The 72,089-nt window shown below is 43.7% G+C and overlaps 1 protein-coding gene and 1 long non-coding RNA gene across 3 annotated transcripts; one reads left to right on the top strand and one right to left on the bottom strand.

Annotated features, from left to right (window-relative positions):
• Window positions 1-15,505: 15,505 nt before the first annotated feature.
• LOC110531398 (glutaredoxin 3-like) lies at window positions 15,506-54,267 on the bottom strand. Its single transcript, XM_036988702.1, has 11 exons — window positions 54,085-54,267; window positions 53,030-53,138; window positions 44,703-44,777; window positions 34,825-35,029; window positions 26,816-26,988; window positions 22,681-22,742; window positions 22,453-22,510; window positions 19,916-19,968; window positions 19,259-19,298; window positions 19,049-19,141; window positions 15,506-15,776 (listed from the first exon to the last, which is right to left on the bottom strand). The coding sequence occupies exons 1-11, from the start codon at window positions 54,147-54,149 to the stop codon at window positions 15,726-15,728; spliced, it is 984 nt and encodes a 327-aa protein (XP_036844597.1). The 5' UTR covers window positions 54,150-54,267; the 3' UTR covers window positions 15,506-15,725.
• An 852-nt stretch (window positions 54,268-55,119) lies between these two features.
• Window positions 55,120-59,101, top strand: LOC118966092. 2 transcript variants are annotated; one of them, XR_005053324.1, is made up of 5 exons: window positions 55,120-55,266; window positions 55,501-55,576; window positions 56,223-56,348; window positions 56,929-56,982; window positions 58,035-59,101. It is a non-coding gene; the product is annotated as an uncharacterized LOC118966092 (long non-coding RNA). The 2 variants fall into 2 exon arrangements; XR_005053321.1 differs by having other exon boundaries at window positions 55,127-55,576.
• Window positions 59,102-72,089: the final 12,988 nt, after the last annotated feature.

Here is a 72,089-nt window from a genome sequence, read left to right on the forward strand (position 1 = left end):
GGTTTGGGGCTGGAGAGAGGATGGTTTGGGGCTGGAGAGAGGATGGTCTGGGGGGGATGAGAGGATGGACCGGGGCTGGGGCTGGTGACAGGATTGTATCGAGTCACAGATCTAGGGAAGGGTACCAAAAAATGACTACAGCATTGAAGGTCCCCAAGAACACAGTGGCCCCTGTCATTCTCCAAATGAAAGAGGTTTTGAACCACCAAGACTCTTCCTAGAGCTAGCCAGCCTGACAAATTGAGCAATCGGGGGAGAAGGGCCTTGTTCAGAGAGCAGACCAAGAACCCAATGGTTACTCTGACAGAGCACTAGAGTTCCACTGTTGAGATGGGAGAACCTTCCAGAAGGACAACTGCCTCTGGTGCCCTCCACCAATCAGGCCTTTATGGTAAAGTGGCCAATTGGAAGCCACTCCTCAGTAAAAGGCACATGACTGCCCATTTGGAGTTTGCCAAAAGGACTCTCAGACCATGGAGAAACAATAATCTCTGGTCTGATGAAAACAGCCTAGTGGTTAGAGCGTTGGACTAGTAACCGAAAGGTTCCAAGTTCAAATCCCCGAGCTGACAAGGTACAAATCTGTCATTCTGCCCCTGAACAGGCAGTTCAGTTATTTGTCACATGCGCTCAATACAACAGGCTTTACTGTGAAATGGCCGTCATTGAAAATAAGAATTTGTTCTTAACGTCAGTTAAGCCTAGTAAAATAAAAGGTTTGGGGTCAGTTCCTTTTCAAATCCAGTCATTTCAGACTGTTAACCAAATTTCAATGCAACATTTTCCTCATTGGAAAAAGCATTGAAGAGAATTTGGAATTTCAGTGTACTTCCTGAATTGACACCAACTCTGCTGAACAGTACAACAACATAGAAAGGCTGGGTATCCTTTACCCACCGGGAACACCACATCATTTCAACGTGGATAACTGGGTAATGTTTGGTTGAGACGCTGACGAATGAGATTACAACCTGTATTCCGGCAACATTAAAAGACAGCCAAGAGTTAGTTGAATTGCCAATGTTTTATCACAGTTCTCTCAACATTCTAAAAACACAACAAACATTCTAAAAGCACAACCAACATTCTAAAAACACAACCAACATTCTAAAAGCACAACCAACATTCTAAAAGCACAACCAACATTCTAAAAGCACAACCAACATTCTAAAAACACAACCAACATTCTAAAAACACAACCAACATTCTAAAAACACAACCAACATTCTAAAAGCACAACCAAATTCCAAGAAAAAAACTATTTTAGATGTTTTGTTTATTTATATGACAGATTCAAATCAAATTGTATTCGTCACATGCTGTGTAATCAACAGACTAACAGTGAAAACATTGTAGTTTGCATCCTTGAACCTTTTGTGTTGGTTGTCGAGAGAAACAGAAGCTTTAACTGTCATTCACGTGTACGTTCTCTGGCTCATTCTAAAAACAACCTTCATATCAGTTACCCATTAACCATACATCTGACAGGCCAAGTGCGCCCCCCCCCCTTCCTGTTCATACAACGACCAATAGAAGAATCCTTTACCATCGATGGTTGCCTGGTCTTTGGCGCCACCTGGTGGTTGAAGTGTTCCTGTCCCCATTCCAAATGGAATCCTATTCAAATCTAATTTTATTTGTCACATGCGCTCAATACAACAGGGGTAATAGACTTTACTGTGAAATGCTTACTATCAAGCCCTTAACTAACAATGCAGTTCAAGAAATAGTCAAGAAAATATTTAGTAAATAAACTAAAGTTAAAATAAATATATAGAGATAAAAAGTAACAAGAAATGTACCTATTCCCTGTGTAGTGCACTACTTTAGGACCTAATCAAAAGTAGTGCACTGCATTATATAAGGAATAGTTAGCCATTTGGGACTCGATCCCTTTTGACAGGATGAAGCTCAATCAGTAGGGTGTGATGAATGAACAACAACGGAGAGATTCCAGGAGAAATGAAAGGATCCCAAGCCATCTCTCTCTAGTCACTCTCTCTTAGTCTCTCTTTGTTTTTCTCTCTGTTTCTTGTGTGTGTCTCAGTCTCCCCTCCCTCCATCTCTCCCTCCCTCCATCCCCCCCCTGTCTCTATAGAGTGGGTTTGCCTGCTTTAATCACCACTATATATTTGCATTGTGGGATTCTGGAAGTGTTTTCAGGGACAGCCAGCGTGCGGCATGCCCACCTTGGCCAGCGCATCAGAGCAATACTAATACCCTCAGAAATACAATCAATCCAGAGCTATCCAGCTGGAAAAAAGTCCCTTCCACTTGGAATCGAAGGTATTTTAATGGTTTTTAGGCACTGAATCCACTACGGGCCTCCGGAGAGACTTGGAAACTGAAATTGTGCGAAAGGGAGACACAGACATTAAAACGGTTCTTGCATTCGGGAGAGAAATCTTTGGCTGGGGGGGGGGGGGGGGGGGGGGAAATTGATTTTTTTTCTTCATGGCATTAAATCCCTTCCATTAGTTCTACACAATAAGGCAACAAGGGGAATTTGTAAAGAGTGTATCGTCTCAGCATTCCTCTTACGACTGAAAGGAATTTGAATTCCAAGCCGATGAAATGCCATAGACGTCAGAAATATGGTCTTGTTAAAATTGAGGGCAGTTGACTGTTCATTTCTTTGTAAATATTTCAATATCAAGTCATCTATTCTTCAAGCCAAGGCGTAGCCTGTGTGTCTTGTACTGTACTAGGAAATGGAGAGTCCTGGTTGGTTCCTGTCTGGTTACACTTCATCATAACACTAGACTCACATTCTCTCTCTCTCTCTCTATCCCTTTCTCTCCCTCACTCTCCAACTCTCTCTCATCCTTCACTGAATAATGGAAAAAAATGGATGAATAGAAACTACTGGTACAGTTAAGGACCATACCATTACAGCAGAGAGATGAAAGGGACCAGAGAGAGAGAGAGAGAGAGAGAGAGAGAGAGACTAGAGAGAGAGAGACTAGAGAGAGAGAATAGAGTGAGAGAGAGAGGGCGAGAGAGAGACTAGAGAGACTAGAGAGAGAGAGACTAAAGAGAGACTATAGAGAGAGAGAGAGAGACGAGAGAGAGAGAGAGACTAGAGAGAGAGTCTAGAGAGAGAGAGACTAGAGAGAGAGAGACTAGAGAGAGACTAGAGAGAGAGACTAAAGAGGGAGAGAGAGAGAGAGAGACTAGAGAGAGAGACTGGAGAGAGACTAGATAGAAAGAGAGAGAGAGAATAGAGAAAGAGACTAGAGAGAGAGAGACTAGAGAGAGAGTCTAGAGAGAGAGACAAGAGCGAGAGACTAGAGAGAGAGAGACTAGAGAAAGAGAGAGAGAGAGACTAGAGAGAGACTCTAGAGAGAGAGAGAGAGAGAGAGACTAGAGAGAGAGAGAGAGACTAGAGAGAGAGACTAGAGAGAGTCTAGAGAGAGACTAGAGAGAGACTAGAGAGAGAGACTAGAGAGAGACTAGAGAGAGAGACTAGAGAGGGAGAGAGAGAGAGACTAGAGAGAGAGAGACTAGAGAGAGAGACTAGAGACAGAGAGAGAGAGAGACTAGGGAGAGAGAGACTAGAGAGAGAGACTAGAGAGAGAGACTAGAGAGAGAGACTAGAGACGGAGAGAGAGAGAGACTAGGGAGAGAGAGACTAGAGAGAGAGACTAGGGAGAGAGAGACTAGAGAGAGAGACTAGAGAGAGAGACTAGAGAGAGAGACTAGAGAGAGAGAGACTAGAGAGAGAGACTAGAGAGAGAGACTAGAGACAGAGAGAGTTACCATACCATTACAACAGGGAGATGAAAGGGACCAGAGAGAGACTAGAGAGAGAGAGAGTTACCATACCATTACAACAGGGAGATGAAAGGGACCTTTTACTTAACGAACAGTAAGATATTTCTGTCCTGCTAATGCTGTGTTTTATGGTCTCCACTCTGACACCCTGCAGCTAGTCTGTGTTGAGGACATGGGTTCTACTAGAGAAAGCTTGAAGCTGACAATTGATTTGTGTTGGTGATAAAAACCTAAAAGCTAGCATTCTATAGACAAGATGTGGTGTGTGTGACTCGAGATAGAGAGAGCCTGGAAGAGTTAAGAACAATGCCTCATTGTCTCATCTTCCTGGCATCTGGGAAACTAGGTAAAAGACCATCCTGTGTAGATAACCAATGTGGCTTATGGGAAGGTTCGAAGTGACTGACTAAGCAATCTTAGGTATCAGCTATATAAAAACTGTGCATCGTCTGTAAAGGCTAGACTCTCAGCCTAACATTCAGTCAAGACTGGTGGGCCTACGGTCTCATTATTGCAATAATGAATTGATATTAAATAAAGATGATTGTTATAAAGAAATGACCAAGACCTAGTCTCTCTCAGTGCTGAATTTCCACGACAGGAGAGAACATCGTCATCCTCTACACTAGGGGATCCCTTTGAAGATCTAAACTGAAGCTGGGGTCATTTTTACTACTGTCATGCTGCTCTCCCTCTCTACTAACCACAGGTCCTGGAACCATCATCACACACACCTGGATCTCATCACCTCGATTCCCTTTCCTTCTATCTAGCCCTCTGTAATCATCAGTCATCACACACACCTGGATCTCATCACCTCGATTCCCTTCCCTCTATCTAGCCCTCTGTAATCATCAGTCATCACACACACCTGGATCTCATCACCTCGATTCCCTTCCCTTTATCTGGCCCTCTGTAACCTCAGTCATCAGACAGTATTGGGTTACGTTCATTACTCTGCTCCTGTTTAACTATTATCTAGCCCTCTGTAACCTCAGTCATCAGACAGTATTGGGTTACGTTCATTACTCTGCTCCTGTTTAATTATTATCTTGCCCTCTTTAACCTCAGTCATCAGACAGTATTGGGTTACGTTCATTACTCTGCTCCTGTTGAACTATTATCTAGCCCTCTGTAACCTCAGTCATCAGACAGTATTGGGTTACATTCATTACTCTGCTCCTGTTGAACTATTATCTAGCCCTCTGTAACCTCAGTCATCAGACAGTATTGGGTTGCGTTCATTACTCTGCTCCTGTTGAACTATTATCTGGCCTTTCTGTAACCTCAGTCATCAGACAGTATTGGGTTACGTTCATTACTCTGCTCCTGTTTAACTATTATCTAGCCCTCTGTAACCTCAGTCATCAGACAGTATTGGGTTACGTTCATTAAAGCAAGGAAAACTGATTCTGTAATGGGACTGGCAATCTGAGCTCATTCAGATGAGGAATCAGGCCTGGGCCAAAGCAAGGAAAACTGACTCTGTAATAGGACTGGCAATCTTTCTGACAATTGAGAAACAGATGTACTACCTTGATTAGGAAAATCCAAATCAAGATGTTTTTTATTTTTTAAGCTCCATCTCTGATCCTTCTAAATGCTATCCAGATATCTGGTACTATCTGGTACTATCCAGATATCTGGTACTATCTGGTACTATCCAGATATCTGGTACTATCTGGTACTATCCAGATATCTGGTACTATCTGGTACTATCCAGATATCTGGTACTATCTGGTACTATCCAGATATCTGGTACTATCTGGTACTATCCAGATATCTGGTACTATCCAAATATCTGGTACTATCCAGATATCTGGTACTATATGGTACTATCCAGATATCTGATACTAAGGTTTGGAAGGCGGCCCAAGGTGGTGAACCTTGTGACCTAAATAATTAATCTCCCTATATTTTTCTTGCCTCGCTAAAATATAAAAAATCTTCATAGATTCTCAGCTAAGATCTTTCTTATCTTTGAAATGTATTGTAAATGTAAATCAGTCAGGTTTTAGACCAGGTCATAGCACTATCTCTGCTGCATCCCTAGTTATAAATGGTATGGTTAACTGTGTGGATAAAAGGCAACATTGTGCTGCCCATCTTCATTGACCTGTCAAAGGCTTTCAACACTGTTGATCCCTCACTGCTAATTCAGAGGCTTTTCTTCATTTGGCCTAGACCAGGCTGCATGTAACTGGTTTAGAAATGACTTGACAGATAGAACTCAATGTGTATCTACTGATGGTGTTAAATCAGGTTTCCTGGACATTACTAAAGGTATCCCACAGGGGTCAGGTCTGGGTCCTGTACATTTGAGTGTTTACATTAACAATATGGACTTGTCTTTTAAAAACAATGTAACCTGTACTTGTATGCCGATGATACTATTGTGCCCACGGTTGACCAGGCTCTATCTGAACTACAGTCTGCCTTCGTTGTATTACAGAAAAACTTTATTGACTGTGCTTTATTACGGGTGACAGGTTTAGTACTGCGTTCCCTGCGTTCTCTACCAGAACGTTGGTTAGACCTCTTTGATGTCACGTAGGTTGATATATTGCTATGTTTTAATGTATAAAGCTATTTTTACAAAAAGTCCCACTGTGTACCGAACATCATTACTACACTTTAGACATACGAGTCACACTCTGGAAATGCCTCTACTGAGTTCGGTAAATCAGATTTAAATTTTCTTGCACCTTATTTGTAGAACTATCTTTAAAATGTTCTGAAATGTGATGTTCTGGTGCCTCTTGGTGAATTCAGAAAGATGATCGAGGTCCTTATTACTGATGAATGTGATGTTCTGCCGCCTCTTGGTGAATTCAGAAAGATGATCGAGGTCCTTATTACTGATGAATGTGATGTTCTGGCGCCTCTTGGTGAATTCAGAAAGATGATCGAGGTCCTTATTACTGATGAATGTGATGTTCTGCCGCCTCTTGGTGAATTCAGAAAGATGATCGAGGTCCTTATTACTGATGAATGTGATGTTCTGGCGCCTCTTGTTGAATTCAGAAAGATGATCGAGGTCCTTATTACTGATGAATGTGATGTTCTGCCGCCTCTTGGTGAATTCAGAAAGATGATCGAGGTCCTTATTACTGATGAATGTGATGTTCTGGCGCCTCTTGTTGAATTCAGAAAGATGATCGAGGTCCTTATTACTGATGAATGTGATGTTCTGCCGCCTCTTGGTGAATTCAGAAAGATGATTGAGGTCCTTATTACTGATGAATGTGATGTTCTGGTGCCTCTAGGTGAATTCAGAAAGATGATCGAGGTCCTTATGTTCATTATACTAGCATTTTGTATTCACATTGATGTGTGTATTCTCTGTCCCTCAGGGCTCATTTGTAAAAGAGACCTTGGTCTCAGTATGAAACCCTGATAAAATAATGGGCCAATTACTATTTTTTTGAATAAATGATATTTCTATGGCTGGGCCTATGTCATGATATTTCTATGGCTAGGCCTCTGTCATGATATTTCTATGGCTGGGCCTATGTCATGATATTTCTATGGCTTGGCCTATGTCATGATATTTCTATGGCTAGGCCTATGTCATGATATTTCTATGGCTGGGCCTATGTCATGATATTTCTATGGCTAGGCCTATGTCATATTTCTATGGCTGGGCCTATGTCATGATATTTCTATGGCTAGGCCTATGTCATGATATTTCTATGGCTGGGCCTATGTCATGATATTTCTATGGCTGGGCCTATGTCATGATATTTCTATGGCTTGGCCTATGTCATGATATTTCTATGGCTGGGCCTATGTCATGATATTTCTATGGCTAGGCCTATGTCATGATATTTCTATGTCTAGGCCTATGTCATGAAATGTATCATGCTCACATTGCTAAATAGTCCGATAAAACATCTGTTAATGTAATCATTCGCAATGCATCTTAATAAACCAATATCCCACAAGTCAAAGAAGGGGTGGAACAGTTGTTGTTTTTTTACGGTGGTCTCCAGAGCTCATCCTCACGATTTGGGATGATATAAAAACGCTGGAGGGAGTCTGAATATATTGACACCACGACATCATCACCGCCAGCTCTGAGGAAACAGACAGATGCATATTTATAGCACCGGCTGCAGACAGACGGGGTGATAGAGCTTCTCTGGAGGGGAGAACGTTCTATTCTAAAGACCAATCATGTCTTGACTCTCAGAAACATATTCTGCATGGAAAAATGGCTCAATGTAATGAGCATAAACCTGAATAGCTGAATCACAACTGGTAATGAGAGCACTTATCCAACAGAAGCCTAAAGGATGGACATTTATTTCTGGAAGCTACACACACACACAGTACTGACACAAAATGTCTCTGATCTACCAAATGTTACTTCCTGTCTAGGAAGGAAGGTAGCCTCTCTCTCTCTCTCTCTACGAAACCTCTCTGATCTACCAAATGTTACTTCCTGTCTAGGAAGGAAGGAAGCCTCTCTCTCTCTCTCTCTCTACGAAACCTCTCTGATCTACCAAATGTTACTTCCTGTCTAGGAAAGAAGGAAGCCTCTCTCTCTCTCTCTCGCTCTCTACGAAACGTCTCTGATCTACCAAATGTTACTTCCTGTCTAGGAAGGAAGGAAGCCTCCCTCTCTCTCTCTCTCTATGAAACATCTCTGATCTACCAAATGTTACTTCCTGTCTAGGAAGGAAGGTAGCCTCCCCCTCTCTCTCTCTCTACGAAACCTCTCTGATCTCCCAAATGTTACTTCCTGTCTAGAAAGCTATTTGAGCTCATGACATCTTTATGAATTGATATATTTTAATCATGGGTCTGCACTGCAATTTAGGATTTAACAACAGTAGAAATTCCACCATTACGTACAAGATGCCGTCCTAAAACCAATCTAAACAAACAATGAAAAATGCATACAAAGATGGGGTATATAGTGGAACAGATCTGCATTACAATATACACTGCTCAAAAAAATAAAGGGAACACTTAAACAACACAATGTAAAAATCAAACTGTCCACTTAGGAAGCAACATGGATCGACAACAAATTTCACACGCTGTTGTGCAAATGGAATAGACAACAGGTGGAAATTAGAGGTATTTAGCAAGACACCCCCAATAAAGGAGTGGTTCTGCAGGTGGGGACCACAGACCACTTCTCAGTTCCTATGCTTCCTGGCTGATGTTTTGGTCACTTTTGAATGCTGGCGGTGCTTTCACTCTAGTGGTAGCATGAGACGGAGTCTACAACCCACACAAGTGGCTCAGGTAGTGCAGCTCATCCAGGATGGCACATCAATGCGAGCTGTGGCAAGAAGGTTTGCTGTGTCTGTCAGCGTAGTGTCCAGAGCATGGGGGCGCTACCAGGAGACAGGCCAGTACAACAGGAGACGTGGAGGAGGCCGTAGGAGGGCAACAACCCAGCAGCAGGACCGCTACCTCTGCCTTTGTGCAAGGAGGAGCAGGAGGAGCACTGCCAGAGCCCTGCAAAATGACATCCAGCAGGCCACAAATGTGCATGTGTCTGCTCAAACGGTCAGAAACAGACTCCATGAGGTTGGTATGAGGGCCCGACGTCCACAGGTGAGCGTTGTGCTTACAGCCCAACACCGTGCAGGACGTTTGGCATTTGCCAGAGAACACCAAGATTGGCAAATTCGCCACTGGCCCCTGTGCCCTTCACAGATGAAAGCAGGTTCCCACTGAGCACATGTGACAGACGTGACAGTCTGGAGACGCCGTGGAGAACGTTCTGCTGCCTGCAACATCCTCCAGCATGACCGGTTTGGCGGTGGGTCAGTCATGGTGTGGGGTGGCATTTCTTTGGGGGGCTGCACAGCCCTCCATGTGCTCGCCAGAGGTAGCCTGACTGCCATTAGGTACCGAGATGAGATCCTCAGACCCCTTGTAAGACCATATGCTGGTGCGGTTGGCCCTGGGTTCCTCCTAATGCAAGACAATGCTAGACCTCATGTGGCTGGTGTGTCAGCAGTTCCTGCTAGAGGAAGGCATTGATGCTATGGATTGGCCCGCCCGTTCCCTAGACCTGAATCTAATTGAGCACATCTGGGGCATCATGTCTCGCTCCATCCATGATGCTTTAGTCCAGGTCTGGTAGGAGATCCCTCAGGAGAACATCCGCCACCTCATCAGGAGCATGCCCAGGCGTTGTAGGGAGGTCATACAGGCACGTGGAGGCCACACACACTACTGAGCCTAATTTTTACTTGTTTTAAGGACATTACATCAAAGTTGGATCAGCCTGTAGTGTGGTTTTCCACTTTAATTTTGAGTGTGACTCCAAATCCAGAACTCCATGGGTTGGATAAATTTGATTTCCATTGATAATTCTTGTGTGATTTTGTTGTCAGCACATTCAACTATGTAAAGAAAAAAGTATTTAATAAGAATATTTCATTCATTCGGATCTAGGATGTGTTATTTTAGTGTTCCCTTTATTTTTCTGAGCAGTGTGTATACAGGCCCAGTCACAACATGTTGTTGGGTTATTGGACAGACTAAATGAGTGCTCCACCTGGTGGTTGATCTAGGGAATTACACTTTGGTGTCTAAACACGTTATAAACACCTATTAACATCTAACAGCATCTCTCTCTGTCAGCAGTCACTAACAGACAGCATCTCTCTCTGTCATCAGTTACTAACAGGCAGCATCGTTCTGTCAGCAGTCACTAACAGGCAGAATCTCTCTGTCAGCAGTCACTATCAGGCAGCATCTCTCTCTGTCAGCAGTCACTAACAGACAGCATCTCTCTCTGTCAGCAGTCACTAACAGACAGCATCTCTCTGTCAGCAGTCACTAACAGACAGCATCTCTCTCTGTCAGCAGTCACTAACAGGCAGCATCTCTCTGTCAGCAGTCACTAAAAGACTGCATCACTCTCTGTCAGCAGTCACTAACAGACAGCATCTCTCTGTCAGCAGTCACTAACAGACTGGAATAACATCATGGCAATCTGAGTGATTTGGTGGAGAGGAGACAGTCCTCCTGAGCACAGTCATGTGGAGAGAGGATGTGTGTGTGTGTGTGTGTGTTAGTGTTTAAGAGAGAGAGGAAGCAAGAGAGAGCGGTGTGTTGAGTAAATACCATGGTATGTGAGGAGGCTGGGATGAGTAGAGGTGGAAGAGGAAATTGAGGAGGGGAGGGAGAGAAGGAGGAGGGGAGGGAGAGAAGGGCCTCAGTCAGTCACACAGTGGATTTAGTGGAGAACCAGAATTACCTCAGGAGACACACAGATGTACTCCAAGTCAGGAGAGGAAAATGAGGAGGAGTAGGGAGGATGAGGCGAAAATGTGTATCAGGTGAGGTGAGCACACGGACATCCGGCTCACCACCGTCAATTAATATGAATGCTTTGTTTACTCTTATTGACTCCGGTGTGCAGAGCACCGACCGACCCACCGATCGACCCACACACACTTCATTACCCAGACTCTGTGGCTGTGGGTCTCACTCTGGATAAATGAGGGCCCTGCCTTTCCAGCAAATGTCTACATGTAACACCATCTCTTCTGTATTAAGTGATTGTGCTTAAATAAATAAAAAGGTTAAATTAAAAAGGTTGAATAAATAAAGGTTAAATTAATAAAAGGTTGGATAAAGAAAGGTTGAATAAAGAAAGGTTAAATTAATAAAGGTTGAATAAATAAAGGTTGAATAAAAGAAAGGTTAAATAAATGCTTCTGTGAGATAACAGGGAAGACTGATCCGGGGGATGTACCTGCTGAATTTCTTATTGATCCACACTGAATCATTCTATAGCTAGAGGACTCCTGATATCTCCAGAAGTGATGTCTTTATCTGTTGTGGTCTAGTACTGTCTTTTTGATATAAAGGGTCATCTACTGCCTGTCTTCCTAGTTGTCTACTTGGAGTGTGAACTGCTGACTGATCATAACTTGCAGATAGTTGTTGACACATCAACCAGGATCAAGGGGCGGGGCAATTTGTGACACGTGTTGGTAATTAGTGGGTGTATTGGAGGGGGAGTGGTTTCACCTCTCCTAGGCAATCAGCAATTAGTACAGGGAGGTGTGGTCTTCACCTCTGTTAGGTCATTCGTTCTTCAGTCTCCCCTGGTTTCTCAGCAGCAGCTGTAAGCGGTGGAGGAAGTCTAGGTCTCTGGCAGAGTTTAACTGCCGATCTACGGTCAAGAACACAGAGTTCATCTCAGCCTATGCTGCCCTTCAGTCCCTAGACATTTTTGGCCCTGATTGAGACATGGATCACCCCAGAGAACATTGCTACTCCAGCTGCTCTCTCTTCATCTGACTACGTTTTCTCTCCTAGTCCGAGAACATCTGGTTGTCGAGATGGTAACACAGGGCTACTCATTTCTCCTAAGTGGAAACTTCAAGTGGGCTTTTTACTGAGGAGTGGCTTCTGTCTGGCCACTATCATAAAGGCCTGATTGGTTGAGTGCTGCAGAGAAGGTTGGCCTTCTGGAAGGTTCTCCCATCTCCACAGAGGAGCTCTGTCAGAGTGACCATTGGGTTCTTGGGTCACCTCCCTGACCAAGGCCCTTCTCCTCCGATTGCTCAGTTTGACCAGCCAGCCAGCTTTAGGAAGAGTCTTGGTGGTTCCAAAATGCTTCCATTTAAAAATGGAGGTCACTGTGTTCTTGGGGACCTTGAATGCTGCAGAAATGTTTTGGTACCCTTCCCCAGATCCGTGCCTCGACACAATCCTGTCTCGGAGCTCTAAGGACATTTCCTTCAACCTCATGGCTTGTTTTTTGCTCTGACACGCACTGTCAACTGTGGGACCTTATATAGACAGGTGTGGGCCTTTCCAAATCATGTCCAATCAATTGAATTTACCACAGGTTGATTCCAATCAAGTTGTAGAAATGTCTCAAGGATGATCAATGGAAACAGAAACACAACCAAGCCGCACTGCTTCTTACCACAGCCCGCATCCAACCCGGGAGCCAGCCGCCAGTCAGTGTCGGAGGAAACACCATTCCCCTAGCGACCTGGACAGCGCGCATTGCGCCCAGCCCGCCACAGGAGTCGCTAGTGTGCGATGAGACAAGAATATCCCTACCGGCCAATTCTTCCCTAACCCGGACGATGCTAGGCCAATTGTGCGTCGCCCCACGGACCTCCCGGTCGCGGCCGGCTGCGACAGAGCCTGGGCTCGAAACCAGAGTCTCTGGAGGCACAGCTGGCGCTGTGGTGGTCTGAATACTTTCTGAATGCACCATAACCATGGAAATGTAATAAAACGATAAACAACACAATCTATAGCAGGGGTTCACAAACGTTGTCACTAAGGTTCTAGTTCTTTGCTCTGACTGCTGTGTTCTCTAAGGTTCCAGTTCTTTGCTCTGACTGCTGTGTTCACTAAGGTTCTAGTTATTTGCTCTGACTGCAGTGTTCTCAAAGGTTCTAGTTCTTTGCTCTGACTGCTGTGTTCTCTAAGGTTCTAGTTCTTTGCTCTGACTGCAGTGTTCACTAAGGTTCTAGTTCTTTGCTCTGACTGCTGTGTTCACTAAGGTTCTAGTTCTTTGCTCTGACTGCTGTGTTCACTAAGGTTCTAGTTCTTTGCTCTGACTGCTGTGTTCACTAAGGTTCTAGTTCTTTGCTCTGACTGCTGTGTTCTAAGGTTATAGTTCTTTGCTCTGACTGCTGTGTTCACTAAGGTTCTAGTTCTTTGCTCTGACTGCTGTGTTCTCTAAGGTTCCAGTTCTTTGCTCTGACTGCTGTGTTCTAAGGTTATAGTTCTTTGCTCTGACTGAAGTGTTCTCTAAGGTTCTAGTTCTTTGCTCTGACTGCTGTGTTCTCTAAGGTTCTAGTTCTTTGCTCTGACTGCTGTGTTCTCTAAGGTTCTAGTTCTTTGCTCTGACTGCTGTGTTCTTTAAGGTTCAAAAGACAAATAAGGAAACCAGTCAGGTAGCATCATGGATGACTTTATTATATTTGCAGCTGGTGGCAGAATGCAGTTTGATCAATCAGGTTAATTTGGACACCTGTGCTAAGTTCAGAAAAATCAATGGATGGATAATATACCATGTATTTCAGAGAAGGGTAGAGAAAAGGGAAGAGGGTACAGAAGAGAAGAGGGTAGAGAGGGGAAGAGGAGGATAGAGAGGGGAAGAGGAGGGTAGAGAGGGGAAGAGGAGGGTAGAGAGGGGAAGAGGAGGGTAGAGAGGGGAAGAGGAGGGTAGAGAGGGGAAGAGGATAGAGAGGGGAGGAAGATGGAGAGGGGAAGAGGATAGAGAAGGGAAGAGGGTAGACAGGGGAAGAGGAGGGTAGAAAGGGGAAGAGGAGGGTAGAAAGGGGAAGAGGAGGGTAGAAAGGGGAAGAGGAGGGTAGAAAGGGGAAGAGGAGGGTAGAGAGGGGAAGAGGAGGGTAGAGAGGGGAAGAGGAGGGTAGAGAGGGGAAGAGGGTAGAGAGGGGAAGAGGATATAGAGGGGAAGATGAGGGTAGAGAGGGGAAGACGAGGGTAGAGAGGGGAAGACGAGGGTAGAGAGGGGAAGAGGAGGGTAGAGAGGGGAAGAGGAGGGTAGAGAGGGGAAGAGGAGGGTAGAGAGGGGAGGAGGAGGGTAGAGAGGGGAAGAGGAGGGTAGAGAGAGGGCGAAGAGGAGGGTAGAGAGGGGAAGAGGATAGAGAGGGGAGGAAGATGGAGAGGGGAAGAGGAGGGTAGAGAGGGGAAGAGGAGGGTAGAGAGGGGAAGAGGAGGGTAGAGAGGGGAAGAGGAGGGTAGAGAGGGGAAGAGGAGGGTAGAGAGGGGAAGAGGAGGGTAGAGAGAGGGCGAAGAGGAGGGTAGAGAGGGGAAGAGGATGGTAGAGAGGGGAAGAGGATGGTAGAGAGGGGAAGAGGAGGGTAGAGAGGGGAAGAGGAGGGTAGAGAGGGGAGGAGGAGGGTAGAGAGGGGAAGAGGAGGGTAGAGAGAGGGCGAAGAGGAGGGTAGAGAGGGGAAGAGGATAGAGAGGGGAGGAAGATGGAGAGGGGAAGAGGATAGAGAGGGGAAGAGGAGGGTAGAGAGGGGAAGAGGAGGGTAGAGAGGGGAAGAGGAGGGTAGAGAGGGGAAGAGGAGGGTAGAGAGGGGAAGAGGAGGGTAGAGAGGGGAAGAGGAGGGTAGAGAGGGGAAGAGGAGGGTAGAGAGAGGGCGAAGAGGAGGGTAGAGAGGGGAAGAGGATAGAGAGGGGAGGAAGATGGAGAGGGGAAGAGGATAGAGAAGGGAAGAGGGTAGAGAGGGGAAGAGGAGGGTAGAGAGGGGAAGAGGAGGGTAGAAAGGGGAAGAGGAGGGTAGAAAGGGGAAGAGGAAGATAGAGAGGGGAAGAGGAGGGTAGAGAGGGGAAGAGGAGGGTAGAGAGGGGAAGAGGAGGGTAGAGAGGGGAAGAGGAGGGTAGAGAGGGGAAGAGGAGGGTAGAGAGGGGAAGAGGATATAGAGGGGAAGATGAGGGTAGAGAGGGAAAGAGGATAGAGAGGGGAAGAGGATGGTAGAGAGGGGAAGAGGATGGTAGAGAGGGGAAGAGGAGGGTAGAGAGGGGAAGAGGAGGGTAGAGAGGGGAAGAGGAGGGTAGAGAGGGGAAGAGGAGGGTAGAGAGGGGAAGAGGAGGGTAGAGAGGGGAAGAGGAGGGTAGAGAGGGGAAGAGGAGGGTAGAGAGGGGAAGAGGATAGAGGGGAAGAGGAGGGTAGAGATGGGAAGAGGAGGGTAGAGAGAGGGCGAAGAGGTTAGAGAGAGGAAGAAGAGGGTAGAGGGGAAGAAAATGGTAGAGAGAGGAAGAAGAGGATAGAGAGAGGAAGAAGAGGGTAGAGAGAGGAAGAAGAGGTTAGAGAGAGGGCGAAGAGGTTAGAGAGAGGAAGAACAGGGCAGAGAGAGGAAGAGGAAGGTAGAGAGGGGAATGAAGAGGGTAGAGAGAGGAAGAAGAGGGTAGAGAGGGGAAGGAAGAGTGCAGTAGTCCATAGCTCATTCCCATCACAGTACTACAGGAACCTAGCATTCACCCCTCAGGACAGAAGAAAGGTCTCCACTGTCTTTAAGCTCCTGTAAAAACACAGAACACATGTCAATACAAGTCTGATCTTCATACCAGCTGATACATGAGAAAATAACAGCCTACTGGGCCTGTCATGTAACCTTCCAACAGCATCAGAAACAAATACTCTATTGATGCACAATAACTATGTATAGATACACAGAGAACTACTGTCTCATTAAACTATGTATAGATACACAGAGAACTCCTGTCTCATTAAACTAACTATGTATAGATACACAGAGAACTACTGTCTCATTAAACTAACTATGTATAGATACACAGAGAACTACTGTCTCATGAAACTAACTATGTATAGATACACAGATAACTACTGTCTCATTAAACTATGTATAGATACACAGAGAACTACTGTCTCATTAAACTATGTATAGATACACAGAGAACTACTGTCTCATTAAACTAACTATGTATAGATACACAGAGAACTACTGTCTCATTAAACTATGTATAGATACACAGATAACTACTGTCTCATTAAACTATGTATAGATACACAGAGAACTACTGTCTCATTAAACTATGTATAGATACACAGAGAACTACTGTCTCATTAAACTATGTATAGATACACAGAGAACTACTGTCTCATTAAACTATGTATATATAGATACACAGAGAACTACTGTCTCATTAAACTAACTATGTATAGATACACAGAGAACTACTGTCTCATTAAACTATGTATAGATACACAGAGAACTACTGTCTCATTAAACTATGTATATATAGATACACAGAGAACTACTGTCTCATTAAACTATGTATAGATAGATACACAGAGAACTACTGTCTCATTAAACTATGTATAGATACACAGAGAACTCCTGTCTCATTAAACTATGTATAGATACACAGAGAACTACTGTCTCATTAAACTATGTATAGATACACAGAGAACTACTGTCTCATTAAACTATGTATAGATACACAGAGAACTCCTGTCTCATTAAACTAACTATGTATAGATACACAGAGAACTACTGTCTCATTAAACTATGTATAGATACACAGAGAACTACTGTCTCATTAAACTATGTATAGATACACAGAGAACTACTGTCTCATTAAACTATGTATAGATACACAGAGAACTCCTGTCTCATTAAACTAACTATGTATAGATACACAGAGAACTACTGTCTCATTAAACTAACTATGTATAGATACACAGAGAACTACTGTCTCATGAAACTAACTATGTATAGATACACAGAGAACTACTGTCTCATTAAACTATGTATAGATACACAGAGAACTACTGTCTCATTAAACTAACTATGTATAGATACACAGAGAACTACTGTCTCATTAAACTATGTATAGATACACAGAGAACTACTGTCTCATTAAACTATGTATATATAGATACACAGAGAACTACTGTCTCATTAAACTATGTATAGATACACAGAGAACTACTGTCTCATTAAACTATGTATAGATACACAGAGAACTACTGTCTCATTAAACTATGTATATATAGATACACAGAACTACTGTCTCATTAAACTATGTATAGATACACAGAGAACTACTGTCTCATTAAACTATGTATAGATACACAGAGAACTACTGTCTCATTAAACTATGTATATATAGATACACAGAGAACTACTGTCTCATTAAACTAACTATGTATAGATACACAGAGAACTACTGTCTCATTAAACTATGTATAGATACACAGAGAACTACTGTCTCATTAAACTATGTATATATAGATACACAGAGAACTACTGTCTCATTAAACTATGTATAGATAGATACACAGAGAACTACTGTCTCATTAAACTATGTATAGATACACAGAGAACTCCTGTCTCATTAAACTAACTATGTATAGATACACAGAGAACTACTGTCTCATTAAACTATGTATAGATACACAGAGAACTCCTGTCTCATTAAACTAACTATGTATAGATACACAGAGAACTCCTGTCTCATTAAACTATGTATAGATACACAGAGAACTACTGTCTCATTAAACTAACTATGTATAGATACACAGAGAACTACTGTCTCATTAAACTATGTATAGATACACAGAGAACTACTGTCTCATTAAACTAACTATGTATAGATACACAGAGAACTACTGTCTCATTAAACTAACTATGTATAGATACACAGAGAACTCCTGTCTCATTAAACTATGTATAGATAGATACACAGAGAACTACTGTCTCATTAAACTAACTATGTATAGATACACAGAGAACTACTTTCTCATTAAACTAACTATGTATAGATACACAGAGAACTACTGTCTCATTAAACTAACTATGTATAGATACACAGAGAACTACTGTCTCATTAAACTAACTATGTATAGATACACAGAGAACTACTGTCTCATTAAACTAACTATGTATAGATACACAGAGAACTCCTGTCTCATGAAACTAACTATGTATAGATAGATACACAGAGAACTCCTGTCTCATTAAACTATGAATAGATAGATACACAGAGAACTCCTGTCTCATGAAACTAACTATGTATAGATACACAGAGAACTCCTGTCTCATTAAACTAACTATGTATAGATACACAGAGAACTCCTGTCTCATGAAACTCAGTGACATGTTATCACAATGCAGTCCTTATAAAGAACAGTGATTGACAGGTGATCTATTAAAACTGAACTCCAGCTGACATCAATCACTAGCCACTGCTGGGCAATACGCTGCTTTCAACCCACCCGGACTACAGGCCTAGTTTATGCAAAGCAAGGCCCTTGGTGAAATAAGTAGGCATATCTAAACAGAGGATTACTGTTAGACGCACACTGGGGACCTTACTATCTCAATGTTGTGTAACCTTCCCTTAGCATGGTTTAATGTAGTTCACTAAGAAACCTTGGTATTTACATTACACCAATCTTTTCCTCTGTGCTTTTTTACTACCGAGGATGACCTCCCTGCCCTTCCATGCTGCCTGTCTGACTGTACACGGCATGACGACATTAAGCAGGCTAAGAAAACAGAACACAGTGTTTTAGTGACACCTGGTGGAGAGTCTGTGGTACTGCTGTTGCCTCTGTCTGTGACACTGTGACATTTGCCTGGCTGATCCTATAAGGGTTGGTTTCCCCCAGACACCAGATTCAGCCTAGTTTAGGACTAAAAAGCTATTTTAAAATGGACGATCTCCATTGTAAATGGTTTATAGACATATTCAGACTAGTCCAGAACTAAGTGGAGGTAATAAGCGCAATTGTGGTCTGAGGTGTAAAACAAAAATCACTTCTCACCTTCACAATGTCCAGCCCGCCAATGAGTTCCCCATTGACGTATAGCTGAGGGTACGTTGGCCAGTTTGAGTACGTCTTTAGACCCTGTCTAACCTGGACGTTGGTGATTGGAAGATACATGAAGAAAACCATGTTAACATGTAGAAAGACATCATTAGGTTTCACCAACATGGTTTTGGAAATGTCATAGACAGAAACAGCCTCTTTTACCTCCTCATCTTCCAGGATATCAAAGGTGCTATATTCCACCCTGCAAACAGGAAACACAGGGAAGATATTAACCATTATTATAAACACAGACATGATATTAACCATTATTATAAACACTAACCATTATTATAAACACAGACATGATATTAACCATTATTATAAACACAGACATGATATAATGAACTGAGCTGTTCATGATCATGATATAGTGGTGTTACCTCACCCTGTTCATTATCTCCAGTATCATGATATAGTGGTGTTACCTCACCCTGTTCATTATCTCCAGTATCATGATATAGTGGTGTTATCTCACCCTGAGCTGTTCATTATCTCCTGGATCGTGATATAGTGGTGTTCTCACCCTGAGCTGTTCATTATCTCCAGTATCGTGATATAGTGGTGTTCTCACCCTGAGCTGTTCATTATCTCCAGTATCGTGATATAGTGGTGTTCTCACCCTGAGCTGTTCATTATCTCCAGTATAATGATATAGTTGTGTTATGTCACCCTGAGCTGTTCATTATCTCCAGTATCGTGATATAGTGGTGTTACCTCACCCTGAGCTGTTCATTATCTCCAGTATTGTGATATAGTGGTGTCATCTCACCCTGAGCTGTTCATTATCTCCAGTATTGTGATATAGTGGTGTCATCTCACCCTGAGCTGTTCATTATCTCCAGTATCTGAAGACTGAATCCACATTTGGCTTGCTACAGATACAGGAAGAAAAACAGACTTTAGAAACCAAACAGATATCTTAACATACCCATATCTTAACATACCCATATCTTAACATACCCATATCTTAACATACCCATATCTTAATCATACCCATATCTTAATCATACCCATATCTTAACATACCCATATCTTAATCATACCCATAACTTAATCATACCCATATCTTAACATACCCATATCTTAACATACCCATATCTTAACATACCCATATCTTAATCATACCCATATCTTAATCATACCCATATCTTAACATACCCATATCTTAACATACCCATATCTTAACATACCCATATCTTAATCATACCAATATCTTAATCATACCAATATCTTAATCATACCAATATCTTAACATACCCATATCTTAACATACCCATATCTTAACATACCCATATCTTAATCATACCCATATCTTAACATACCCATATCTTAATCATACCCATATCTTAATCATACCCATATCTTAACATACCCATATCTTAACATACCCATATCTTAACATACCCATATCTTAACATACCCATATCTTAACATACCCATATCTTAACAAAGAACATACACTTTATAATCAACATATTAACTCAATTCAGATCCTTCAACGGGTGAGTCCACACAAAACCATTTTATTGTGGAACAAAATCACAGGAAGCAAATGTTTCTGGTCTTCCATTTTTTTAAATTTTTTTTTATAAAAGACAAAGATCATTTCAAATAGCCAATATAAAAATTTAGCTTTCTGAGTGAGTAGGAGAAATGCTTTCAAGATAACACATGTTTTTTTTTAAGTGTGCGGCCTAGTGGTTAGAGCGTTGGGCCAGTAACCTGAAAAGTTGCCGGATCGAATCCCCGAGCTAAAAATATGTCATTCTGAACAAGGCACTGTTCCCAGGCCGTCAGTGTAAATAAGAATTTGTTCTTAACTGACTTGCCTCGTTAAGCAGGAGGAGTTAGGACTTCTTCCCTCCAGGAATGAAACCAAACTCAAGCTTTCATTGAGCAAGTTTCCACTGCTATTGGTTTCACAGGACCCCACTTAGAAACGGTCTTTTAAGAAATGGAAAACTAAATATAGATCCATATCTACAAATAGGAACCCCAGCGAGTGAAAAGGGAGAGACGGGATTCACAGGGGACCTGGTTTAAACTACTCTGAAGATATCTCTTCATCTGTGAGCAGCAGCAATCAATATGAAGAGGTAGGAAGAGGGGAGGTACTCCTGAACCATTAGTGCCTGTGTGTGTGTGTGTGTGTGTGTGTGTGTGTGTGTGTGTGTGTGTGAGGGGGGGGTCCCACTGCTCTGTGAGGTGCAGAACATTATTGATTTCAGATTAGCCTCAATTCTGTTGAAATGTATGCAATACCAATTGTCCTTATCTACTAGATTGGCAGAGTATATAGGCCAACTGGTACCTCTTGAAGTAATGTACTGGAGTTATGTTAGAATAGTATTATATAGGCCAAAACACAAGCCTGTATGTTTGTGCATAGCATTTATTAATGATTAGCTGCAATTATATTCAAGTCCTATTCTCCTTTTCTATTCCATTTTTTTTTTTAATTAGGCAAGTCAGCTAAGAACAAATTCTTATTTACAATGACGGCCTAGGAACAGTGGGATAACTGCCTTGTTCAGGGGCAGAATTACAGAATTTTTCCTTGTCAGCTCGGGTATTCGATCTAGCAACCTTTCGGTTACAAGTCCAACGCTCTAACCACTAGGCTACCTGTTGCCCCCATTCTATTCCATTAATTAAGTACACAGACCAAACAAACACACAGGTTTATTGTCCTGTTATATAGTGACACCTACGTACCTCTTTATTGTCCTGTTATATAGTGACACCTACGTACCTCTTTATTGTCCTGTTATATAGTGACACCTACGTACCTCTTTATTGTCCTGTTATATAGTGACACCTACGTACCTCTTTATTGTCCTGTTATGATACAGTGACACCTACGTACCTCTTTATTGTCCTGTTATATAGTGACACCTACGTACCTCTTTATTGTCCTGTTATATAGTGACACCTACGTACCTCTTTATTGTCCTGTTATATAGTGACACCTACGTACCTCTTTATTGTCCTGTTATATAGTGACACCTACGTACCTCTTTATTGTCCTGTTATATAGTGACACCTACGTACCTCTTTATTGTCCTGTTATATAGTGACACCTACGTACCTCTTTATTGTCCTGTTCTATAGTGACACCTACGTACCTCTTTATTGTCCTGTTATGATACAGTGACACCTACGTACCTCTTTATTGTCCTGTTATATAGTGACACCTACGTACCTCTTTATTGTCCTGTTATATAGTGACACCTACGTACCTCTGTATTGTCCTGTTATGATATAGTGACACCTACGTACCTCTTTATTGTCCTGTTATATAGTGACACCTACGTACCTCTGTATTGTCCTGTTATGATATAGTGACACCTACGTACCTCTTTATTGCCCTTCATGAACAGCATGACTGGACTCCTGTTGATGGTCGACTTCAACCTGGAGGTTATAAGGACAGTCCATAAGTCACACAATACAACATGCCATCTTCCACGTGTGCATGTGTGCATGTGTGTGTGTGTGTGTGTGTGTGTGTGTGTGTGTGTGTGTGTGTGTGTGTGTGTGTGTCTGTGTGTGTGTGTGTGTGTGTGTATAAAGGTGTGTTTTACCTGTGCTCCAGTGTGACGGCCTTGGGACAGGTATTCTCCAGCTCTCCAGATTCAGCTAGTTCCTACAACAGGTATCAACACTGAGATGGGTCACTGGGTCACTGGGTCACTGCAGAGGCCCTTCGTTCTACTGTACCTACACACTAATACACACACCTACAGTCTGAATCACACTCACACCTACAGTCTGAATCACACTAACACACACACCTACAGTCTGAATCACACTCACACCTACAGTCTGAATCACACTAACACACACACCTACAGTCTGAATCACACTCACACACACCTACAGTCTGAATCACACTCACACACACACCTACAGTCTGAATCACACTCACACACACACCTACAGTCTGAATCACACTCACACACACACACCTACAGTCTGAATCACACTAACACACACACCTACAGTCTGAATCACACTCACACACACACCTACAGTCTGAATCACACTCACACACACACCTACAGTCTGAATCACACTAACACACACACCTACAGTCTGAATCACACACACCTACAGTCTGAATCACACTAACACACACACCTACAGTCTGAATCACACACACCTACAGTCTGAATCACACTAACACACACACCTACAGTCTGAATCACACACACCTACAGTCTGAATCACACTAACACACACACCTACAGTCTGAATCACACACACCTACAGTCTGAATCACACTAACACACACACCTACAGTCTGAATCACACTAACACACACACCTACAGTCTGAATCACACTAATACACACACCTACAGTCTGAATCACACTAACACACACCTACAGTCTGAATCACACTAACACACACCTACAGTCTGAATCACACTAACACACACACACCTACAGTCTGAATCACACTAATACACACACCTACAGTCTGAATCACACTAATACACACACCTACAGTCTGAATCACACTAATACACACACCTACAGTCTGAATCACACGAACACACACACCTATAGTCTGAATCACACTAACACACACCTACAGTCTGAATCACACTAACACACACACCTACAGTCTGAATCACACTAACACACACACACCTACAGTCTGAATCACACTAACACACACCTAGTCTGAATCACACTAACACACACCTACAGTCTGAATCACACTAACACACACCTACAGTCTGAATCACACTAACACACACCTACAGTCTGAATCACACTAACACACACACACCTACAGTCTGAATCACACTAACACACACACCTACAGTCTGAATCACACTCACACACACACCTACAGTCTGAATCACACTAACACACACCTACAGTCTGAATCACACTAACACACACACCTACAGTCTGAATCACACTAACACACACACCTAGTCTGAATCACTAATACACACACCTACAGTCTGAATCACACTAATACACACACCTACAGTCTGAATCACACTAATACACACACCTACAGTCTGAATCACACTAACACACACACCTATAGTCTGAATCACACTAACACACACCTACAGTCTGAATCACACTAACACACACACCTACAGTCTGAATCACACTAACACACACACACCTACAGTCTGAATCACACTAACACACACCTACAGTCTGAATCACACTAATACACACACCTACAGTCTGAATCACACTAACACACACACCTACAGTCTGAATCACACTAACACACACACCTACAGTCTGAATCACACTAACACACACACTACCGTTCAAAAGTTTGTGGTCACTTAGAAATGTCCTTGTTTTTAAAGAAAAGCACATTTTTGTCCATTAAAATAACATCAAATTGGTCAGAAATACAGTGTAGACATCGTTAATGTTGTAAATGACTATTGTAGCTGAATGGAATATCTACATAGGCGTACAGAGGCCCATCATCAGCAACCATCACTCCAGTGTTCCAATGACACGTTGTGTTAGCTAATCCAAGTTCATCATTTAAAAAATTGTATTTCTTTATTTCACCGGGTAGGCTAGTTGAGAACAAGTTCTCATTTACAACTGCGACCTGGCCAAGATAAAGCAAAGCAGTGCAACACAATTTCAGTGATTTTTGCAGTTCGTTCCAGTCATTGGCAGCAGACAACTGGAAGGAAAGGCGGCCAAAGGAGGAATTGGCTTTGGGGATGACCAGTGAAATATACCTGCTGGAGCGCGTGCTACGGATGAGTGTTGCTATAGTGACCAGTGAGCTGAGATAAGGCGGAGCTTTACCTAGCAAAGACTCATAGATGACCTGGAGCCAGTGGGTTTGGCGATGAATATGAAGCGAAGGCCAGCCAACGAGAGCATACAGGTCGCAGTGGTGGGTAGTTAATGGGGCTTTGGTGACAAAACGGATGGCACTGTGATAGACTGCATCCAATTTGCTGAGCAGAATGTTGGGGGGCTATTTTGTAAATGACATCGCCGAAGTCAAGGATCGGTAGGATAGACAGTTTTACGAGACTATGTTTGGCAGCATGAGTGAAGGATGCTTTGTTGCGAAATAGGAAGCCGATTCTAGATTTAATTTTGGATTGGAGATGCTTAATGTGAGTCTGGAAGGAGAGTTTACAGTCTAACCAGACACCGAGGTATTTGTAATTGTCCACAATTTCTAAGTCAGAACCGTCCAGAGTAGTGATGTTGGACAGGCGGGTAGGTGCGAGCAGTGATCGGTTGAAGAGCATGCATTTAGTTTTACTAGCGTTTAAGAGCAGTTGGAGGCCACGGAAGGATAGTTAGTTAACACAGTGTCCAAAGAACAACTGCACAACTGAGCAAGAGGACAAGTACATTAGAGTGTCTAGTTTGAGAAACAGACGCCTCACAAGTCCTCAACTGGTAGCTTCATTAAATAGGACCCGCAAAACACCCGTCTCAACATCAACAGTGAAGAGGCGGCTCTGGGATGCTGGCCTTCTAGGCAAAATGCCAGACTCAACATCAACAGTGAAGAGGCGACTCCGGGATGCTAGTCTAATGTCAATAGACTCGTCTCAACATCAACAGTGAAGAGGCAACTCCGGGATGCTAGTCTAATGTCTATAGACTCGTCTCAACATCAACAGTGAAGAGGCGACTCCGGGATGCTGGTCTATTGTCTATAGACTCGTCTCAACATCAACAGTGAAGAGGCGACTCCGGGATGCTGGTCTAATGTCTATAGACTCGTCTCAACATCAACAGTGAAGAGGCGACTCCGGGATGCTGGTCTGATGTCTATAGACTCGTCTCAACATCAACAGTGAAGAGGCGACTCCGGGATGCTGGTCTGATGTCTATAGACTCGTCTCAACATCAACAGTGAAGAGGCGATTCCGGGATGCTGGCCTTCTAGGCAAAACGCCAGTCTCAACATCAACAGTGAAGAGGCGACTCCGGGATGCTGGTCTGATGTCTATAGACTCGTTACGACATCAACAGTGAAGAGGCGATTCCGGGATGCTGGCCTTCTAGGCAAAACGCTAGTCTCAACATCAACAGTGAAGAGGCAACTCCGGGATGCTGGCCTGATGTCTATAGACTCGTTACGACATCAACTCGCTACAAGTAGTTTTGTCCGTCTGTGACCACGAGAAAGTGGTCTTGTCAATTCTACTATATAGTTTTGTAATTAACCCTGTGGAGCACTTTAAATCCCCCTGAGAACATCACAGTGAGATGAAACTGTTATTGTTGCGTCTGCTGGAGTCTCCCGTTTCATATAGGCCGTTGCACAGCTACGAGGTTCACAGACACAGGAAATCCTTTCCTTTGTCTGGATAGGCCAGAAAACGTCACGTGTCGCTCCCCATGCAAATGGCCGCGCTTGAACAAAAGAAAATCGGGACAACCAGCGCTTTTAAGGAGTGTAAAGCAATTGATGTTGCGCCATTCACAGAGCCCAATGTACACAGAAATATCGGTCGGAACCAGTCCAGAATTGCTCAGTCCCCCCAATTTTTTTTATTCTATTTTTTTATTTTTTACAAATGGAATGATTTACTTTTCCGTTGTAGTAGTTGGGATTCGGTAGTTGATCGCGGTGAATCAAATCCTGGGAATTTAAATTATATTTTGTTGTTGTCCATGTTTGTTTTGTTTTCGCTCGTTCGCCTCAGTTCTCTGGAAAAGAAAAATGCGCATTTAACATGACTCACCTTGACAATGTCCAGTCCCCCTACGAGTTCTCCGTTAACGTAAACCTGAGGGTAGGTGGGCCAGTTGGAGAAGGTCTTCAGCCCCCCTCTCACTTCCTCGTCTGACAGGATGTCAAAACTGCTGAACTGGATAGCATGGTCCTTGAAAAGCGCCACTATCTGACGGCTGAAACCTGGGTGATGGGGAGAACACAGTGTGTTTGTAAACCTAGTATAAGACACGGCTGTTATACTGGATAGCATGGTACTTCAATAGAACTACAATCTGACGGCTGAGGAGAAATCAATGTTAGTTCAATGTTATTGTATGTTCATATGAACAGAGTCAGAATATTAAATATATATTAAATCAGGTTGTTAGTTTAATGTTATTGTATGTTAACAGGAACAACAGAGCCAGGATATTAAATCAGGTTGTTAGTTCAATGTTATTGTATGTTAACAGGAACAACAGAGTCAGGATATTAAATCAGGTTGTTAGTTTAATGTTATTGTATGTTAACAGGAACAACAGAGTCAGGATATTAAATCAGGTTGTTAGTTTAATGTTATTGTATGTTAACAGGAACAACAGAGTCAGGATATTAAAATCAGGTTGTTAGTTCAATGTTATTGTATGTTAACAGGAACAACAGAGCCAGGATATTAAATCAGGTTGTTAGTTCAATGTTATTGTATGTTAACAGGAACAACAGAGTCAGGATATTAAATCAGGTTGTTAGTTCAATGTTATTGTATGTTAACAGGAACAACAGAGCCAGGATATTAAATCAGGTTGTTAGTTCAATGTTATTGTATGTTAACAGGAACAACAGAGTCAGGATATTAAATCAGGTTGTTAGTTCAATGTTATTGTATGTTAACAGGAACAGAGTCAGGATATTAAATCAGGTTGTTAGTTCAATGTTATTGTATGTTAACAGGAACAACAGAGTCAGGATATTAAAATCAGGTTGTTAGTTCAATGTTATTGTATGTTAACAGGAACAACAGAGCCAGGATATTAAATCAGGTTGTTAGTTCAATGTTATTGTATGTTAACAGGAACAACAGAGTCAGGATATTAAATCAGGTTGTTAGTTCAATGTTATTGTATGTTAACAGGAACAGAGTCAGGATATTAAATCAGGTTGTTAGTTCAATGTTATTGTATGTTAACAGGAACAGAGTCAGGATATTAAATCAGGTTGTTAGTTCAATGTTATTGTATGTTTATAGGAACAACAGAGTCAGGATATTAAATCAGGTGGTTAGTTAAATGTTATTGTATGTTAACAGGAACAACAGAGTCAGGATATTAAATCAGGTTGTTAGTTCAATGTTATTGTATGTTAACAGGAACAGAGTCAGGATATTAAATCAGGTTGTTAGTTCAATGTTATTGTATGTTAACAGGAACAGAGTCAGGATATTAAATCAGGTTGTTAGTTCAATGTTATTGTATGTTAACAGGAACAGAGTCAGGATATTAAATCAGGTTGTTAGTTCAATGTTATTGTATGTTAACAGGAACAACAGAGTCAGGATATTAAATCAGGTTGTTAGTTTAATGTTATTGTATATTAATAGGAACAGAGTCAGGATATTAAATCAGGTTGTTAGTTCAATGTTACTGTATGTTAACAGGAACAGAGTCAGGATATTAAATCAGGTTGTTAGTTTAATGTTATTGTATATTAACAGGAACAGAGTCAGGATATTAAATCAGGTTGTTAGTGTAATGTTATTGTATGTTTATAGGAACAACAGAGTCAGGATATTAAATCAGGTTGTTAGTTCAATGTTAGTGTATATTAATAGGAACAGAGTCAGGATATTAAATCAGGTTGTTAGTTCAATGTTACTGTATGTTAACAGGAACAGAGTCAGGATATTAAATCAGGTTGTTAGTGTAATGTTATTGTATGTTTATAGGAACAACAGAGTCAGGATATTAAATCAGGTTGTTAGTTCAATGTTATTGTATATTAACAGGAACAGAGTCAGGATATTAAATCAGGTTGTTAGTGTAATGTTATTGTATGTTTATAGGAACAACAGAGTCAGGATATTAAATCAGGTTGTTAGTTCAATGTTAGTGTATATTAATAGGAACAGAGTCAGGATATTAAATCAGGTTGTTAGTTCAATGTTATTGTATGTTAACAGGAACAGAGTCAGGATATTAAATCAGGTTGTTAGTGTAATGTTATTGTATGTTTATAGGAACAACAGAGTCAGGATATTAAATCAGGTTGTTAGTTCAATGTTATTGTATATTAACAGGAACAGAGTCAGGATATTAAATCAGGTTGTTAGTGTAATGTTATTGTATGTTTATAGGAACAACAGAGTCAGGATATTAAATCAGGTTGTTAGTTCAATGTTAGTGTATATTAATAGGAACAGAGTCAGGATATTAAATCAGGTTGTTAGTGTAATGTTATTGTATGTTAACAGGAACAACAGAGTCAGGATATTAAATCAGGTTGTTAGTGTAATGTTATTGTATGTTAACAGGAACAGAGTCAGGATATTAAATCAGGTTGTTAGTGTAATGTTATTGTATATTAATAGGAACAGAGTCAGGATATTAAATCAGGTTGTTAGTTTAATGTTATTGTATATTAACAGGAACAGAGTCAGGATATTAAATCAGGTTGTTAGTGTAATGTTATTGTATATTAATAGGAACAGAGTCAGGATATTAAATCAGGTTGTTAGTGTAATGTTATTGTATATTAATAGGAACAGAGTCAGGATATTAAATCAGGTTGTTAGTTTAATGTTATTGTATATTAACAGGAACAGAGTCAGGATATTAAATCAGGTTGTTAGTGTAATGTTATTGTATGTTTATAGGAACAACAGAGTCGGGATATTAAGTCAGGACATAATTGCAGATGAGTTTGGTCAGCAGCATGTTTGTTACCCTCGTATAAAAAGGGCCATTTGGAAACACATGAACAAGACATGAAGTTAACAGCTAAAATAAAGATGGTCCCAAACTCAAAGTGTGTATATAGATACATACAGTGGGGAGAACAAGTCTGTCTCAGCCTCCAGTATTTATGCTGCAGTAGTTTATGTGTCGGGGGGCTAGGGTCAGTTTGTTATATCTGGAGTACTTCTCCTGTCCTATTCGGTCCTGTGTGAATTTAAGTGTGCTCTCTCTAATTCTCTCTTTCTCTCTTTCTTTCTCTTGGAGGACCTGAGCCCTAGGACCATGCCCCAGGACTACCTGACATGATGACTCCTTGCTGTCCCCAGTTCACCTGGCCGTGCTGCTGCTCCAGTTTCAACTGTTCTGCCTTATTATTATTGGAGCATGCTGGTCATCTATGAACATTTGAACATCTTGGCCATGTTCTGTTATAATCTCCACCCGGCACAGCCAGAAGAGGACTGGCCACCCAACATAGCCTGGTTCCTCTCTAGGTTTCTTCCTAGGTTTTGGCCTTTCATGGGAGTTTTTCCTAGCCACCGTGCTTCTACACCTGCATTGCTTGCTGTTTGGGGTTTTAGGCTGGGTTTCTGTACAGCACTTTGAGATATCAGCTGATGTACGAAGGGCTATATAAATCAATTTGATTTGATTTGATTATTTGATACACTGCCGATTGTGCAGGTTTTCCTACTTACAAAGCATGTAGAGGTCTGTAATTTTTATCATAGGTACACTTGAACTGTGAGAGACGGAATCTAAAACAAAAATCCAGAAAATCACATTGTATGATTTTTAAGTAATTTTCCCAAGAACACAGTGGCCTCCATCATTCTTAAATGGAAGAAGTTAGGAACCACAAAGACTCTTCCTAGAGCTGGCCGCTCAGCCAAACTGAGCAATCAGGGGAGAAGGGCCTTGGTCAGGGAGGTGACCAAGAACCCAATGGTCATTCTGACAGAGCTCCTCTGTAGAGATGGGAGAACCTTCCAGAAGGACAGCCATCTCTGCAGCACTCCACCAATCAGGCCTTTATGGTAGAGTGGCCAGACAGAAGCCACTCCTCAGTAAAAGGCACATTACAGTCTGCTTAGTTTGCCAAAAGGCACCTAAAGGACTCAGACCATGAGAAACAAGATGGTCTGATGAAACCAAGATTGAACTCTTTGGCCTGAAAGCCAACCATCACATCTGGAGGAAACCTGCCACCATCCCTACGGTGAAGCATGGTGGTGGCAGCATCATGCTTTGGGGATGTTTTTCAGAGGGAGTGACAGGGAGACTAGTCAGGATCGAGGGAAAGATGACAGGAGCAAAGTACAGAGAGATCCTTCATAAAAACCTGCTCCAGAGCGCTCAGGACCTCAGACTGGGGCGAAGGTTCACCTTCCATCAGGACAATGACCCTAGGCACACGGACAAGACAACACAGAAGTAGCTTCGGGACAAGTCTCTGAATGTCCTTGAGTGGCCCAGCCAGAGCCCGGACTTGAACCCGATTGAACATCTCTGGAGAGACCTGAGAATAGCTGTGCAGCGACTCTCCCCATACAACCTGACAGAGACGAGAGGATCTGCAGAGAAGAATGGGAGAACCTCCCCAAATACAGGTGTGCCAAGCTTGTTGCGTCATCACCAAGAAGACTTGAGGTTGTAATCGCTGCCAAAAGTGCTTTCGACAAAATACTGAGTAAAGGGTCTGAATACTGATGTAAATATGATCCGCTTTTTTAATGTTTAATAAATTAGCAAAAATTTCTAAACCTGTTTTTGCTTTGTCATTATGGGGTATTGGGTGTAGATTGATAGGAAATGAGACATTTTTTTGTTGTCAATTTTAGAATAAGGCTGTAACGTACAAAATGTGGGAAAAGTCAAGGGGTCTGAATACTTTCCAAATGCACTGTATCTTACGACTGACATGGGTCCACATTGGCATGGACAGGATCACTGTTTAAATATGAGGCAGGTATGTGTTATGTCCTTGATACATGAGAGTGAGTCAGTGTTTTGAGAAGCGACTGTGACAGAGGGGAATAGACAGATGGAAACGAGGGTGGAGGGAGAGAACGAGAGAGAGAAAGAAGAGCGAGAGAAAGAAAAGAGAGAGGAGGGAGAGGAGAAAGAGGGAGAGAGGAGAAAGAGGGAGAGAGGAGAAAGAGGGAGAGAGGAGAAAGAGGGAGAGAGGAGAAAGAGGGAGAGATGAGAAAGAGGGAGAGATGAGAAAGAGGGAGAGAGGAGCAAGAGAGAAAGAGAGAGGAGAAAGAGGAGAAAGAGGAGAAAGAGGGAGAAAGAGAGGAGAAAGAGGGAGAGGAGAAAGAGGGAGAAGAGAAAGTGGGAGAGGAGAAAGTGGGAGAGAGGAGAAAGAAGGAGAGGAGAAAGAGGGAGGGAGGAGAAAGAAGGAGAGGAGAAAGAGGGAGGGAGGAGAAAGAGGGAGAGAGGAGAAAGAGGGAGAGGAGAAAGAGGGAGAGGAGAAAGAGGGAGAGAGGAGAAAGAGGGAGAGAGGAGAAAGAGGGAGAGAGGAGAAAGAGGGAGAGAGGAGCAAGAGAGAGAGGAGAAAGAGAGAAAGAGAGAGAGAGGAGAAAGAGAGGAGAAAGAGGGAGAAAGAGGAGAAAGAGGGAGAAAGAGGGAGAGAGGGAGAAAGAGAGAGAGGAGAAAGAGGGAGAGATGAGAAAGAGGGAGAGAGGAGCAAGAGAGAAAGAGAGAGGAGAAAGAGGAGAAAGAGGGAGAAAGAGAGGAGAAAGAGGGAGAGGAGAAAGAGGGAGAGGAGAAAGTGGGAGAGGAGAAAGTGGGAGAGAGGAGAAAGAAGGAGAGGAGAAAGAGGGAGGGAGGAGAAAGAAGGAGAGGAGAAAGAGGGAGGGAGGAGAAAGAGGGAGAGAGGAGAAAGAGGGAGAGAGGAGAAAGAGGGAGAGAGGAGAAAGAGGGAGAGAGGAGAAAGAGGGAGAGAGGAGAAAGAGGGAGAGAGGAGAAAGAGAGAGAGGAGAAAGAGAGAGAGGAGAAAGAGAGAAAGAGAGAGAGAGGAGAAAGAGAGGAGAAAGAGAGGAGAAAGAGAGGAGAAAGAGGGAGAAAGAGGAGAAAGAGGGAGAAAGAGGGAGAAAGAGGGAGAAAGAGAGAGAGGAGAAAGAGGGAGAAAGAGAGAGAGGAGAAAGAGGGAGAAAGAGAGGAGAAAGAGGGAGAAAGAGAGGAGAAAGAGGGAGAAGGAGAGGGAGAGGAGAGCGAGCGATCAAGAAAGAAAGCGAGAGAGGAGAGAGGAGAAAGAGGGAGAGAGAGGAGAACAAGAGGGAGAAGGAGAGGAGAGTGAGCGATCAAGAAAGAAAGCGAGAGAGGCAGAGAAAAAGAGAAGGGAACAGAAAGAGGGAACAGGAGTAGAGGAGGGGTGATCTGTTGCCTGCATGTAGAGCCTGCAGTGAAACTCTCATTCTGATACTTCATTCATTCATGGGGGAATTCATTATAAAACAGCTAGAGGCCCCTAACTAATGGTTATTCAGCTACATGCCACTATATTAACTTGTTTCTACTACACCAGACCCAGCTGCTTTCTCTGGCTAGAGGCTCTCTATCCTAGACCCAGACACGCACGATTGATTGGCGAGGGGTTGTTGCCCCTCTCTCCTTCTCCTAAAGGGTCAGGGGGGGGTCGCGCACCGCAGACAGACCATACAGCTCCAGGAGAAAGAAACATAAAAAAGCTGATTTCTTATTTCAAGGAAAGTTAAGTTATTATGCACACACACACACACACACACACACACACACACACAGACACAGACACTCACAGACACACACACTCACAGACACACACACACTCGCAGACACACACACAGACAGAGCGTGTAATGTGTTAGGAGCATGTGTTCTACATGGTGTATAAGTGTGTAACCTTTAAATTCAGGTTTAGAGGGCTTCTTTAAAGAACTAGCGAGGTCGTAGTCACAGCATCACGTGGCTTGGTGGGGAATAGATTAAACTAGAGTTCACAAACACTACAACTTGGCTTCTTTATAAAGATGAAAAATATTTAGAGATACATTTCAGGATGAGGTGAAAAATAACACTTATGGGTTTAGATTTTAAACTAAAACTACCTTGAACCCTAATACTGATACTTATAAACAGTGGTGTGGTTGGGAGTGGAACCTCAACCCCTTACAGTGTAATGTCCTCCTCCACCACCAGGCCTGCCTCTCCTCCACCACCAGGCCTGCCTCTCCTCCACCACCAGGCCTGCCTCTCCTCCACCACCAGGCCTGCCTCTCCTCCACCACCAGGACTGCCTCTCCTCCTCCACCACCAGGCCTGCCTCTCCTCCTCCACCACCAGGCCTGCCTCTCCTCCTCCACCACCAGGCCTGCCTCTCCTCCTCCTCCACCACCAGGCCTGCCTCTCCTCCTCCTCCACCACCAGGCCTGCCTCTCCTCCTCCTCCACCACCAGGCCTGCCTCTCCTCCTCCTCCACCACCAAGCCTGTGTCTCCTCCTCCTCCACCACCAAGCCTGCGTCTCCTCCTCCTCCACCACCAGCAGGCCTGCCTCTCCTCCTCCTCCACCACCAGCAGGCCTGCCTCTCCTCCTCCTCCACCACCAGCAGGCCTGCCTCTCCTCCTCCTCCACCACCAGCAGGCCTGCCTCTCCTCCTCCTCCACCACCACCAGGCCTGCCTCTCCTCCTCCTCCACCACCAGGCCTGCCTCTCCTCCTCCACCACCACCAGGCCTGCCTCTCCTCCTCCACCACCACCAGGCCTGCCTCTCCTCCTCCTCCACCACCAGGCCTGCCTCTCCTCCTCCTCCACCACCACCAGGCCTGCCTCTCCTCCTCCTCCACCACCAGGCCTGCCTCACCTCCTCCACCAGCACCAGGCCAGCCTCTCCTCCTCCACCAGCACCAGGCCAGCCTCTCCTCCTCCACCACCACCAGGCCTGCCTCTCCTCCTCCACCACCACCAGGCCTGCCTCTCATCCTCCTCCTCCACCACCAATCCCCCTGTTTCTCTCTAATTACCAGGCCTGGCCCGTGTGTGTTTTCCACAGCGGGAGCCTGTTCATGAAGACCACACCCCCACACTCTCTCTCTCTCTCTATTTACCGCAGCGGGGTTCCTGGGGGGAGCCCTTCATGAAGAGCATGCAGGGTGCTGCGTTGATCAGTCTCTTCAGACGCTCATTAAGGTCCTCTTTAGGGGGCTCCGCCCCTGGCCCGCCCAGCCCCCCCGAGCTGACCGACAGCCTCTGGACCTTATTGGTCAGCTCTGGGGCATGAGCTCCGTCCAGCCTGTCAATCTTCTGGCCACCCTGAGACCCACCAGAGGATAGGGGGGGGGAGAAAGAAAAATAACATTAATATTTTAACGTAATGTTTTTTCTTTTTGTTTGCATGTTTGTATTATTCTAGAGGAGGAGGGTTGAGAGAGAGAGAGATCCAAGAAAGAGAGAGAGGCCGGGAAAAAAAAAGGGCGAGAAAGACAGAAAGAGATTCAAGGACAGGAGTCCTCTCCCAGTTTAATGTTTGGCATGTTAAATCATCAGTGAAGGCCTGACAGAACTAACTGTGGAGAAGCTGTAAACTAGGTTATTATGGTACTAACTGTGGAGAAGCTGTAAACTAGTGTTTTATGATACTAACTGTGGAGAAGCTGTAAACTAGGTTATTATGGTACTGACTGTGGAGAAGCTGTAAACTAGTGTTTTATGATACTAACTGTGGAGAAGCTGTAAACTAGGTTATTATGGTACTGACTGTGGAGAAGCTGTAAACTAGGTTATTATGGTACTGACTGTGGAGAAGCTGTAAACTAGGTTATTATGGTACTGACTGTGGAGAAGCTGTAAACTAGGTTATTATAGTACTGGCTGTGGAGAAGCTATAAACTAGGTTATTATGGTACTGACTGTGGAGAAGCTGTAAACTAGGTTATTATGGTACTGACTGTGGAGAAGCTATAAACTAGGTTATTATGGTACTGACTGTGGAGAAGCTGTAAACTAGTGTTTTATGGTACTAACTGTGGAGAATCTGTAAACTAGGTTATTATAGTACTGTGGAGAAGCTGTAAACTAGGTTATTATGGTACTAACTGTGGAGAATCTATAAACTAGGTTATTATGGTACTAACTGTGGAGAAGCTGTAAACTAGGTTATTATGGTACTGACTGTGGAGAAGCTGTAAACTAGTGTTTTATGGTACTAACTGTGGAGAAGCTGTAAACTAGGTTATTATGGTACTAACTGTGGAGAAGCTGTAAACTAGGTTATTATGGTACTAACTGTGGAGAATCTGTAAACTAGGTTATTATAGTACTGTGGAGAAGCTGTAAACTAGGTTATTATGGTACTAACTGTGGAGAAGCTATAAACTAGGTTATTATGGTACTGACTGTGGAGAAGCTATAAACTAGGTTATTATGGTACTGACTGTGGAGAAGCTATAAACTAGGTTATTATGGTACTGACTGTGGAGAAGCTATAAACTAGGTTATTATGGTACTGACTGTGGAGAAGCTATAAACTAGGTTATTATGGTACTGACTGTGGAGAAGCTATAAACTAGGTTATTATGGTACTGACTGTGGAGAAGCTGTAAACTAGGTTATTATGGTACTGACTGTGGAGAAGCTGTAAACTAGTGTTTTATGGTACTAACTGTGGAGAATCTGTAAACTAGGTTATTATAGTACTGTGGAGAAGCTGTAAACTAGGTTATTATGGTACTAACTGTGGAGAATCTATAAACTAGGTTATTATGGTACTAACTGTGGAGAAGCTGTAAACTAGGTTATTATAGTACTGACTGTGGAGAAGCTATAAACTAGGTTATTATGGTACTGACTGTGGAGAAGCTGTAAACTAGGTTATTATGGTACTAACTGTGGAGAAGCTGTAAACTATGTTATTATGGTACTAACTGTGGAGAAGCTGTAAACTAGGTTATTATGGTACTGACTGTGGAGAAGCTATAAACTAGGTTATTATGGTACTGACTGTGGAGAAGCTATAAACTAGGTTATTATGGTACTAACTGTGGAGAAGCTGTAAACTAGGTTATTATGGTACTAACTGTGGAGAATCTATAAACTAGGTTATTATGGTACTAACTGTGGAGAAGCTGTAAACTAGGTTATTATGGTACTGACTGTGGAGAAGCTGTAAACTAGGTTATTATGGTACGGACTGTGGAGAAGCTATAAACTAGGTTATTATGGTACTAACTGTGGAGAACCTGTAAACTAGGTTATTATGGTACTGACTGTGGAGAAGCTATAACTAGGTTATTATGGTACTAACTGTGGAGAAGCTGTAAACTAGTGTTTTATGGTACTGACTGTGGAGAAGCTGTAAACTAGTGTTTTATGGTACTAACTGTGGAGAAGCTGTAAACTAGGTTATTATGGTACTGACTGTGGAGAAGCTGTAAACTAGTGTTTTATGGTACTAACTGTGGAGAATCTGTAAACTAGGTTATTATAGTACTGTGGAGAAGCTGTAAACTAGGTTATTATGGTACTAACTGTGGAGAATCTATAAACTAGGTTATTATGGTACTAACTGTGGAGAAGCTGTAAACTAGGTTATTATGGTACTGACTGTGGAGAAGCTGTAAACTAGGTTATTATGGTACTAACTGTGGAGAAGCTGTAAACTAGGTTATTATGGTACTAACTGTGGAGAATCTGTAAACTAGGTTATTATAGTACTGTGGAGAAGCTGTAAACTAGGTTATTATGGTACTAACTGTGGAGAAGCTATAAACTAGGTTATTATGGTACTGACTGTGGAGAAGCTATAAACTAGGTTATTATGGTACTGACTGTGGAGAAGCTATAAACTAGGTTATTATGGTACTGACTGTGGAGAAGCTATAAACTAGGTTATTATGGTACTGACTGTGGAGAAGCTATAAACTAGGTTATTATGGTACTGACTGTGGAGAAGCTATAAACTAGGTTATTATGGTACTAACTGTGGAGAAGCTATAAACTAGGTTATTATGGTACTGACTGTGGAGAAGCTGTAAACTAGGTTATTATGGTACTGACTGTGGAGAAGCTGTAAACTAGGTTATTATGGTACTGACTGTGGAGAAGCTGTAAACTAGTGTTTTATGGTACTAACTGTGGAGAATCTGTAAACTAGGTTATTATAGTACTGTGGAGAAGCTGTAAACTAGGTTATTATGGTACTAACTGTGGAGAATCTATAAACTAGGTTATTATGGTACTAACTGTGGAAAAGCTGTAAACTAGGTTATTATAGTACTGACTGTGGAGAAGCTATAAACTAGGTTATTATGGTACTGACTGTGGAGAAGCTGTAAACTAGGTTATTATGGTACTAACTGTGGAGAAGCTGTAAACTATGTTATTATGGTACTAACTGTGGAGAAGCTGTAAACTAGGTTATTATGGTACTGACTGTGGAGAAGCTATAAACTAGGTTATTATGGTACTGACTGTGGAGAAGCTATAAACTAGGTTATTATGGTACTAACTGTGGAGAAGCTGTAAACTAGGTTATTATGGTACTAACTGTGGAGAATCTATAAACTAGGTTATTATGGTACTAACTGTGGAGAAGCTGTAAACTAGGTTATTATGGTACTGACTGTGGAGAAGCTGTAAACTAGGTTATTATGGTACGGACTGTGGAGAAGCTATAAACTAGGTTATTATGGTACTAACTGTGGAGAACCTGTAAACTAGGTTATTATGGTACTGACTGTGGAGAAGCTATAACTAGGTTATTATGGTACTAACTGTGGAGAAGCTGTAAACTAGTGTTTTATGGTACTGACTGTGGAGAAGCTGTAAACTAGTGTTTTATGGTACTAACTGTGGAGAAGCTGTAAACTAGGTTATTATGGTACTGACTGTGGAGAAGCTGTAAACTAGTGTTTTATGGTACTAACTGTGGAGAATCTGTAAACTAGGTTATTATAGTACTGTGGAGAAGCTGTAAACTAGGTTATTATGGTACTAACTGTGGAGAATCTATAAACTAGGTTATTATGGTACTAACTGTGGAGAAGCTGTAAACTAGGTTATTATGGTACTGACTGTGGAGAAGCTGTAAACTAGGTTATTATGGTACTAACTGTGGAGAAGCTGTAAACTAGGTTATTATGGTACTAACTGTGGAGAATCTGTAAACTAGGTTATTATGGTACTAACTGTGGAGAAGCTGTAAACTAGGTTATTATGGTACTAACTGTGGAGAAGCTATAAACTAGGTTATTATGGTACTGACTGTGGAGAAGCTATAAACTAGGTTATTATGGTACTGACTGTGGAGAAGCTATAAACTAGGTTATTATGGTACTGACTGTGGAGAAGCTATAAACTAGGTTATTATGGTACTGACTGTGGAGAAGCTATAAACTAGGTTATTATGGTACTGACTGTGGAGAAGCTATAAACTAGGTTATTATGGTACTAACTGTGGAGAAGCTATAAACTAGGTTATTATGGTACTGACTGTGGAGAAGCTGTAAACTAGGTTATTATGGTACTGACTGTGGAGAAGCTGTAAACTAGGTTATTATGGTACTGACTGTGGAGAAGCTGTAAACTAGTGTTTTATGGTACTAACTGTGGAGAATCTGTAAACTAGGTTATTATAGTACTGTGGAGAAGCTGTAAACTAGGTTATTATGGTACTAACTGTGGAGAATCTATAAACTAGGTTATTATGGTACTAACTGTGGAAAAGCTGTAAACTAGGTTATTATAGTACTGACTGTGGAGAAGCTATAAACTAGGTTATTATGGTACTGACTGTGGAGAAGCTGTAAACTAGGTTATTATGGTACTAACTGTGGAGAAGCTGTAAACTAGGTTATTATGGTACTAACTGTGGAGAAGCTGTAAACTAGGTTATTATGGTACTGACTGTGGAGAAGCTATAAACTAGGTTATTATGGTACTGACTGTGGAGAAGCTATAAACTAGGTTATTATGGTACTAACTGTGGAGAATCTATAAACTAGGTTATTATGGTACTAACTGTGGAGAAGCTGTAAACTAGGTTATTATGGTACTAACTGTGGAGAAGCTGTAAACTAGGTTATTATGGCACTGACTGTGGAGAAGCTGTAAACTAGTGTTTTATGGTACTAACTGTGGAGAAGCTATAAACTAGGTTATTATGGTACTGACTGTGGAGAAGCCGTAAACTAGGTTATTATGGTACTAACTGTGGAGAAGCTGTAAACTAGGTTATTATGGTACTAACTGTGGAGAAGCTATAAACTAGGTTATTATGGTACTGACTGTGGAGAAGCTGTAAACTAGGTTATTATGGTACTGACTGTGGAGAAGCTATAAACTAGGTTATTATGGTACTGACTGTGGAGAAGCTATAAACTAGGTTATTATGGTACTGACTGTGGAGAAGCTATAAACTAGGTTATTATGGTACTGACTGTGGAGAAGCTATAAACTAGGTTATTATGGTACTAACTGTGGAGAAGCTATAAACTAGGTTATTATGGTACTGACTGTGGAGAAGCTGTAAACTAGGTTATTATGGTACTGACTGTGGAGAAGCTGTAAACTAGGTTATTATGGTACTGACTGGAGAAGCTATAAACTAGGTTATTATGGTACTAACTGTGGAGAAGCTGTAAACTAGGTTATTATGGTACTAACTGTGGAGAAGCTGTAAACTAGTGTTTTATTCTCCTACTGATCCTGATACCCAGTGTGTGTTACCTCTCCTAACAGACAGGCACTTACCAGCAGCCTCGGAGGCTGATAGAGGCATCCCAAGGGGAGCATGTTACTTACCATACTGTACAAAAAAATGAATAAAATAACTAATGAACTTGACACAGTAAATGTTTATTTCAAACACTTGTTTTTTTCTTCCAGTTTTCCGTTATAAAACGGCAAGAAAAATTCATAAACTCCACAACAAACGCAGCTGTGCTGCTGGCAGCAGCGGTTTGGGTCTCACGGTGAGTCCCTTTCAGACCTGGGTCTCACGGTGAGTCCCATTCAGACCTGGGTCTCACGGTGAGTCCCATTCAGACCTGGGTATCTTTCAGACCTGGGTCTCACGGTGAGTCCCTTTCAGACCTGGGTATCTTTCAGACCTGGGTCTCACGTGAGTCCCTTTCAGACCTGGGTCTCTTTCAGACCTGGGTCTCACGGTGAGTCCCTTTCAGATGGTGAAGCATTCTACCTGTTCTACTATTACTGAACCTCAATTCCACCTCACAACGTCTGCATTTCCTTCTCATTTCCTTCTACCCTGGGGTGGCTGGGTAGCCTAGTGGTTAGAGCGTTGGTCCAGTAACCGGAAGGTTGCAAGTTCAAATCCCCGAGCTGACAAGGTACAAATCTGTCGTTCTGCCCGTGAACAGGCAGTGTTCCCCCATAACCCACTGTTCCCCCATAGGCCATCATTGAAAATAAGAATTTGTTCTTAGCTGACTTACACAGTTAAATAAAGGTTAAAAATAAAATTAACTTCTCAAAGTATTGTCATAAAGTACTGCCATTTGTCCAACTGTTAACGACGATGACGTAGCAGTGAAGAGTCGACCCCAAAATAAGTTGATTCCTTGACTCCTATTTCAGGGGGAGTCAAGATTCAATTCCGCCAGGAATCGACTCCTATTTCAGGGGGTGTCAAGATTCAATAACGCCAGGAATCGACTCCTAAGATCCAGCATTTTTGGAATGGAGGAGATATGATTAGTTATCGTACTTCCGAGAACACAAACACTGGCTTCCACATCTTCCATAGCGAGCTAGTGGGCAGACGGAGCGAGAGGGCAGACAGGCCTAGTGCACGGTTCTGACTCTATCAGCAATGAAAAGTTGTAGCTCGCAACGAAATAATGTTGCTCACAATTTCTTGGCTTGCAATGTCTCGCAACTTCAGTAAAGCAAGTGATCAGAATATGTGGGAACTCCTTCAAGACTGTTGGCAAAGCCTTCCACGTGAAGCTAGTTGAGAGAATACCAAAAGTGCGCAAAGCTGTCATCAAGGCAAAGGGTGGCTACTTTGAATAATCTCAAATATATTTAGATTTGTTTACCATTTTTGGGGGGTTACTACATGATTCCATATGTGTTATTTCATCGTTTTGATGTCTTCACTATTATTCTACGATGTAGAAAATAGTAAAAATAAAGAAAAACCCTGGAATGAAAAGGTGTGTCCAAACTTTTGATTGGTACTGTATGTAGGTAGGAAGATATATATAAACTCAGCAACAATTTTTTTTAAAAAGTCCTCTCCCTGTCAACTGTGTTTATTTTCAGCAAACTTAACATGTGTAAATATTTGTATGAACATAACAAGATTCAACAACTGAGACATAAACTGAACAAGTTCCACAGACATGTGACTAACAGAAATTTAATAATGTGTCCCTGAACAAAGGGGGGGTGAAAATCAAAAGTAACAGTAGGATCTGGTGGCCACCAGCTGCATTAAGTACTGCAGTGCATCTCCTCCTCATGGACTGCACCAGATTTGCGAGTTCTTGCTGTGAGATGTTATCCCACTCTTCCACCAAGGCACCTGCAAGTTCCCGGACATTTCTGGGGGGGAATGGCTAGCCGTCACCCTTCGATCCAACAGGTCCCAGACATGCTGAATGGGATTGAGATCCGGGCTCTTCGCTGGCCATGGCAGAACACTGACATTCCTGTCTTGCAGGAAATCACACACAGAACGAGCAGTATGGCTGGTGGCATTGTCATGCTTGGAGGGTCATGTCAGGATGAGCCTGCAGGAAGGTTACCACATGAGGGAGGAGGATGTCTTCCCTGTAACGCATAGCGTTGAGATTGCCTGCAATGACAACAAGCTCAGTCCGATGATGCTGTGACACACCGCCCCAGACCATGACGGACCCTCCACCTCCAACTCGATCTCGCTCCAGAGTACAGGCCTCGGTGTAACGCTCATTCCTTCGACGATAAACGCGAATCCGACCATCACCCCTGGTGAGACAAAACCGCGACTCGTCAATGAAGAGCGCTTTTTGCCAGTCATGTCTGGTCCAACGAGGGTGGGTTTGTGCCCATAGGCGACGTTATTGCCGGTAACATCTGGTGAGGACCTGCCTAACAACAGGTCTACAAGCCCTCAGTCCATCCTCTCTCAGCCTATTGTGGACAGTCTGAGCACTGATGGATTGTGCATTCCTGGTGTAACTCGGGAAGTTGTTGTTGCCATTCTGTACCTGTCCCGCAGGTGTGATGTTCGGATGTACCGATCCTGTGCAGGTGTTGTTACACGTGGTTTGCCACTGCGAGGATGATCAGCTGTCCGTCCTGCCTCCCCGTAGCGCTGTCTTAAGCTTCTCACAGTACGGACATTGCAATTTATTGCCCTGGCCACATCTGCAGTCCTCATGCCTCCTTGCAGCATGCCTAAGGCACATTCACGCAGATGAGCAGGGACCTTGAGCATCTTTCAGAGTCAGTAGAAAGGCCTCTTTAGTGTCCTAAGTTTTCATAACTGTGACCTTAATTGCCTACCGTCTGTAAGCTGTTAGTGTCTTAACGACGTTCCACAGGTGCATGTTCATGAATTGTTTATGGTTCATTGAACAAGCCTGGGAAACAGTGTTTAAACCCTTTACAATGAAGATCTGCGAAGTTATTTGGATTTTTATGAATTATCTTTGAAAGACAGGGTCCTGAAAAAGGGGCGTTTCTTTTTTTGCTGAGTTTATACACACACACACACAAAATACATGACCAAAGGTATGTTCATGGCCATAATATGGAGTTGGTCCCCCCCTTTGCTGCTGTAACAGCCTCCACTCTTCTGGGAAGGCTTTCCACTAGATGTTGGAACATTACTGCGGGGACTTGCTTCCATTCAGACACAAGAGTATCAGTGAGGTCGGGCACTGATGTTGGGTGATTAGGCCTGGCTCGCATTCGGCGTTCCAATTCATCCCAAAGGTGTTTGATGGGGTTGTGGTCAGGGCTCTGTTCAGACCAGTCAAGTTCTACCACACCGATCTTCAAACCCTTTCTGTATGGTCCTCACTTAGTGCACGGGGGCATTGTCATGCTGAAACAGGAAATGGCCTTCCCCAAACAGTTGCCACAAAGTTGGATGCACAGAATTGTCTAGAATGTCATTGTATCGATAAGATTTCCCTTCACTTGGACTGGCCCAAACTATGAAAAACAGACCATTATTCCTCCTCCACCAGACTTTACAGTTGGCACTATGCATTGGGGCAGGTAGCGTTCTCCTGGCATTTGCCAAACCCAGATTTGTCTGTCGGACTGACAGATGGTGAAGCGTGATTCATAACTCCAGAGAATGCGTTTCCACTGCTCCAGAGTCCAATGGCCGCGATCTTCACATCACTCCAGCTGACCCTTGGCATTTCGCATGGTGATCTTAGGCTTGTGTGCGGCTGCTCAACCACGGAAACCCATTTCATGAAGCTCTTGACGAACAGATATTGTGCTGACGTTGCCTCCAGAGGCAGTTTTAAACTCGGTAGTGAGTGTTTCAACTGAGGACAGACGATTTTTACGCGTTACAGCACTCAACGGTCCCGTTCTGTGAGCTTGTGTGGCCTACCACTTCACAGCTGAGCTGCTGTTGCTCCTAGACGTTTCCATATCTCAATAACAGCACTTACAGTTGACCGGGGCGGCTCTAGCAGGGCAGAAATGTGACCAACTGACTTGTTGGAAAGGTGACATCCTATGACGGTGCCACATTGAAAGTCACTGAGCTCTTCAGTAAGGACATTCTACTGCCCATGTTTGTCTATGGAGATTGCATGGCTGTGTGCTTGATTTTATACACCTGTCAGCAACGGGTGTGGCTGAAATAGCCGAATCCAATAATACTTTTGGCCAAGTAGTGGAACTTAGTTTTTTACACTACTTGACTCACCTTACAGGACAGGAAGGTCGGGACTGGGGTAATAAGACTCACCTTAAAGAAGAGGAAGGTCGTGACTGAGGTAATAAGACTCACCTTAAAGAAGAGGAAGGTAGGGACTGAGGTAATCTCATATTTCTCTGATACCTCTGGCACTGCTTCTGCCTCCAGCTGTAAGACAGAGAGGAGGGTAGGAGGGAGGAAGGGGTGGAGGGAGGAAGGGATGGAGGGAGAGAGAGGAGGGAGGAAGGGGTGGAGAGAGAGAGAGAGAGAGAGAGAGAGAGAGGAGGGTAGGAGGGAGGAAGGAAGGGATGGAGGGAGAGAGAGAGGAGGGAAGGAGGGAGGAAGGGTGAGAGGAGGGAAGGACAGAGGAAGGGTGAGAGAGAGGAGGGAAGGAGGGAGGAAGTGTGAGAGAGAGGAGGGAGGAAGGGATGGGGGGAGAGAGAGGAGGGAGGAAGGAAGGGATGGAGAGAGAAAGGGAGGAGGGAAGGAGGGAGGAAGGGGTGGAGGGAGAGAGAGAGGAGGGAAGGAGGGAGGAAGGGATGGAGGGAGAGAGGAGAGAAGGAGAGAGGAAGGGATGGAGGGAGAGAGAGGAAGGGATGGAGGGAGAGAGAGGAGGGAAGGAGGGAGGAAAGGAAGAGGAAGGGAGAAAGAGATGGAGTGAATGAGGGAGGAAGGGATTGAGGGAGAGAGGAAGGGATGAGGGAGAGAGAGGAGGGAAGGAGGGAGGAAGGGAAGAGGAAGGGAGAAAGAGATGGAGTGAATGAGGGAGGAAGGGAAGAGGAAGGGAGAAAGAGATGGAGTGAATGAGGGATCATCCACATAAATGTTGATACCCCTTTGTTCCCTTTCCAAGCCATCAAACAATGTCTGCATCCACACATGAAGAACCCCACTGCACCCCACAGAGTTTCCCCTCAACACTAGGTTTATTTAGCCAGCAGGCATCACCCTTCAGGGAGAAAATAAAGCACACATTCACCACTTTGATATGTCTAACAAGCAAGACAAATGAGAGAGCAGAACAGCACCATCTCCTGCTCTGCTCGGGGTGCTGTGATCTATGATTGGTGATGGATAGTTGCTTTGTTCTTGACAGTGGTAATCCACCAGGATCAAATTAAAGGAACTGGCGTGACCACACACACACCTCAAACTAACAGAGGAATAAAAACTAACAGAGGAATAAAAATAGTTCCAAGTTTTCATTTACTTTAAAATCATTAAATATATATAAATATTTCTCACGTGTTCAAGTCAATTCAATGTGTAAAAAAAAACAATTGGCTACATGTGAGGAAACACACTGATGTTTCTGATATCAACAGGAGTTAACTTTTTTTTTTTAAAGTCAAGTTAGCTACCGTCCTACACCGGAGCATCACACAAACAGGGCTTTTGAAGCTACACCGGAGCATCACACAAACAGGGCTTTTGAAGCTACACCGGAGCATCACACAAACAGGGCTTTTGAAGCTACACTGGAGCATCACACAAACAGGGCTTTTGAAGCTACACCGGAGCATCACACAAACAGGGCTTTTGAAGCTACACCGGAGCATCACACAAACAGGGCTTTCGAAGCTACACCGGAGCATCACACAAACAGGGCTTTCGAAGCTACACCGGAGCATCACACAAACAGGGCTTTCGAAGCTACACCGGAGCATCACACAAACAGGGCTTTTGAAGCTACACCGGAGCATCACACAAACAGGGCTTTTGAAGCTACACCGGAGCATCACACAAACAGGGCTTTTGAAGCTACACCGGAGCATCACACAAACAGGGCTTTCGAAGCTACACTGGATCATCACACAAACAGGGCTTTTGAAGGTTTGTAATTTCACCATGAATTTCCAGAACCCCCCCCCCCCACCCCCCCCCCCCCCCCCCCCAGGCAGAGGAAAGAAAATAAACATTGATGCACAAATTGACCCAGAAGAGATTGTTCAATCATATTTAGCGAGCACATATTGTAATCCATAAATCACTGACCCGGGTTGTCGCAGCCAGCCATTACAGACAGGCGATTACAGACTTCCCTTATTTCCTGCCTGGAGCAGAACTCTGCTGTTGGTGTTCCTGATCCACGAGGCATTATGGCCGACAGACACTTATAGGCCACATGAACACAACCTACATCAACGCAGTGAAATACTGCTATGAGAATGGAAACACATAGGCACTAAACGTTTATAGTAAAATGCTTGTTTCCATGTGACACGGGTAAGAACAGTGCTATTGATTGGTTAGAGACAAGCTAGGCTGGTACGGGAACTGCAGACTCGTATTGGAATATGTAGGAATATTGTTCATAATTTGGAAGAGAAAAAAAATAACTTGAAACACAAATTAAGAAAATAGCTGTTTTACAGTGTACAATATGTAGGATTAAATATCAATCTACTGCTCGTCTAAATATTTATATATATATTTTATTTTTTTCTTTGTTTTGCCTTTATTTAACTTGGCAAGTCAGTTAACTAAGAACAAATTCTTATTTTCAATGACAGCCTAGTGTGGTCTAGGAACAGTGGGTTAACTGGTCTAGGAACAGTGGGTTAACTGGTCTAGGAACAGTGGGTTAACTGGTCTAGGAACAGTGGGTTAACTGGTCTAGGAACAGTGGGTTAACTGGTCTAGGAACAGTGGGTTAACTGGTCTAGGAACAGTGGGTTAACTGGTCTAGGAACAGTAGGTTAACTGGTCTAGGAACAGTGGGTTAACTGGCCTAGGGACAGTGGGTTAACTGGTCTCGGAACAGTGGGTTAACTGGCCTAGGGACAGTGGGTTAACTGGTCTCGGAACAGTGGGTTAACTGGTCTAGGAACAGTGGGTTAACTGGTCTAGGAACAGTGGGTTAACTGGTCTAGGAACAGTGGGTTAACTGGTCTAGGAACAGTGGGTTAACTGGTCTAGGAACAGTGGGTTAACTGGTCTAGGAACAGTGGGTTAACTGGTCTAGGAACAGTTGGATGTTCAGGGGCAGAACGACAGATTTGTACCTTGTCAGCTCTGGGATTAGAACTTGCAACCTTTCGGTTACTAGTTCAACACTCTAACCACTAGGCTACCCTGCCGCCCCTCTAACCACTAGGCTACCCTGCCACCCCTCTAACCACTATGCTACCCTGTCGCTACCCTCTCTCTCTATTCTTGACCATATTACCGCCACACCGGCAGTCATGAGTCAAGTCAAATTCAAAACTTCTATGTGACCGTTAAGTCAGGGTAATCCCCTTTTTTACACTCTGCACATGCTTTGGTGGTACCCAACTACCATCAGGACCTAATGGCCTGGTACTCAGGGCTCTATTGTCCCTCCATCAGGTCCTAATGGCCTGGTACTCAGGGCTCTATTGTCCCTCCATCAGGTCCTAATGGCCTGGTAATCAGGGCTCTATTGTCCCTCCATCAGGTCCTAATGGCCTGGTACTCAGGGCTCTATTGTCCCTCCATCAGGTCCTAATGGCCTGGTACTCAGGGCTCTATTGTCCCTCCATCAGGTCCTAATGGCCTGGTACTCAGGGCTCTACTGTCCCTCCATCACGTCCTAATGGCCTGGTACTCAGGGCTCTATTGTCCCTCCATCAGGTCCTAATGGCCTGGTACTCAGGGCTCTATTGTCCCTCCATCAGGTCCTAATGGCCTGGTACTCAGGGCTCTATTGTCCCTCCATCAGGTCCTAATGGCCTGGTACTCAGGGCTCTATTGTCCCTCCATCAGGTCCTAATGGCCACAATAGTACATGTGTGGGTTCCTGCCCCCTGTTCCTGTTCCTTCCCCCTGTTCCTGTTCCTTCCCCCTGTTCCTGTTCCCTGTTCCTTCCCCCTGTTCCTTCCCCCTGTTCCTGTTCTTTCCCCCTGTTCCTGCCCCCTGTTCCCTGTTCCTGCCCCCTGTTCCTTCCCCCTGCTCCCTGTTCCATCCCCTTGCTCCCTGTTCCCTGTTCCTGCCCCTTGTTCCTGTACCTGTTCTCTGCTCCTGTCCCCTGTTCCTGCCCCCTTTACCTGCCCCCTGTTCCTTCCTCCTGCACCCTTCCCCTGTTCCTGCCCCCTTCCCCCTGCTCCTGCCCCCTGCTCCTGCCCCCTGTTCCTGCCCCCTTCCCCCTGTTCCTGCCCCCTTCCCCCTGTTCCTGTCCCCTGTTCCTGCCACCTGCCCCCTTCCCCCTGTTCCTTCCCCCTGTTCCTGTTCTCTGCTCCCTGTTCCTGTTCCCTGTTCCTGCCCCTTGTTCCTGTTCCCTGTTCCTGTTCTCTGCTCCTGCCCCCTGCTCCTGCCCCCTTCCCCCTGCCCCCTTCCCCCTGTTCCTGCCCCCTTCCTCCTGCCCCCTTCCCCTTCCCCCTGCTCCTGCCCCCTGTTCCTGCCCCCTGTTCCTGCCCCCTGCTCCTGCCCCCTGTTCCTGCCACCTGCCCCCTGTTCCTGCCCCCTTCCCCCTGTTCCTGCCCCCAGTTCCTGTTCCTGCGCCCAGTTCCTGTTCCTGCGCCCAGTTCCTGTTCCTGCGCCCAGTTCCTGTTCCTGCGCCCAGTTCCTGTTCCTGCACCCTGTTCCTTTCTTCCTGCCCCCTGTTCCTTCCCCCTGTTCCTGTTCCTTCCCCCTGTTCCTGTTCCCTGTTCCTTCCCCCCTGTTCCTGTTCTTTCCCTCTGTTCCTGTTCCTGGCCCCTGTTCCCTGTTCCTGTTCCCTGTTCCCTGTTCCTTTCCCCTGCTCCTGCCCCCTTCCCCCTGTTCCTGCCCCCTTTCCCCTGTTCCTGCCCCCTGTTCCTGCCACCTGCCCCCTGTTCCTGCCCCCTTCCCCGTTCCTGCCCCCTGTTCCTGCCCCTGCCCCCTGTTCCTGCCCCCTTCCTGCCACCTGCCCCCTGTTCCTGCCCCATCCCCCTGTTCCTGCCCCCTTCTCCTGCCCCCTTCCCCGTGTTCCTGCCCCCTTCCCCGTGTTCCTGCCCCCTTCCCCCTGCCCCCTGTTCCTGCCCCCTGTTCCTGCCCCCTTCCCCCTGTTCCTGCCCCCTGCCCCCTGTTCCTGCCCCCTGCCCCCTGTTCCTGCCCCATGCCCCCTGTTCCTGCCCCCTGTTCCTGCCCCCCCCCGTTCCTGCCCCCTGTTCCTGCCCCCTGCCCCCTGTTCCTGCCCCATGCCCCCTGTTCCTGCCCCCTGTTCCTGCCCCCTTCCCCTGCCCCCTGTTCCTGCCCCCCCCCCCTGTTCCTGCCCCCTTCCCCTGCCCCCTGTTCCTGCCCCCCCCCCCTGTTCCTGCCCCCATATTAGTTAAGACCAGATTCAATTGAGAATAGTCTGGTGGGTGAAAACATGACCACTTGACGAGAGAACAGCTGTGCAGCCTGAGGCGAGGAACAAGAGCACAAGCTTTTTTCCCTCAACCTTCTCAACTCATCAATAGTCTATTGTCCCATCATGCAGCCTATATATATATGTTTTGATTTCTAAGACGATCTACAGTGTGTATCATTCACAACTACAGCTGCTGAATAACTATAAATCTAGTGTTTAGGACCTGTTTCAAATGGTCACTTTTACACTCAACAAAGCCACTTCCTATTGATTTTCTTCTTTTTTTAAAATAGCCACTTCCAAAGTAAAAAACAACAACTTTGTTTCTATTGAACAAATAAAGGCATTTTAATGAATCATATGAAGAGTGCCTTGGTCCTCCTTTCTTTTTGATGACCAATTTACCCCTTTTACCAAAGAGCACCTTCTATCTACCATAATGTACTATTGTGTACCTTAGTAGCGCTTCCCTTCCTCCTCTTTCTACTACCAAAGAGCACCTTCTGTCTAGCAAAATGTACTATTATGTACCTTAGTAGCGCTTCCCTTCCTCCTCTTTCTACTACCAAAGAGCACCTTCTGTCTAGCAAAATGTACTATTATGTACCTTAGTAGCGCTTCCCTTCCTCCTCTTTCTACTACCAAAGAGCACCTTCTGTCTAGCAAAATGTACTATTATGTACCTTAGTAGCGCTTCCCTTCCTCCTCTTTCTACTACCAAAGAGCACCTTCTATCTACCATAATGTACTATTGTGTACCTTAGTAGCGCTTCCCTTCCTCCTCTTTCTACTACCAAAGAGCACCTTCTGTCTAGCAAAATGTACTATTATGTACCTTAGTAGCGCTTCCCTTCCTCCTCTTTCTACTACCAAAGAGCACCTTCTGTCTAGCAAAATGTACTATTATGTACCTTAGTAGCGCTTCCCTTCCTCCTCTTTCTACTACCAAAGAGCCCCTTCTGTCTACCATAATGTACCATTGTGTACCTTAGTAGCGCTTCCCTTCCTCCTCTTTCTACTACCAAAGAGCCCCTTCTGTCTACCATAATGTACCATTGTGTACCTTAGTATCGCTTCCCTTCCTCCTCTTTCTACTACCAAAGAGCCCCTTCTGTCTACCATAATGTACCATTGTGTACCTTAGTAGCGCTTCCCTTCCTCCTCTTTCTACTACCAAAGAGCACCTTCTATCTACCATAATGTACTATTGTGTACCTTAGTATCGCTTCCCTTCCTCCTCTTTCTACTACCAAAGAGCACCTTCTATCTACCATAATGTACTATTGTGTACCTTAGTAGCGCTTCCCTTCCTCCTCCTTCTACTAGTTACAGCCACTTCCTTTGTCCACTCGCTCCATAACGGGAAACACATCCGTCTTAATGTATTCAGATAACGTCAATTATATTCTTCTTACTACTAAATCATATAATATAAAATAATAGCACAGGACTTATAAATATATATTGTCTGCTAAATGAACTAGCTGACTTTGGCACGGAGCAGAATCAGATCACAGCCACAGTAGACCAACTCATATTCTGTTCTTCTGAAATACATTTCCTTCACATCATCATGTTTCTTTAGACCTGAATCAAAATAAATCCTGGATTTATTGTGACGGTGTAATATCACATTTATTTATTAGACCTTTTTTTTTTTAAATGTGATGTTCCAGTGGCGCATCAGTGGCTTGTATGATGGAGGCCTGGAGATGCTCAACGTGTTGAATGTGTCATGACTGCCACAGCCAAAACCAAGACTTAAAAAATAACAGATGTTGGAGGGAATTTTGGAACATAACTAACAAAATAACTTGTACGCTTAAATTCAGTACAAACTAAAAATGTACAGAATTCATTATACAAGAGACAAAAATTCATAAATTCTACAGCACAACAGCAGAGTCATGTCTTTAAGTTGTAACACTAATTAATGACTCAATAATACATGCCTTCTGGGAATGTTGTGATGTCATAAAGTGATGGGCGGAGACAGAATGTTGGCTGTCAGAAGTATTATCAATGTAAATGTACTTGTAATTCCTCTGTCTGCATATTTCAAGACATGTCAGATTAGGGGGCAGTGAGATGCCCGATGGGTTGTACTATAACTCTTCTCGTTAACTATTTTTGGAAAAACGTATATTTCAAACCTGGAAATCAAGCAATACTCCATTGTTAAGACAATGGAAAAATCATATGCTTCATTATCTACACATTGAAAGAGCGTGGGCGATGTAGAGGAACAAAATGGCAGAGAGTAGAGAACAGGTGGTTCTGGGCAGGAGTGATGTTGTTCATGTTTGTCTATGGCATTATTTAGGATGCTTAAGACAGAAGCTTATACTATACTGAATAAAACTATTTAACAGTGCAGAAAGTGTGCTTTCACATTTTTTAAAAGATATTTTTTAAAGTGTGCCTTCTAATGGGATTCGATCTCACAACATTCAACTACCTGACTGTCCCCATAGTTCCCTACTCTACCTGCTACAGTACCGGCCAGCTGAAACTACATTTGTAAGTACGGTGTCCAATAGAGGTCAGTGTGTTTGAAAGCAGCTCTGAATAGAAGAAAACACCGGAAGCACGGCGAAATCAGTGGGATCTCACACTCTGCAACACACGGTTTGAGAAAGCAAGTGATCAAACGATGCTTCGGATATTGATGACGCACTTCTGAAAAAAAGAGATGGACACCTCGATACACTGTGCTTCAAAGTTAGCTGCTTAGCGATTTCGACTCATGCCTCGAAGCTCCGGTATCCAATTCAACATCACTACATGTGACATACATCACAAGGTATAGTATGTGCATCAGGCATCATGTAACCTTCATCACAAGGTATAGTATGTGTATCAGGCATCATGTAACCTCCATCACAAGGTATAGTATGTGTATCAGGCATCGTGTAACCTCCATCACAAGGTATAGCATGTGTATCAGGCATCATGTAATCTCCATTACAAGGTATAGTATGTGTATCAGGCCTTGTGTAATCTCCATCACAAGGTATAGTATGTATATCAGGCATCGTGTAACCTCCATCACAAGGTATAGCATGTGTATCAGGCATCATGTAATCTCCATCACAAGGTATAGTATGTGTATCAGGCATCATGTAACCTCCATTACAAGGTATAGTACCTTGACAAACATGGTGTGTTTGTTCTCCTTTGCCAGCTCTCCCATCACATCGTTCATCTGACTGCACTGAGGGGCCCATGCTGCCTGGAAGTGGACCACCGTCAAGAACCTGGTGGAACAGAGAAGTCCCATTAGATTGGAACGGTGATGTTCAATTGGTCAGTGATCTCGTGCATGATCATCGTTGTATGGCAAGTAAGAATGAACGGGATGTCAGTTAGCTCGGCCTAATTGATGGTAGACAGTAGATGGCAAGTGTGCGTCAAGGAAGAGACAGGGGTCAGATCTCAGCATAGCAATAATAGGTATACAACAGCACAACTTTATAGTGACCCACAGATTCACATGCTAAAGACGTAGGACATGCATGCACACTTGCCAGCTACTGTCTACCATCAATAGGCTGAGCTAAATGACATCCTTTAATTCTTACTGGAATTAAACATTATTTTTATAGCCTACTTGTAAATTATGGATTTCAAAAGCACAATAACTGAATGGACCTAGTTAGCAACCAAACTCTGAAATGGGCAGGCACCTGATGTTATGTAGGATAACACTAGTCATGTCTGATAAAGGGGGGTTAATCTCTCCCTTTCATATAAGGGCTAAACCTAACGTTACATTATCAGGCATAGAATATAATGTCTGCCTAATAGAAAGGCTCGCCTAGCCCTGCCATATCGTGACAAGAAATCCACATGAGTTCAAGACACAAGAGTCTTTATATCAGGTAACACACATCAGCGTGTACAATGATCAATTACATTCACGCCATGTACAATAAACATGTGTTATTAGCTAGCATGCAAAAGCAAATATCGGCTAAAACAGCTAGCTAGTTAGTTGCACTTTCATTTGGAGCAGCTAGACAACATTAGCTAGTTATCATTCCATCTAACATGGTGAAGCTACATCACGCTAGCTAACGCTAGATTTCGATATAACAGAAAAGTAGCTATAACAGTAAGCTAAATATCACACGGAGCTTATTTGAATGAAAATCATTCAATGGCTAATTGCTTCAATGTCATGTTATGAAATGATACACATACTTGCCAGCCTTTGATAGCAAGTCCTCAAACTGCTGCGAGGATGTTGCCTCCACTAAAGTCGCCATGTTTTCAGACGTGTGTAATCGCTCACCGAGTGATTGTGTTCTATGTGGATTTCCAGCAGACACAACACTTACTGTTCTCTCAGACGTGTGTAATCGCTCACCGAGTGATTGTGTTCTATGTGGATTTCCAGCAGACACAACACTTACTGTTCTCTCAGACGTGTGTAATCGCTCACCGAGTGATTGTGTTCTATGTGGATTTCCAGCAGACACAACACTTACTGTTCTCTCAGACGTGTGTAATCGCTCACCGAGTGATTGTGTTCTATGTGGATTTCCAGCAGACACAAACCTTACTGTTCTTTCAGACGTGTGTAATCGCTCACCGAGTGATTGTGTTCTATGTGGATTTCCAGCAGACACAAACCTTACTGTTCTCTCAGACGTGTGTAGTCGCTCACCGAGTGATTGTGTTCTATGTGGATTTCCAGAAGACACAAACCTTACTGTTTATGCTTGTTAACGCTGAGCTGAACGGGGGTCAGAACGCAATATCACGGTTAATATGAAAAACACAGTGAAACCCTGCGCTAGATTTGAGTCTGAAAACATACCTCCATGCAGGGGATGGGATATGTCCCTGTACTCCAACATGAGGACTTACAGTGGCATATCACATCCCATGCATGGAGGTACATTTTCCTGAACCATATCTCACCTGGCTCCATAGTGAATGTAACGATGACTTTCCGACCCCAGTGCAGCTCAGTGTAAACAAGCTAATGGTACAGTCGGTATATTCTAGCAACTATATGGATGGAACAAGACATAACTACCTACAGAGTCGGTCTATGACTGATCTATGAACTAAAATGAATAACCAACATGTAAAATATAATTATAATAATAATTATAATGGAGAAAATGTGTTGAGCATGCATTTGGTAGCGGGGGTAAATGGTCCTCATATTCCACAAATAAATAAAATCAATGGTATTTAATAAAGCGCTTTTTACATCAGCCACTGTCACAAAGTGCTGTCCAGAAAGGCCCCCCCGCTACTTGGAAACGGGGACGACACTTTGAAGAGTCCGAAGCAGAGAAATCAAGAGGACGGTTGTCGTGTCCTTGCGGTAGAAAAGCGAACTGAAAGTGAAATAGTGAACCAGCTAACAAGGTAGCCAGAGATCGAACCGTTTTGTATCCACTTCTCTAGTTACAATTTCATTGATTTGTGGAATCGCAGCCGGACGTTTCTGAAAAGACCTCGTTAGTATTGAACTGGTTAGCGACACTGGACGTGTTGTGTATGTTTGCTTGCCAGATATCTAACGTTACTGTTACCTTTTGACATTTTGTTATTACATTCAGTCGATAGATACTAAAACTAGGTGTAATAATCTTCCACAACCATGGAATATATGACAGCCCTCCAGAAGAAGAGACGCCACGAAGGAGACCTTCAAACCCGGAAAGATTGCCAAGCGGTATGACGGTAACCGTCCTTATTAAAAACTAGTTTATAGCCTGGAAACCCGACGTTGAATTGCATTGAACGATTAACGATGAAATACAATTCTATTCAACAACATTGTGGATTGAAGAGAGGCCGTGAGAGGAAACTTCCCTGATTCAAGAGCTCATTTCTGTCCGGCGAAGAATTCAATGCAATTCAACGTCGGGTTTCCAATGTTAAACAGTAACCTTTTGCTTTAGTGGAAACATTATTGCTATTGGTGTATTTCTATAGTTTAGCTAACACCAGTCTAGCTATCTGGCTATTGAAATAGCTGTTCAGTTGGCTTGTTGCTATCTTTAGGCTAAATCAGTTCATAGTGATTTATTGGTTATCACGTGTGCATGTATTTGTGATTGCTACTCGTTTAGCTAACCTTGCATGGATATTTGGTTGTATGGGAGCTAGCTAAGCTAAGCTAACTCATAGGGAACTAACGTGTTTACAAAATGTAGAAGCACGTGTCACTATGAATACGTGCTACACGGTCTCTCATGAAGAAACGCTCTCTTAGTACATTAGCTAAGTGCACGCATGCCTATAACCACTTAGCTAACTAGCTCGATCATTATTACCTGTCACGTTACACAACTATGCTGCATTGTTTGAATCCTCAGAAACGACTGTGCAACGGAGCGGGAGTCTGCGTCCAGGTTGAACAAGGCGGGATGGTGACTGACAGCATGCAACAGCAGGGTGTCCCAAACAGCAGTGTCGGCAGCAACCACCCAGCTTCTAACGTGGTAGATATGCGTATTCAATTATTTTTGGAAAATATATATATTTTTTGGATACTTTTGTTGCTACAGTCTAGGCCTATATTTGAAAGGAGTTGGCCTCCCACATGCATTGCAGGAGTGTTTTTACGGTCCATGTTTTCCTCCTTGAATGATGATGACGCTGGAGTGGTAATAAAGGTTCATAGGTCAAGCAGTAAGGGACACTAGGCGTATCCATGACAACATGCTTCCTCAATATCTTTATCTCTAGAAGGTGTAGCCTTGGCTATCTTTACGACAGTTTTTTTTCCCTCAATGCTGGTGATGTCAAGGAAGCAATAACTGTTTGGGAAATTGCATCTCATCCTTACCCAAGGAATGTGGCTTAGTGCCACAATGTTGACATTTATATTTGTATATCTTTTCACTCCACTGTGGATTTGTCCTTCTGTCATATTTCGTTTTACTTTGAATAGTCTTGTCTTCGATGCAGTGTTTATCCTCAAATGTTTTATTGCATAAGTACAATATGACAATCCATTAAATTAATCGAGTGTAATTGTTGCCGTAATAACCCTCCAGGCTCGTGTTGTCTCTTGTACAGGTCTATGCAGTCCAAGGCAGCCAATGTTGTAATCGGTGCCTGGCAGGAGAGCCCGTAAGTAGTGTCCTGATTTTTTGCCTAAACATATCCCAGTAGTGACTGATATCATATGTCAGTGTCTAGGCCTATAACCCAGCATTTTGTACAAGCCATCCCAGAAACACCTAAACAAATGTATCATCAGTGGCAATTGTGGATTTAACAGCTGAAGCACATATAGTCAAACATTCCTTATAACTAATATGGGATATTACGTCTCTTACTTTGGGGACAATTGTTGCACCTATAAAATCAACGTAATAAAAGATGGCTATTTTAGAAAGGGTTGGCCCTCGGGCTAAAGAACCTACCATATTGACCATGGAGCCCTTTGCTCTTCATGCTCACCTTGGGCCGAGTCGGCGTTCTGGACTTTCTAATGTTAAACGGGTTAATCAGTCCCTCCAGGTTTCTGCAATTACTTTTATTTATTCATTTATTTATTGCTAAATCAATAATTCCCTGCGTATTATGCGGGGGGCTTGTAAATTTGACCAATCACTGCACTCTTTCCACGTGCAACAGTCAAATCATCGCAATGTTGTCACACAAACCAGGCCCATCACCGCAGTACAAATATAGGGCTTGCAATTTCAACCAATCAGAGTATATTTACTGCATAATATGTTTAAATGAAGCCACACATCAACAAATCTTATTCCCCCCTCGTCAGCTCAGTTTCACGACAAATTGGACTAAATCATAGCATATTGCCATGCAAAATGTCAAGGTTGCCGCAGCAAAATCAAGCCGTTTGCTCTGCAAAAATCCCATCAAAATGCTGGAGGGACTGATTAATGAACATGACCTGGGTTCAGTCCCAAATGGCACCCTATTCCCTATGTAGTGCACTACCCTATTCCCTATATAGTGCACTACCCTATTCCCTATATAGTGCACTACCCTATTCCCTATATAGTGCACTACCCTATTCCCTATATAGTGCACTACCCTGTTCCCCGCGTAGTGCACTATATAGTGGAGAGGGTGCCATTTGGAATGCTACCATCATGTAAACTGTTTATTCCGTAAAGATTACCTGTGTCACATAATGAGTCTCTTCTCAGGGCCACATTAACCACATCATGGGGTATTGATCGGTTATCGTCATGATCAGAGATCGTTTGAAGACCTGAAGGATCCTTGAGGATGAAGAGAATGATCGATTGATTGAGTGTTTGATCAAGCCATTTTGTATGTGGCTGTGAACCGTTTTATCAGTGTGCCTTGCCTTTTCTAGCTGTTTTAACCACAAACACTGTACTGCTTCATGTATAGCCTCGCATGTTTACACTACCTAACACTGGTATGGGGAAAATGGCTACTAACCAGACAGTAGACATGATGATTTCATACCATCTCACTAACATTCTGTTTGAATGGAAAGATAACCACTACAGTGTAGTCTACACACAACCATAAGGAAGGAGCCATCAAAGCCACAATTAATACTGTAACTTTACACTGTAATGTGGATACTCCTTTAAAGTCAATGGATGTGTTTTAAAAAAATAAAAATAAATACTTATTGTCCCAGTATCAAGACTGCTTTCTAAAGCTGCCAGAAAATATACATGTAAATAGTAATATTGATAAGTACAAACTTTTTAAAGTTATATAATTGTTAACCTTTTTAGAAATGGATAATCCTGTCTGCAAATATATTTTTGTGAAATAAATATTCTATATATTTTTCTAAAATGTAATTGGCTGAATATAAAATAAGAAGTTTGGTAACCAATATTTGTGCTAATCGTTTAATTTTGGATAGTGTCCTGAATTGTGTTAATCTCATGAACGTTTTCAGCCAGTTTTCAATAGTTTGATCTACACTTGAAATGTTGAGCCGTTTTGACAAGGATTTGTCTGTTTCCCACTAGATTTGGTTTTGTGTCGTCTTAGAATGATTTGTCTGTTTCCCACTAGATTTGGTTTTGTGTCGTCTTAGAATGATTTGTCTGTTTCCCACTAGATTTGGTTTTGTGTCGTCTTAGAATGATTTGAAGCCAGTTTCCACCTTGCCAAGCAGTGAGTTTTATAGTTGATGCTGTTAAATTTCAGGTTATGACTCAATGTAATAGTTTATTTTTAGTACTAGGAAAAACAACTTTCAATAAAGTATGATTTTGATGAACAATGTGTGGACATTTAGATGTGTTTTTGTTATTCAAAAAAGTGTTTTATATGAAGCTTATTTCCAGATGTCATCTGTTCATGGGCTTCTGCTGCCTGCTGTACATTGTGGATCTTTACCCTTCGGCAGTCTGGTATGTTTACTAGTGAATTATATGTGAACAGCATTTATTCTGTTTAATTTTAGTCTCTCTTGTTTGAGTATGTTTTAATTCCATATTACTGCTAGCTGTGTTTGGTTCACATGTCTCATGTCAGGAGGTAGCTTCTACTGTAGCTAACATCCCCATTCTTATCCATGGAGTTGAACTAGATCACACATTTTCAGGCCACTTCTCTATTCCAGTATTTTTCAACTCCCCTGCCTTCTAGAATGTTAGAATAGTCCGTATCCTGTCCTTTGGAATGTTAGCATGCTCTCTCTGTATCCTATCCTTCTAGAACGTTAGCATGCTCTCTCTGTATCCTATCCTGTTAGAACGTTAGCATGATCTCTGTATCCTATCCTTCTAGAACGTTAGCATGCTCCGTATCCTATCCTTCTAGAACGTTAGCATGATCTCTCTGTATCCTATCCTGCTAGAACGTTAGCATGATCTCTCTGTATCCTATCCTTCTAGAACGTTAGCATGATCTCTGTATCCTATCCTTCTAGAACGTTAGCATGCTCCGTATCCTATCCTTCTAGAACGTTAGTATGCTCTCTCTGTATCCTATCCTGCTAGAACGTTAGCATGCTCTTTCTGTATCCTATCCTTCTAGAACGTTAGCATGCTCTCTCTGTATCCTATCCTTCTAGAACGTTAGCATGCTCCCTCTGTATCCTATCCTTCTAGAACGTTAGCATGCTCTCTCTGTATTCTATCCTTCTAGAACGTTAGCATGCACTCTCTGTATCCTATCCTTCTAGAACGTTAGCATGCTCTCTCTGTATCCTATCATTTGGAATGTTAGCATGCTCTCTCTGTATCCTATCCTTCTAGAATGTTAGCATGCTCTCTCTGTATCCTATCCTTCTAGAATGTTAGCATGCTCGCTCTGTATCCTATCCTTCTAGAATGTTAGCATGCTCTCTCTGTATCCTATCCTTCTAGAACGTTAGCATGCTCTCTGTATCCTATCCTTCTAGAACGTTAGCATGCTCTCTCTGTATCCTATCCTGCTAGAACGTTAGCATGCTCTCTCTGTATCCTATCCTTCTAGAACGTTAGCATGCTCTCTCTGTATCCTATCCTTCTAGAACGTTAGCATGCTCCGTATCCTATCCTTCTAGAACGTTAGCATGCTCTCTCTGTATCCTATCCTTCTAGAATGTTAGCATGCTCTCTGTATCCTATCCTTCTAGAACGTTACCATGCTCCGTATCCTACCCTTCTAGAATGTTACCATTCTCATTTAGGTGTTGTATCCTAACCTTTATGATAGTTTCCAGTCCACCTCATATGATACGAAGTCATTGGCAGTCATAATGCCATGAAGAATAATATATTCATAGATGTCAGGGTATCAACATCATGGCTCAACAGATGCAATAGGGGAGGGCTAAAGTTTCGAGGAAAGTCAACCAGGATGGATTAATGAGTATTACCCTTACAATATCCCCTGTCCTCCCCCAGTACAGCCCAGTGTACTAGCCAGAGAAATCCATGTGTTCTCACACAAAGCTAGACCTGGGGGAAATGGCTCTGAGGGCCTAGATTTTCAATAATGTAAGACAATAAAGTATAAGCTTGAAACCTGCTGCAATATGCTACAAGTGTAAAGAGCTTAGCTGCTAATAAAATGGAAAAGAGAAATCCCCTCCAACTCATATTGGGAGATCAAGTGTGCCCCAGAAGAGCCCTTCATGAAGACGTAATGAGCAGGGTGATGATATAGTCTGCATCAAAAATGGTACCCTACGTAGTGCACTACTTTGGACCAGGACCCATAGGGCTATGGTCCAAAGTAGTGTACTATGTAGGATATAGGGTGCCATTTGGGATGGATGCAGGCTTCACGCAGACCAACCATGACAAGTATCATTTTATGGATGTGGAATTATTTTGATTTCCTTAGGGATGTTTTGGACAATTGCACTTTTCATGTTCCCTTTCGGTCCCCTCTACTTTCTCCTGATCATCTGACTGCTACTGACACCCTGGTCTGACTGCTACTGACACCCTCATCTGACTGCTACTGACACCCTGGTCTGACTGCTACTGACACCCTGGTCTGACTGCTACTGACACCCTGGTCTGACTGGTCTGACTGCTACTGACACCCTGGTCTGACTGCTACTGACACCCTGGTCTGACTGCTACTGACACCCTGGTCTGACTGGTCTGACTGCTACTGACACCCTGGTCTGACTGCTACTGACACCCTGGTCTGACTGCTACTGGCACCCTGGTCTGACTGCTACTGACACCCTGGTCTGACTGGTCTGACTGCTATTGACACCCTGGTCTGACTGGTCTGACTGCTACTGACACCCTGGTCTGACTGCTACTGACACCCTGGTCTGACTGCTACTGACACCCTGGTCTGACTGCTACTGACACCCTGGTTTGACACCCTGGTCTGACTGCTACTGACACCCTGGTCTGACTGCTACTGACACCCTGGTCTGACTGCTACTGACACTCTGGTCTGACTGCTACTGACACCCTCGTCTGAATGCTAGTGACACCCTTGTCTGACTGCCACTGACACTCGTCTGACTGCCACTGACACTTTCGTCTGACTGCCACTGACACCCTCGTCTGACTGCCACTGACACCCTCGTCTGACTGCCACTGACACCCTCGTCTGACTGCCACTGACACCCTCATCTGACTGAGTTGTCATGTTTCTCCACAGGGAACCAGACAGATGTAATGTTCTCTCTGCTGAACAGCACTAGGTCAGACTCCTGGAATCTGACCTGCTTCTCCACAGGGAACCAGACATATGTAATGGTTTCTCTGCTGAACAGCACTAGGTCAGACTCCTGGAATCTGACCTGCATCTCCACAGGGAACCAGACAGATGTAATGGTTTCTCTGCTAAAAAGCACTAGGTCAGACTCCTGGAATCTGACCTGCTTCTCCACAGGGAACCAGACAGATGTAATGCTTTCTCTGCTGAACAGCACTAGGTCAGACTCCTGGAATCTGACCTGCTTCTCCACAGGGAACCAGACAGATGTAATGCTTTCTCTGCTGAACAGCACTAGGTCAGACTCCTGGAATCTGACCTGCTTCTCCACAGGGAACCAGACAGATGTAATGCTTTCTCTGCTGAACAGCACTAGGTCAGACTCCTGGAATCTGACCTGCTTCTCCACAGGGAACCAGACAGATGTAATGGTTTCTCTGCTGAACAGCACTAGGTCAGACTCCTGGAATCTCGTCAGCTGATATACACATCATCATGGACTAACTTTGCAGTACATTAACATGTTATTGCTTATTTTATTGCCCTGTGCTGTATATACTGTAGCATTTGAGTATTCGTTTTCAATATTTTTTATCTGTGTTTTAGATTCAGCGAATCATTAAAGAAAACGAGAAGCTAAGAAAGGTGACAGTTTCTCTTCCTGCTCTTTCTTAAACTCTGACCTTTCCCCTTCATGAATGTGTCCTTCACTGGATCCTGTCTTACAGCACGTCCACCTACTTTGGTTCAGGCTTTGATCCACAATATTGCATGTAAATTTCCACCCATGTCGTGCAAGGTGACCCGGCTCTTCATTCTTCCCTATGGGAACTCTATACTCGTGGAGCCCTTTCTTGTCCCTCCTCAAAAAAGTAGTCCCCTTCAGTAACCAGAGTTCTACAGAGATGCAGAACCAAAGGTCATGCACAGAGACAGACTTTTCTACAGCCTTGGTGGGATTGGTGCTCTGTTGAACTGTTACAAAATGCTGTTTCAGTGTTTTGAAGCAAGGCGAAGAGAACCAATAACTCTTAACGGCTCTATTAATTATTCATAGTGCTGAGCGATTTTTTTTAGGCCTGTTTAAGTTCGATAATTAAAATAGAATCCGTTTTCGGTTTCGGAAAAATGTAAGTTTAAAAAAAAAAATTAAATGCATTATGCAGGTTGAATGCTGTAACATAATATAGCAATTAATAATTGCCATCATTCCATATCACTGCTTATTTTTTACCTTTATTTTACTAGGCAAGTCAGTTAAGAACAAATTCTTATTTTCAATGACAGCCTAGGAACAGTGGGTTAACTGCCTGTTCAGGGGCAGAACGACAGCTCGGGGTTTTGAACTTGCAACCTTTCGGTTACTAGTCCAACACTGCCGCCCCTACACTCTAACCACTAGGCTACCCTGCCGTCCCTACACTCTAACCACTAGGCTACCCTGCCGTCCCTACACTCTAACCACTAGGCTACCCTGCCGCCCCTACACTCTAACCACTAGGCTACCCTGCTGTCCCTACACTCTAACCACTAGGCTACCTGCCGTCCCTACACTCTAACCACTAGGCTACCTGCCGTCCCTACACTCTAACCACTAGGCTACCTGCCGTCCCTACACTCTAACCACTAGGCTACCTGCCGCCCCTACACTCTAACCACTAGGCTACCCTGCCGCCCCTCCACTCTAACCACTAGGCTACCCTGCCGCCCCTCCACTCTAACCACTAGGCTACCTGCCGTCCCTACACTCTAACCACTAGGCTACCTGCCGTCCCTACACTCTAACCACTAGGCTACCCTGCCGCCCCTACACTCTAACCACTAGGCTACCCTGCCGCCCCTCCACTCTAACCACTAGGCTACCTGCCGCCCCTACACTCTAACCACTAGGCTACCCTGCCGCCCCTACACTCTAACCACTAGGCTACCCTGCCGCCCCTCCACTCTAACCACTAGGCTACCCTGCCACCCCTCCACTCTAACCACTAGGCTACCCTGCCGTCCCTACACTCTAACCACTAGGCTACCCTGCCGTCCCTCCACTCTAACCACTAGACTACCCTGCCGTCCCTCCACTCTAACCACTAGACTACCCTGCCGTCCCTCCACTCTAACCACTAGACTACCCTGCCGTCCCTCCACTCTAACCACTAGACTACCCTGCCGCCCCTCCACTCTAACCACTAGGCTACCTGCCGTCCCTCCACTCTAACCACTAGGCTACCCTGCCGCCTCTCCACTCTAACCACTAGGCTACCTGCCGCCCCTCCACTCTAACCACTAGGCTACCTGCCGTCCCTCCACTCTAACCACTAGGCTACCTGCCACCCCTCCACTCTAACCACTAGGCTACCCTGCCGCCTCTACACTCTAACCACTAGGCTACCTGCCGCCCCTCCACTCTAACCACTAGGCTACCTGCCGCCCCTACACTCTAACCACTAGGCTACCCTGCCGCCCCTACACTCTAACCACTAGGCTACCCTGCCGCCTCTCCACTCTAACCACTAGGCTACCTGCCGCCCCTCCACTCTAACCACTAGGCTACCTGCCGTCCCTCCACTCTAACCACTAGGCTACCTGCCACCCCTCCACTCTAACCACTAGGCTACCCTGCCGCCTCTACACTCTAACCACTAGGCTACCTGCCGCCCCTCCACTCTAACCACTAGGCTACCTGCCGCCCCTACACTCTAACCACTAGGCTACCCTGCCGCCCCTACACTCTAACCACTAGGCTACCCTGCCGCCCCTCCACTCTAACCACTAGGCTACCTGCCGCCCCTACACTCTAACCACTAGGCTACCCTGCCGCCCCTACACTCTAACCACTAGGCTACCCTGCCACCCCTCCACTCTAACCACTAGGCTACCCTGCCGCCCCTCCACTCTAACCACTAGGCTACCCTGCCGTCCCTACACTCTAACCACTAGGCTACCCTGCCGTCCCTCCACTCTAACCACTAGACTACCCTGCCGTCCCTCCACTCTAACCACTAGACTACCCTGCCGTCCCTCCACTCTAACCACTAGACTACCCTGCCGTCCCTCCACTCTAACCACTAGACTACCCTGCCGCCCCTCCACTCTAACCACTAGGCTACCTGCCGTCCCTCCACTCTAACCACTAGGCTACCCTGCCGCCTCTCCACTCTAACCACTAGGCTACCTGCCGCCCCTCCACTCTAGCCACTAGGCTACCTGCCGTCCCTCCACTCTAACCACTAGGCTACCTGCCGTCCCTCCACTCTAACCACTAGGCTACCCTGCCGCCTCTCCACTCTAACCACTAGGCTACCTGCCGCCCCTACACTCTAACCACTAGGCTACCCTGCCGCCCCTACACTCTAACCACTAGGCTACCCTGCCGCCTCTACACTCTAACCACTAGGCTACCCTGCCCCACCCATTAACCATTATTTATTCACATTACTTTAATAAAATATTTCAGTTTTTGTGTATATTAAATGTTTTATTTCATTACTTTATTTAATTCTAAGTCATCTCATCTCTGTAGCGCTGCTGCCCATGCTTTCTGACAAAATCACGATTTAAGTAGTTCTTCAAAGTAATTAAGGCATATATTTATGACTCCTGAATATCAACTATCAATCACTTAGATCATGTATTTTCAGGTAGAGATTCCTCCCGAAGAAACTGCATTCTCTTATGTGACAGGCGGACAAGTAGGCACGCAATGGATTATGGTCATTGTAGTTAACTACCACGATTTCTGTCGTTAAACTATGTAGAGTATTGGCCTGTTGGAAACTACAACTCCCTACCACATCACACAGTTCGGGCTGGATCTGATTTATCTCTACAGAAACTGCAATGTGCATATTGAGCTCACAGAAAAAAAAGGAAGGAAATGGAATTCTAATAATTGAACCGACGTTGGTCAATTATAGTTTTAAAAAAAAAGAGAAGAAAAATCCCCCAAAAGTAGGTTAATCGCTCAGCACTAGTAATTAAAAACCGTACAATAGCTAACAGTGCATTGTGAATTACATGGTTCCGTCCGACAACATATTGAACAAAGTAAATATTCCCAGTGCGAAGTGTAAAATGGCTTCAATTATTCTGAGCCAATTTGTTCTAATTCACTATTGTATACAAACACTTAAACCCTGTCATGGTCATTCCTATATAGTGAGTGTTTCGAGTTACACCTCGAGTCCCCCTCTTATTTGACGTGAACCCAAAACCAAAGGAGGAAACAGTTTATAGCGAATTCAGAGGTCATAAACTGTTAAATGGCCAGCTGAAAGACAACAGAATATTGAAGCGAAATTCTTAGTTGCTACATCCATTTTTGGACATAAATTTATTTATGATAAATACTCATTGATGCTTAAAAATAACTTATAAATGAGTGTAGTTCAACTGTAGTACTCTATTAAAGGCCAAAATGATTGCTTTTTTTTACTCCAATGTCTGTAAACAACATAAATGTAAAGATATATATATATACAGTTGAAGTCGGACGTTTACATACACTTAGGTTGGAGTCATTAAAACTTGTTTTTCTACCACTCCACAAATGTCTTGTTAACAAACTATAGTTTTGGCAAGTCGGGTTAGGACATCTACTTTGTGCATGACAAGTCATTTTTACAACAATTGTTTACAGACAGACTATTTCACTTATAATTCAATGTATCACAATTCCAATGGGTCAGAAGTTAACATACACTAAGTTGACTGTGCCTTTAAACAGCTTGGAAAAGTCCAGAAAATGATGTCATCACTTTAGAAGCTTTTGATAGGCTAATTAAACTAATTGGAGTTAATTGGAGGTGTACTTGTGGATGTATGTCAAGGCCTACCTTCAAACTCAGTGCCTCTTTGCTTGACATCATGGGAAAATCAAAAGAAATCAGTCAAGATCTCAGAAAAAAAATTGCAGACCTCCACAAGACTGGTTCATCATAGGGAGCAATTTCCTATCGCCTGAAGGTACCACGTTCATCTGTACAAACAATAGTAAGCAAGTATAAACACCATGGGACCACGCAGCCATCATACCGCTCAGGAAGGAGACGTGTTCTGTCTCCTAGAGATTAACGTACTTTGGTGTGAAAAGTGTAAATCAATCCCAGAACAACACCAAAAGACCTTGTGAAGATGGTGGAGGAAACAGGTACAAAAGTATCTATATCCACAGTAAAACGAGTCCTATATTGACATAACCTGAAAGGCCGCTCATCAAGGAAGAAGCCACTGCTCATAACCCGGCAAAAACAGCCAGACTACGGTTTGCAACTGCACATGGGGACAAAGATCATACTTTTTGGAGAAATGTCCTATGGTCTGATGAAACAAAAATAGAACTGTTTGGCCATAATGACCATTGTTATGTTTGGGGGGGAAAGGGGGAGGCTTGCAAGCCAAAGAACAGCATCCCAACCGTGAAGCACGGGGGTGGCAGCATCATGTTGTGGGGGATGCTTTGCTGCAGGAGGGACTGGTGCACTTCACAAAATAGATGGCATCATGAGGTAGGAAAATGATGTGGATATATTGGAGCAACATCTCAAGACATCAGTCAGGAAGTTAAAGCTTGGTCGCAAATGGGTCTTCCAAATGGACAATGACCCCAAGCATACTTCCAAAGTTGTGGCAAAATGGCTTAAGGACAACAAAGTCAAGGTATTGGAGTGGCCATCACAAAGCCCTGGCCTCAATCCCATAGAACATTTGTGGGCAGAACTGAAAAAGTGTGTGCCAGCAAGGAGGCCTACAAACGTGACTCAGTTACACCAGCTCTGTCAGGAGGAATGGGCCAAAATTCACCCAACTTATTGTGGGAACCTTGTGGAAGGCTACCTGAAACGTCTGACCCAAGTTTTAAAAAATTCAAGGCAATGCAAGCAAATACTAATTGAGTGTATGTAAACTCCTGACCCACTGGGAATGTGATCAAAGAAATAAAAGCTGAAATAAATAATTCTCTCTACTATTATTCTGACACTTCACATTCTTAAAATGAAGTGGTGATCCTAACTGACCTAAGAGAGGGAATTTTTACTAGAGTTGAATGTCAGGAATTGCGAAAAACTGAGTTTAAATGTATTTGGCTAAGGTGTATGTAAACTTCCGACTTCAACTGTGTATATACATATATATGGTCTCGAGCCTTGTTAAAACTATAATTCGGATATCATTACATTTCTCTAGGCCCATCCCTCAGCTCTTTACCAAAACAATGGTGGCTTTGTCTGCTTTTGTTATTGTTTTTCAACTGCAGATTCTAGCTTTAAAGCAAATGTTTTTTTATTGTGTTTTATGAATTAAAGGGTGACACTTTTAATTTGTATACTACTGCAACATCCCTGTTTCTTTTTTTAATGTCCTTCAGAACATCCCCCATCCCTCCAGGAAATAAAACCATACAAACATCGATACTGTTTTATGTTAAAGGTTATGGACTTTAACTGAAATCCCCTTTGTCTCTTGCTGTGCTCTTGACAGTAGCTCCCATTACTCCTTGTGCCCAACGGAACCCCTCAAGACTTCCTGCAACGCGCACGGTTACCGCAAAACTAGTTAAGTGGCGTGCCTGTATTGACCTGTCGGTCACCACCGGTCTCATACGACTAACGGAGCCGCTGGAAGGGTTACCAAAAAGGAGAGGAGAGACAGAGACTGGGTTACCAAACACATGAAAGAACAGGACTCCTCTCAGAGAGATATCTTACTGTCAGGTTGAGTGGCAGGACTGGAAGGGTTACCAAACTCATGAAAGAACCTCCTCTCAGAGAGATATCTTACTGTCAGGCTGAGTGCCAGGACTGGAAGGGTTACCAAACACATGAAAGAACCTCCTCTCAGAGAGATATCTTACTGTCGGGCTGAGTGCCAGGACAGGAAGGGTTACCAAACACATGAAAGAACCTCCTCTCAGAGAGATATCTTACTGTCAGGCTGAGTGGCAGGACAGGAAGGGTTACCAAACACATGAAAGAACCTCCTCTCAGAGAGATATCTTACTGTCAGGCTGAGTGTCAGGACTGGAAGGGTTACCAAACACATGAAAGAACCTCCTCTCAGAGAGATATCTTACTGTCGGGCTGAGTGTCAGGACTGGAAGGGTTACCAAACTCATGGAAGAACCTCCTCTCAGAGAGATATCTTACTGTCGGGCTGAGTGTCAGGACAGGAAGGGTTACCAAACACATGAAAGAACCTCCTCTCAGAGAGATATCTTACTGTCGGGCTGAGTGTCAGGACTGGAAGGGTTACCAAACACATGAAAGAACCTCCTCTCAGAGAGATATCTTACTGTCAGGCTGAGTGGTAGGACAGGAATAGGTACTCTAGTTTGGAACAAAAGGATGGAAGGGTTACCAAACACATGAAAGAACCTCCTCTCAGAGAGATATCTTACTGTCGGGCTGAGTGTCAGGACAGGAAGGGTTACCAAACACATGAAAGAACCTCCTCTCAGAGAGATATCTTACTGTCGGGCTGAGTGTCAGGACTGGAAGGGTTACCAAACACATGAAAGAACCTCCTCTCAGAGAGATATCTTACTGTCAGGCTGAGTGGTAGGACAGGAATAGGTACTCTAGTTTGGAACAAAAGGATGGAAGGGTTACCAAACTCATGGAAGAACCTCCTCTCAGAGAGATATCTTACTGTCAGGCTGAGTGTCAGGACAGGAAGGGTTACCAAAAAACATGACGGAACCTCCTCTCAGAGAGATATCTTACTAGTCAGGCTGAGTGTCAGGACAGGAAGGGTTACCAAACACATGAAAGAACCTCCTCTCAGAGAGATATCTTACTAGTCAGGCTGAGTGGCAGGACAGGAATAGGTACTGTAGTTTGGAACGAAAGCTTCAGAGAGGTAAGGCCAAACAGTGGAGGAGAGGAGACGGGAGACAGAGACTGTTAATGCCTAATGTTTTATCTGATCCCAAGGCCTCCATAACGAATAATAAATATATTATATGAAATATATTATGAATTAACAACGTCTCGTGGTGTTCACCTCGGCTCTGCGTTCGATTGCTTGTTTGCCTCTGAGCCTCTGCTTGTACATGAGTTTGGAGGTGTTTGCAGAGGCTTGCCGGCGGTGCACCTTGCTGTTGTTTAAATGTTAAATCAGATCTGTGTCAACGAGGGCAGAAGCGGCGTGCACGGTGGGCTCCCTGGGGAGAGGGTGAGAGGTTAAAGGGCGTTAAGATACTCTGAGGGAGAGATGTTTTATCACATGTCATTCCACTACGTGTCTAACTAACCTCATTCACCATCTCATCAACGTGTCTAACTAACCTCATTCACCATCTCATCAACGTGTCTAACTAACCTCATTCACCATCTCATCAACGTGTCTAACTAACCTCATTCACCATCTCATCGACGTGTCTAACTGACCTCATTCACCATCTCATCGACGTGTCTAACTAACCTCATTCACCATCTCATCAACGTGTCTAACTGACCTCATTCACCATCTCATCAACGTGTCTAACTAACCTCATTCACCATCTCATCAACGTGTCTAACTAACCTCATTCACCATCTCATCAACGTGTCTAACTAACCTCATTCACCATCTCATCAACGTGTCTAACTGACCTCATTCACCATCTCATCTGCTGTTGCTTCATTTACTTATTTTATTTACCTGCTTCAGTGGCGGTCTTTTAGCATGTGACTGTATCACAACTGGCCCTTATTGGGAGTCCCATGGGGCTGTATCACAACTGGCCGTGATTGGTAGTCCCATGGGGCTGTATCACAACTGGCCGTGATTGGGAGTCCCATAGGGCTGCGCACAACTGGCCCAGCGTCGTCCGGGTTTGGCCGAGGTAGGCCGCCATTGTAAATAAGAATTTGTTCTTAACTGACTTGCCTAATTAAATAAAGGTTAAATAAAAAATAAAAATACATTTCATATTTGCCTAGTTAATAAATCTTCTTCGGGATCGGTGTCCCTTCCACGGGTAAGTTGAACTAATGTAGGCTAAAGAGATTAGCATGAGGTTGTACGTAACAAGAACATTTCCCAGGACATAGACATGTCTGTGTTAACAAACCTCCAAATGAGCTTCAACGCCATACAACACTCCTTCCGTGGCCTCCAACTGCTCCTAAATGCTAGTAAAATTAAATGCATGCTCTTCAAACTATCGCTGCCCACACACCTGCCCGCCCGACTAACATCACTACTCTGGACGGTTCTGACTCAGAATACGTGGACAACTACAAATACTTAGGTGTTTGGTTAGACTGTAAACTCTCCTCACTCTCATATTAAGCATCTCCAATCCAAATTTAAATCTAGAATCGGCTTCCTATTTTGCAACAAAGCCTCTTTCACTCATGCTGCCAAACATACCCTCATAAAACTCACTATCCTACCGATTGACTTCGGCGATGTAATTTACATAATAGCCTCCAACACTCTACTCAGCATATTGGATGCAGACTATCACAGTGCCATCTGTTTGGTCACCAAAGCCCCATATGCTACCCACCACTGCGACCTGTATGCTCTCGTTGGCTGGTCCTCGCTACATATTCATAGCCAAACCCACCTGCTCCAGGTCATCTATAAGTCTTTGCTAGGTAAAGCTCTGCCTTATCTCAGTTCACTGGTCACTATAGCAACACCCATTCGTAGCACGCGCTCCAGCAAGTATTTTTCACTGGTCATCCCCAAAGCCAACACTTCCTTTGGCCGCCTTTCCTTCCAGTTCTCTGCTGCCAAAGACTGGAACGGATTTCAAAAATCACTGAAGTTGGAGACTTATATCTCCCTCACTAACTTTAAGTGTCAGCTGTCAGAGCAGCTTACCGATCGCTGCAGCTGTACATAGCCCATCTGTAAATAGCCCATCCAACCAACTTCCTACCTCATCCCCATATTTGTTTTTGTTTTTCTGCTCTCTTGCACACCAGTATTTCTACTTGCACATCCTCATCTGCACATATACATTAGGGCAAAAAAAGTATTTAGTCAGCTACCAATTGTGCAAGGCCTGTAATTGTCATCATAGGTACACTTCAACTATGACAGACAAAATGAGGGGAAAAAATCCAGAAAATCACATTGTAGGATTTTTTATGAATTTACTCCTC

This window comes from Oncorhynchus mykiss, chromosome 1 (genome assembly GCF_013265735.2).
Source record: "Oncorhynchus mykiss isolate Arlee chromosome 1, USDA_OmykA_1.1, whole genome shotgun sequence".
Taxonomy (NCBI): Eukaryota; Metazoa; Chordata; class Actinopteri; order Salmoniformes; family Salmonidae; genus Oncorhynchus; species Oncorhynchus mykiss.

What these genes read in the sequence shown, in the direction of transcription:
- LOC110531398 (XM_036988702.1), bottom strand. Translation starts at nt 54,149, where the DNA reads ATGGCGACTTTAGTGGAGGCAACATCCTCGCAGCAGTTTGAGGACTTG. An exon ending in TTGCTATCAAAGGCTGGCAA is followed by an intron (nt 53,139 to 54,084) that starts GTATGTGTATCA and finishes CTGTTCCACCAG; the next exon opens with GTTCTTGACGGTGGTCCACT. An exon ending in CCCCCAGGAACCCCGCTGCG is followed by an intron (nt 26,989 to 34,824) that starts GTAAATAGAGAG and finishes CCCATCACCCAG; the next exon opens with GTTTCAGCCGTCAGATAGTG.